At 44.3% G+C, this 72,089-nt stretch overlaps 1 protein-coding gene across 1 annotated transcript; it reads right to left on the bottom strand.

The window, feature by feature from the left end:
* Positions 1-394: 394 nt before the first annotated feature.
* On the bottom strand, positions 395-54,646 carry SERPINE2 (serpin family E member 2). Its single transcript, XM_081095500.1, has 9 exons — positions 54,415-54,646; positions 19,486-19,766; positions 16,405-16,632; positions 12,418-12,615; positions 8,655-8,853; positions 6,924-7,024; positions 4,329-4,415; positions 1,918-2,001; positions 395-1,021 (listed from the first exon to the last, which is right to left on the bottom strand). The coding sequence occupies exons 2-9, from the start codon at positions 19,742-19,744 to the stop codon at positions 984-986; spliced, it is 1,194 nt and encodes a 397-aa protein (XP_080951626.1). The 5' UTR covers positions 19,745-19,766; positions 54,415-54,646; the 3' UTR covers positions 395-983.
* Positions 54,647-72,089: the final 17,443 nt, after the last annotated feature.

Raw genomic sequence — 72,089 nt, forward strand, 5'->3', positions numbered from 1 at the left:
TTTTCACTGATTTCAGAGAGTCAGGGAGAGGGAGAGAGAAACATCAATGATGAGAGAGAACCATTCATTGGCTGCCTCCTGCATACCCTACGCTGGGGATCAAGCCCGCAACCTGGGCATGTGCCTGACTAGGAATCGAACCGTGACCTCCTCGTTCATAGGTTGATGCTCAACCACGGAGGCACGCCACTCAGGCAAGTCTCTGTTTTTTGTGTTGTGCTTTAAGATAGTAGGCAAATAACTTTCTTTCCTTTTTTTTTTTTCTTTTTTTTTTTTACTACTCATAACACTTTATTTTTACTTTGTACAAAATACAAAAATGCAAATCCAAAGAGTACAGAAGACCAGTAGCGACAGGCACACTGCACAACAGCAAACCTTGTCTAGCAAGACATTAGTTTTTAAAACTTTATTTTAGTGAATACGTGCATTCTATAAAACAACAGCAACAACATCATCAAAAACACAAAGAGGCTAGAGATTTCACTATTTCTACCCCCCAAATAATGCTTACTATCAAGACTTTGGATGAGACCAAAAAAAATTTAAAAGGCCAATAATATTTTTTTTTCATAAAAATGTAAAAGCTACGATAAAATGTCTTTCCCCCCCATCACACTGATTCAACGTCTTCTGCAAAGCCATACATTAAACAAAACAAAACAAAAATCCTGAACTGGACAGTAAATACTCAAGAGGGTTGTTACCTAGGTAACCACTCAGTAGTTTAAAGACTCTTTTAAACATTTGGAAGCCCTCTAGTCATTGCTCAGTACAGGGTTCCAGCCATCCTACCCTTTTCTCACCTGTAACACATCTTGGAATAGAAATGCTTACAACATTGAGTCTGTTCCTAAGAACTAGTTTTGAAAAAGAAAGGAATGTAAAAAAATATTTAACAGAACTATGAGAGATGTAGGCAAGGAGTCTTCTCTTCATAGCAAAGTTGGGTTTGCTTTGCATGGCTTCTTCTGTTGGACCTTTCAGGGTTTGTTGATCTGCCCCATGAATAAGAAGGCACCTGCAGAATTGAAAGAAAACAATGCATGACTGTAAAAAAGTTTTAAAAAAATAAGATGGAAGACACATTTAAGGGAAGGTCCCTGGGGTAAGTTTAAAGTTAACTGCTCTCAACAGAACTTTCTGCAATAATGGAAATGGTTTATACCTTCATGGTCCAGGATGGCAGCCAGGAGTCACATGTGGCTACTGAGCTCTTGAAATATATTTATATTTCATGTAAATGAGTTAAAAGTTGAAGTGAAATAGCCACATGTGGCTAGAGATTAGGGCGCACACTAATTATGACATTGAACTTGTAATGAGACAAGAGGATAAGGAACTAGCTTATATTATTGATTTAAAAAGGGTAAGAGTTAAATTGTATTCGTTTCTACTCTGTACCAACATGAACCCAATCTTTCCACAAAGACACTATTATTTATTCTTCAGAGTTGTACTAAGGGGTAGGAACTACTGTTACCCTTAAAGATGGAGCTAAAGTTTGAACCAATGACTCAAAGAGCCAAGATCCACTGAATTTACAAATCTTAACCGTGGAATGGGCTTACAAAGGTTGATGGCATCTAGCTTCTTATAAAATTTTACTGCATTTATTTAAAAGAAAATCAATAGATGTTAAAAATGGCTCAAAGGGTGGCAGAGCTCTCTACATGTTAAAAACAAGATCAAACAAACAACACAAACATACAATCTTGCCCTTGTTTCAAAGATTCCATCACACTTTATAAACACAGTCTGATTTTCGTCTCTCTCCAATGTGTGTGGTTATATTATTTAAAGTGCTTGCGATAGTTGCCACATGGGAAATAGACTAAAAGCAGCACCATTGAATGTAATGCAAATCCACCTTTCTGAATTCTAACTTGTAACCAATGGAAGAGGAGAATCACTTACCTGTAGGATTATGTCGGATGAAAAATAGAAAAGGTCTGTCCACTATAAACCAGGGAGGAGATGACCTTGCAATTAGAATCGCAGCTGTGGGAAGAAAAGGAAACATGTTGTGCACCCAGTGTGTGGCCACAGCTGGCCCCATGGAGCCTTGATGCTGGTGTTTGGGGACACACTTAATTCCTGTTCCATGGGCTGGACGTATCATAAAAGGCCCAATGGTCCCCACGTACTGAACAGCCATGATGGGCCAGGCCCTTTGCCTTTACCATCTTATTTAGTCTACACAAGTATTACCTTTAATAAAAGCACTTACTCCTTGTAGGGTTTCTATGAGGGTTTAGTGACATAAACATGTTATAGGTCTTAGCACAATGTTTGTTCACCATCATTAGTGGCTGTTTTCTATTTATTTCATCTGCCTTTCTGATGAAGGCAGCTGGTCCTTTCAGCGGATTTGAATCCCTTCTGTGTATCAAAGCCCAGCTTCATGCTCAACCTCTGAGTCTGTGCCTCTTCCTCTGGCACAATCTAGGTTTTCCTCCCATTGGCAACATAGACCACTCGTTGGGACTTAATGTGTTGTGCATCTCATCTTGGTGTAGACATTGGACTTAGAAAGCAAACTTCTTTAGTTCATGGTCTTAGACGTGCTTACTCTGCCATGCTTACCAACAGTGGCTTCAATTTAATAAGCCCGAGGTAGTGCCAGGTGTAACTGCCCCATGCTTGCTGCATTGACCTGGTCTTCTTGTTCAAGCCCCAGAAAGCATTAATGACCTGGGCTTGATATTACAAAGAAAACATCCGCAGCTATGTTGGGATACAGCATTCAACCCAGGGTTATTAAAAACAACTCAAGAGCAAGTGTTATGGACTAAATCGAATACCCTCAAAACATATATGCTGAAGCCTTAATCTCCATCGTGACTGTATTTGGACATAGGGCCTTTAAGGAGGTGTTTACTTAAATGAGGGCATGAAGGTAGAGCCCTAATCCAATAAAACTGGGGTCCTTATGAGAAGAGAGGGAAACACCAGGGATGGACACCCACAGAGAAAAGGCCTATGAGGACACAGTGAGAAGGCAGACATTCATAAGCCAAGGAGAGAGGACTGAAGAGAAACCAGCCCTGCCAACACCTAGATCTTGGACTTCAGCCTCCAGAAGCGTGAGAATGAATTTCTGTTGGGACTTGTTATGGCAGCTTGAGCAGACTAATACAGCAGGGCTGGGCTTCATGAGGATCTGACCTGGGCAGTTACACAGGGCCCCACACTCACAAGGTCCCCACATGTGGTTTAGTGACCTGCTGCTGCTATCTCAAATTCTCAATCAGTTTTGAACGAGGGGATCCATATTTTCATTTTGCGAAGAACCCTGCGAATTATGTAGCCAGTCCTGATAGTTATGCTGTTGGCAAAATGGGTCAATAACTTGGGCAAAACTTAGATGTCACTTAGAAGCACCCAGAAAAGACAGGAGGCATTTACAAAATTCCAGCCTCTCTTATTCTAGGTCTTTGTTTCAAATTCTATTTTAAAGAAATACACATTAAATGTTTATTTTAGAAAGGCAATAGCGTGTCCACTGTGGGTATAAATGGTACTTTTAATGACCAGAAATACTTGACCCAGTTACACGTGTAGCTGAGATATGATTCACTTTATGAGCTCACAGGGCTTGGTCATATCTATTCAAGCAATCTCATGTGGATAATCAAGGGGTAAAAAGGAAACAACCGAAGATTGTTCCATTTCCTCCTTCATTATATGAGCCGTCAAGGAGAAAGCCGATGTGGATGTTCAAATGACCAAGAAAGGCTGCACGGCCATCCTGCTCCAATCAGCAGCTGCGTGCTAGTTCTTCACTTTGTCCTGGGTAAACCCGACTGACTCGTTTCCTGTGAGTTAAGTGCTATTATGCTATGTTTCTATCTGAAGACTGGTCTTCTCTGCCCATAGAAGCCAGAATGCGCTCTGTCCTGCTAAGAGCAGGTCTCGGCACACTGCTGTGCTCAGGCCGTGTGGGGACAGATCCTGCCTTCATCGAGTTTTGTAGAAACAGCCGGGCCCTCTGGCTTGCATCATCTCTGCGGCTCTGTCGCTTCAATGGCAGAGTAGCTGCTTTGGAGCCGGGAGGGCCCACAAAGCAGAAAATACATAGTTTACAGAAAGAGTTTGTCGACTCTCTCGTCCCGAAGGAATTTTCTCACTGAAGTGCTTCCCTTAATGATACAGACTCAGAGGCCCATGGGCACAGGTCTTCAATCTGTCTCATTTCCCACCATGTCCGAACAGTCACCCCACAGCACCTGACCTAAGTCCACGAGTGAGCTGGGGATGCCCGTCACCCCTCACTCCTCACCCCTCACCCCCGCACCAGGACCAGCCCCGCCAGGACCCCGGCTTACTGGTGACTGCTGAAGCTTTGGTTCCGTCTTCACTGACTTCAATTTTTGCTTTTTGCAATATGCGAGAAACATGAAGGTTTTCTGACCCTGTTTTCAGAAAATAAGACAAAAAACAACAGCATTTGTTTGCTATGCAGACCATCTGTGTCGCTGGAAAAGGAACCTCAGCCATGGCCAATCCCAGTTCTTAAACGGTGTCAGTGGAGAAGCAACCTCTCATAGTCCCGGTGACTGAAGGCTGTAGGAGGCCTGCCACCTGCCATGTCTGCTCAAAGAACTGGGATATCACTCAAGAGGAGGGAGTCGCAGACCCCAAATATGTTAGTGCCACTAGCCATTCAACTCCGATCACTGAGAATTTCATAAACAATAAAAAGAGCGGAGCTGCCGAAACCGGTTTGGCTCAGTGGACAGAGCGTCGGGGGGGCCTGCGGACTGGAGGGTCCCAGGTTCGATTCCGGTCAAGGGCATGTACCTGGGTTGCGGGCACATCCCCAGTGGGGGATGTGCAGGAGGCAGCTGATCGATGTTTCTCTCTCTCATCGATGTTTCTAACTCTCTATCTCTCTCCCTTCCTCTCTGTAAAAAAATCAATAAAATATATTTTAAAAAAAAAAAAAAAAGAGCGGAGCTGTAAAAAGGAAGCCCAGTTACCCAGAAGCAGCAAACCAACATTATTTTTCCCTTACAAATGTCAGATCCAGGAGGGATTTCAGGTGGCACTGACAGATGGGGAAACCAAGGCCCAGGGTGTTAAAAAAAGTCTGCCCTTAAGTCACATGCAAGTTAGTGGCAGAGTAGGTGCTGGCTTTTCACAAGAAAAGCCACTCATCTCGTGGGTGTATTAGTAAGAGAAGAGAGTCAAGCAGGAGACCAGTCAGACTGTTGTGAGGGCCAGACTCAGAAATGCAGTTTTGTCCCTGGAACCTTTTAGTGAATTCACTTTCCTTCTTAGCAAATCCTTACCATTCCAGCAACCCCCACTGGGGGCAGCTTTCAGGGGCAACACAAACAAAGGGTAATGGTAGCCTTGACTGGACATGGGTCAGGATGCAAAGGGAACTAGCGCTTCTTGCGTCATCTGGTTTTATTTCATTTTAAATTTATCGGGGTGACATTAGTTAATAAAATTACATATTGTATTTCAGGTGTACGATTCTATAATCCACCAGCTGTACATTGTACTGTGTGCTCACCACCCCATCTGGTTTCAAATTGGCTGCACCGATGCTTGGCTCTAAATGTGACCAATGGTGAGTGAGGGGCCCCTTTGCAGGGCCATGTCACCTGCAGGGTTAAACAGAAGGTCTCAGGAGAATTTGGGGAGCACGGTCTTCCCTCTGAACACCTGTGAACTCCCTGGGGACACTATGAAGTGTTTAGGCTACACAGGATAACCCGGGAGGGGAAAGTGCATATTCAAACTGTGCTCCTCAAATGTTATTGGGCTGAGGAATTTGGTAAAGAGAAGACTCTGATTCAGTAGGTCTGAGCTGGGCCCAGCATCATGTATTTCCAACAGGCTCCCAGGTGATGGGGCCGCCGCTGGACCGGGATGAGCGTCTGGCTCACAGGAGGAGACCATCAGGACAGCCATGCGCTGCCGTTTCCCCAGGGGGGCCAAGTGTATGCCCGGGACAGGCACTCAGGTGTTCACTAGCAGGCACCTGAGGCTGGTGATGAACAAATGCCTTTGCATTCAAGGGAAAAAATACAAAATGGAGTGCAAGTAGTGTTTAAACCAGGGGTGGGCAAACTTTTTGACTCGAGGGCCACAATGGGTTCTTAAACTGGACCTGAGGGCCGGAACAAAAGCATGGATGGAGTGTTTGTGTGAACTAATATAAATTCAAAGTAGACATCATTACATAAAAGGGTACGGTCTTCTTTTTTTTTTTTTAGTTTTATTCATTTCAAACGGGCCGGATCCGGCCCGCGGGCCGTAGTTTGCCCACGGCTGGTTTAAACCATGACTTTCCTATGGGAAGAGGTTGCTATGCCCCAAATTAAAAAAGACAAAGTACTGACCATTCACACATAGCTCCAGGAAAAAGTACCTATGTTGGCTAAGAAGGGATGTCATACCAGATGTATCCTAGAAGTTCTGGCAAAGAAAAATTCTAATCGGACTTCTTTGAATTTACATTATTTCAGATTAATGGGCATGAATTTCCAAAATACATATCTGGATACTGTGCATGCCTGCTGTTGTTTGGTGGGAATAAGTATTTGAAAGCCCAAAATATCTTGATTTTTCAAACATAGGGGACAAGTGTGCATTTGAAAAAATAACAACTAATACCTACATAAGGGCCAAATTTTTCAGTAATAGAGGCACTACACAAAATACTTCTTTACCTGTGTAGAGAGTTACGTGGGCTTCACAGAAAAAGTACAAGTGAAATGCAGGGATGACTGAACTTCTAATTGAAATGACTAAGGATCAACAGCAACACTGGGCCATATATCAAATTAAACCTTGGAGAGTTTTAGGTCAACACATTTGTAATTTTGACCTTTCCTTTCTGAACAAATCAGAGACTCCATTTGTAACAAAGTCTTCAAGTTTAAGAATACAGTTTAAACTGAACATACTTGTTATTTTAGCAAAATTTGCCTTGGATGGGTCAAACATCTCGGTGATGCCAAGAACTTTCAGCGGCTCCTTCAGATCCATTTCTGCTGTGGCTGTGAACCTAGCATGAAAGCAGGAAATAGGAGGAAAAATCACTAGGCTATGAATGATATACAATGATATAATCAGTGCCAGTGGGAAAATGTTTACAAACAGCTTCTTTTTAAGCACGCTCTGAACACCGATCTAAATTGCATTGTAAATCTTCATCCCACGGTAATTAGAGAACAACTCATCCCTGAGACCCTCGGCTGGCATTAGCAGCACATATAGTAACAGCAAGTGGCGGCTCTCTCATCCTCACATGCAACAGGCTCCCTGTTCCAGTCTCAGGGAGACCCACAGGAGCACCTTCTCTTGTGTGGACGGGAGATGCCAGGTGTTGACAAGTGTCTACACTCTGCAATGTCTACAGTCCTTCCCCGCATCCAACCAAAGAGCCATCACCTTGGCTGCCGTAAGAGCCACCATCCTCACCAGGACTGGGGATGGTCAAAAGAGAGGAGATGCATTCCTGCTGGTTCATGGAGAGATTCTGAAAGCATCTCAGAATGTTAAAATGAGAGCAAACGTTGGGAATAGGGGACATGGAAATGGTACTGTATTTGGGTGTAATACTGGTTTCTTGAATATGTGTAGGCTATCTGGCCTTACAGCACCCACATGTCAGCTATTCAAGGTGCCATCAGGGGATATTTTACCAGCTTTGATCACATCCTGTGGGAGAGCAACAGGGTAGGTGAATGGATTCTCACCACAGATGGGTAGGAATGGCAATTAGCCATTAATTATCATTGTAATTTACCAACAATGTCACCATCTCATTCCTTTATACCAAGCATTGCCTATGTAAAGGCTTATTTTACAACAAAAAATAATCTTGGGAAGATTACTAATACTTATTATCAACGTACTTCTCTGATTTCTTAACTCAGTGACTGGAAATTAAAAGCTATTAGAATGGGAAGTTACCACCACACTGAGGTCTGGGTGGTTAAAAACCCAGAGACGGGCCAAACACTTATGTTAAAAAGTTCGTAAAAGGAAGCCATCATTGCCCCCCTTCACAATCTAGGCAAAACAAGGCATTCTCTGATCTGTTAGAAATTCAGGATTCAGACAGAATCTGGGATGACGTTTCCCTTGGATTCAAGTCTTGACAGCACAAATTCCATCTGTCTTACACTTTCAGGATATAAGAGAAAAACTTCCCTAGATACTAATGTATGGATTCTGCTTGGTGGTTTCAAAATATTCCCTTACCACCTACCTTCTGGGCCTTGGTCTTCAGTAACTTCCAGTTAAAATATAAATAACTAAAATGAAGCTCCTTATAAAAAAAACGCTACTGAACTTTACTGTAATTTCATCATATTAACATGATGACATGCATGTGTTTTCCAGTTTTTTGAACAAATGAGACATGTGTGGAGCTTGGGGTTTTGTGGAGGCTCGGAGGCCATCTGCCTTCTCTCCTCCACTGGCATGAGCTGGCCATATCAGGAGCACGGGAAGAACAACAAACTTTCCCACAAGCACAGCCTTGCATTCTGACCATGCGATTTCTGCACAATCAAGTGGGCGTCGTGATGGGCCAGATTTTAGCCTCGTGTTGTCTGGTATCTGGCACAATCACCATCAAGGATTGAGCACTTCCGCTGTTTTCTCCTTCAGGGAAAGGAGCCACTTACTTGGGCAAGACGACCTGCACCCTCTTGGGCACCATCATGCTGGTCCAGCTGTCTATGGTCTTGGTGCTGATGTGAGGGATGATGGCCGAGAGTGGGGTGGAGCTCTCGCTCGGCAGCGCAATCAGCATGCTGATGCTCTCCCCGTGGTAGGGCAGTTCAATGAAGTTGTACCATAAGCCATTGGGGGTGCTTGCTGACCCTAAAGAAATCAGAGGCAGGTTCAGTAGGCCCTTGATGACTTCCAAACGTGGTGGGAGTGACCGCTGGTCACCATGGTAGATTCAGAAGAAAGACAGCCATGCAAAATAGCTTCCTTAGGACAAAGGCACTTAGAATACAGTGCTTTGCAAGAAGTTGAGCCTTATCATATGAATAAAGAAATGAATTTGAGCTGCCGGAGAAGGATTCTTTTGGCCAAGACTATGTGTGCATGTTGAAGAGAAGGGAGGGAAGGAATAAACAGCTTCCATTGTTTAGGGCCCAATCTGTGCCAGCCCATACCAAGCATTTCCACACAGTTACAATCACAGTGTCCCATAAGGTAGGTATAAGAGGTCTGTGTTACCACTAGGGAAGCTACCATTAGAGGAATTCGGTAACTTGCCAAGGGACACAGGGCTAAGAAGTGGAGCACCAGGACCTGGGGTCAGTATGTCTAATGCCAAAGACCATCTTCCTACTTCACTACCCTGACTCCCTGCTCACTCTTCATTCATTCCAGTAACTTTCATTAGGGCTCTTAGATAATTTGTGGTACTCGTGCTTACTAATAACAAACCAAGAATGACTTAATCAGTATTTGTCAAAATGTCGTGTAGAGAACTCTTGCAACTTGCAAGATGCTCGGTGGACAAACTGGGTTCCATACCCTGTGAGTTTAGGAAGCACTGGACCATCGCTTCTTGCAGAGAATATAATACCAACATTATAAAGGCTCTGAGATAGTCTGAAGAAAACTGTTTAACCCTAGTTATCCCCAGATCTCCCAAACTAATCTGATCTTAGAACCCTTTTATCCCATGTAAAATATTCAAAACATTTAGCAACTGAGCAGCCTGCCTGAGCATCTCGGATGAGAGTGAAAAAATGTGTAGTCACGATGGGCACTGGCGAGAAGCCCAGCTCATGGGGACGGGCCCAGAGAGGCTACCAGCTCCCTGGGGAAAGTCTTCGACAGAGCACTTTAGGATCCCATGGAACCTCTACATTCGGCATGTACTGAGTTATAAAAATAATGTGGTGAGTGGAAAACCAGCATTTCTAGACTTATAGTGGATTTCTGAAAAGTTTTATTAAACAAATCTGAAACTTTTTAAGAAAAACTCGGCAACCTTGGTGAGGCTATTTAACCTCTGTGTGCCTCTGAGCATGGAGGATGGAGACACCAGTGTAAGAGATCTGGAGTTACAGGACTTGGATTGAAATCCTGGTTCTGACATACACTAGCTCTTGGACTTGGGCAAACTCCTTATCCTGGGGTTGTTGAGATGATTAAACGTGAAAAAAAAAAAAAAAATACATGTAAGGGACTTAGCAGGGCCAGACCCAGGGTGAGTGCCCACTGAGCAGGGCCCTCTCTTCCTCTTCCTCTAAATGACCTAGAAGGACACCATGTTTAAGGAAAAGAGGAAAGAGAAAGTGATTTCTCTCATGATTGCCTTTTCTTTGAAGAGGACCTTTGCCAATCACTGCACTGGAGACAGATAACATCCACGTCAGGTCTCCACAGATGGGGGAAGGGTGGCAGAGAGACAGTGAACTTGTCTTTGTTACATAACAAACACTTTTAACTATGAAATATGATGAAAATAGTGAAGCAATTAGAATGGCTGACACTACAGGGTGACATTGCAGGTTCCTCTTAAGAAAGAAATATGTGGCAATCTGTGCATGTGCAGGCTCAGGCTGGCCCGGGTTTGTCTTGGGGCTACCTATAATGCAAACACGGGACCCTCATCTCTGCTTTTACCCTGCATAACACAGTGGTCTCAGAAGAAATGGAAAAAATCCATGGGAAAGTGAGAAAAAAATCACTTCCTAATAATCCCTTTAATCCTCAAAGAAAACATTAGGTCCCTCCTCTGGCAGAGCTAATTTTTAGAAACTGAAATGTGGGAAGCAGTTAATAAATGATTACCCCAGGGCGAGGAATAAGCACCTAGAGGTATTCATTAACCACTTCTAGAAGTGTTTAATGTTCAGATAAGGATTGGGGTCATGAATAATAAAAACTTATGAGGTGAGTGTGCTTGAGGCGAGGAGACAGCGCCTATTTCCGCCGGTTAATCCAGCCTCGACTGGAGACATCATTAACTCACCATTTATATCCAGTCACTCACGTCTGCCTCAAGATTCCTTTCTCCCTGGCTCTGCTTCTGCTTCTGATCACAGGGGCTGATGACAAATGTCAGCTAGGATCCCTCGGAACAAACCCCTTCCATGCTTATCTTTACTTGGCAGCTTGAGGAGCCAGGAGACAAAAATATCATGTGTCCTCTCCTCCCACTCAGTCCCGAAAGCACTGCTTTCACAGTGTTGCCTTATGGAAGGCAAGCGCAGAGGTCAAAGACATGAGATCTGGAGTTATAGGACCTGGATTCAAATCCTGGCTCTGACACACACTAGCTCTTGGACTTGGGCAAATTCCTTATCCAGGTCTTAGTTTATTTATCTGTGCAATGGGATAACAGTGTCTACCTTACAGAGCTGTGAAAATGAAATGAGAATATATCTGCACACATCTACTGATGTCAGCAGTTTTGTAAAAACACTTCACTTCCTAAGTGTTAGGTTGCTGCTCAAACAGTTGAAACAGAATTGATCCACCAAGAGAAACCCCGCTTCTGGGCAGGATGAATCAGACAAAGAAAGGGTATTTGGGAAGCTGGTGTGGGGCAGCTTTAAATCTTTTGGGAATGTCTGTGGAATTCCTTGCATTTTCATCTTTGACTACTGAAACATACAGTAAATGAGGTCCCCTCACTTTTTATTTTGTTAGAATGGGGAATGTGTGCAAAAATTGGCCTTAAGATAACACAGCTGCACTTTGGCTCTGAGCTGATGGCCATGCTAGCATTCTGCTAGAGTCTTCTTGATTCCAACTTTGGGGCAAAAGAGCCTTTTCTTATCCTCAGTTGCTTCACATGATACGTTTCTGCAGGACTTTTTAAAAAGTTTATTGAGTGAATGACAACATTTTACCAAGAAGGGTGATGAATAATAAATAAGAGGAAAGTGACTTTGTTTATTGCATCCCTCACATAAAGCATTCCCTAATTTAAGAATCGGGCAGCTAGCGAAATGTTGAACAGTGCTTGAAGCTAATTCGTACTGAATATACAAAGGAAATACATGGAAAACACACGTGCTGGTATAGGTTAGAGACGTCAAGGCTAACATATACAGTGAAAAGAAGAGTAATGTTAATCGGACCACCAATGCTTTGATAAAACCAGGTTTAAAATGCAAACACCAGACTCAGTTATCTATGCTGTGGTAATGGCAGCAGAAGTGGGCCATGTTTTTGTTTCCTGATTGCAAAATGGATACATCTTTAAAATTTAAAATTGAAATAAAGAAAAAGAATACTTTGAAATACCACCTCTGCTAACATTTAATTGAACATCCTCCAACACAGGTCTCTAGAGACGTATGAATCTGCAGCAAGTATTTTACACAAATGGGGTGAATCAGCATCTGTTGCCCTATAGCTTACCTGAAATCAACCATGTATTAGCGAGGAGCCTTGCACGTGGGAACTTACCGCTCCGGAACAGAGAGAGCTGGGCTAGCATGGGCACTTGGTAGGACTTCCCGTCAGCTGCCACAAACGGACGCTTCTTTGTGTTCTCGGGCCGGAACCGTGATTTCCACAAACCCTTAAAGTACAGGGCGTTGACCAGGACCATTCTGGTGAGCACGCCGTCCATCAGGTCAGGGGAGAGCAGGCTGTCGATCTTACCTGCGAAGTCACAGGACACACAAGGAAGAAACTCAGGATTGGCAGAGGCAGCTGCTGGATCAGGAGAATGGGAAAATCAAAGGGATTCTTAAATGATTTAGAAAAGCAATTTTTTTACATCACCCTCGTGTACTTTCTGCTTCTTTTTCTCACTAAAAAGTAAAGCTGAAAACAAGTTAAAAATCAGAGATCGGGAAAGACTTTAGAGATCCTCTCTGTAGGGATTACTGAACTTTTCATCAAGAAATTCTTTTATACCTAGACCCTATCAGCCCCATGCTTTAGAAAAATTTACTCATCCAAATAAGCTATACAGCAGTGATGGCGAACCTTTTGAGCTCGGCGTGTCAGCATTTTGAAAAACCCTAACTTAACTCTGGTGCCGTGTCACATATAGAAATTTTTTTATATTTGCAACCATAGTAAAACAAAGACTTACATTTTTGATATTTAATTTATATATTTAAATGCCATTTAACAAAGAAAAATCAACCAAAAAAATGAGTTCGGGTGTCACCTCTGACACGCGTGTCATAGGTTCGCCATCACTGCTATACAGTATTTAATTATTAATTAAGTTCCCTATTTTGGCTAATAATGGACACGTGTGATGACCAGTGAGAGGTTTTGGTCAGCACAAGATAAGCAGTCGGGCTGTTTGAACCACTTAGTTGATTTAATCACAGTCAAAATAAAGGAACACTTTATCCTGCACAGTGTGAGCAAAGGTGAATGCCTAAGTTCTCGTAAGATTTTTAGAAATGTTGAGCATTGGTTTGTAATCTGTGGTTAAAGAAGAGTGGAAGTTAAAATCGTTGTCTATATTTATGGGTCAGGGATCAAGCTAGGTGCTAATATTAGAGAGATGAAAAGAAATGAGTTCTCTCGCAGAACTCCGAATTTTGAAGGAAAACGCTCTTCACCAGATGTCAAGATGTGGGGAGGGTCCACCTCGCTTGTGTCAGGAGTGAGGGAGCAGCCTCTGACGTTCTGGGAGGCTCCGTGAAGCCACAGGATCCTGCAAAGTGCTACCTGGGCTTCACACTTTGGATTTTTTCATTTAGGTCCTTTTGGCTTCATATTTGAAGATTCAGCTGAGTGTGTGTGTGTGTGTGTGTGTGTGTGTGTACATGTGCAAGAGAGATCACTAATACCCAAAGCTATTAAAAATTAGTTCAATGCAGCCTGTTTGTTTTTTTTTTTTTAAAAAGAGTGCATAATGTAAGTGCAAGTTACAATGTATTAAATGACGAGTTTATGAAGAAGCAACAACGTCTAATTCAGAAAAGAGATTTAAGTCCTTTTAAATGAAGTGCAAGAGGATTCTGATGTACAATAAACAAACCTAAAGAAATCACCGGAGAGAAGCAGACCCAGGCTTCCCTGACAGTTTCACCATTGCTCCCTACTTCCACACGGGGGCACCAACGCCGCCTTACCTTAGGATCTGAAGGAAAATACATGTTTTAAATAGCCCTTATTCAGTATAAGGCCGGCCTCTGCCAACAGACTGTGGGAAGGAAGTGAGAGCTTTGTGCTCCAGCAATAGCAAGCTCCTTAGAGCTGGTCCCCCCATAGTGAATGTTTCTTGCCTTTGCTGGGAACATCACCCAGTGCAGCCCCTACCTGCCTTAAAGACATAGCTCCATGGTCCCTCTTGTCCACCTTTCTGAGCCTCCCACTCATCTCCCAGGAGTTTCCATAAAGCCCGATGCTCAGCGACACCATGACATTGAGGGATTTTGTTCCAGACAAATGTAATGTGTCTGTCTCCCCCAACTGAACCACGAATTGTGCAAGAACAAGGACCCTGTCATTCATTTCCTAAAATCCCGCCTAGCTCTGTGTTCAGTGTACAGTCAGTGCTCACTAAGTGTCTGAAGAAATCTCTTCAGGCTTTTTTTTTTTTTTTGCTAAGATAAATAAAACCTCTGATTGCCACTTGTAGGACTAAGATATTGTAAGGAGACATGAAAAAAAAAATAAACAGAAAAGACAAAGAAAGGTAAGAAATGCATAGCTTAGAGGCAATGAGGCACACGGGGCGCCTGCCATCAGTAACTGCCATAAACATGCACCCATTGTCCATCCACGTGTCTTCCAATACACTCACCATCCACCTACCCATTCATCCTTTTTTAAAATATATATTTTTATTGATTTCAGAGAGGAAGGGAGAAGGATAGAGAGAGAGAAACATTGATGATTAAGAGAGAGTCATTTATCAGCTGCCTCCTGCATGCCCCACACTGGGGATCGAGCCCGCAACCTGGGCATATGCTATGACCGGGAATTGAACTGTGACCTTCTGGTCCATTGGTCGATGTTCAACCATTGAGCTACACTGGCCTGGCCCCATCCATCCTTAGATGCCTACTTATCAGGTGCCACGTATTCTTTTAGATAAGAAAATGAAACAAACAAACAAACAAACAAACAAACCCTGCCCTCAAAGATCTGTGTGTCCTTGGGGTGGAGGCTGACTAAATAAACCCAGAATAGTATAAAGCTGCAGTTGTAACAGCTGCCTCGAGTGAAAGCACTCAAGGATGTGAGAGCAAATAAGGGGAATCTGACCTGGTTGGCGAGGTCAGGTACGGATGGGTTCCTTGAGGAAGTATGACTTAGTTGAGCCAATGGCTATCAAAAAATAGCTCACGCGTGAACATTTGCTAAGTGCCAGGCACTCTGCTAAATGCTTTACCTGTGTTATTTTTATCCTCATAACAACCTTAACATTGATATAGCTATTCTAGTAGTATCACTATGATATCTCCATTTTACGGATGAGGGCATTGAGGCACAGGGAGGTTAAATAACCTTGGTGACACAGCCAATAAATGGCAGAACTGAGATTCAAACTCAGAACGTACTCTTTTAACTGTTATGTTCTTCATGTGACAGTGTAAAAAGGAATAGGCATTAACAAGGGGAAGGGAAGTGTTCAGTAGGTTGGGGTCCAGTGATCTAAACATACGCCCCGGGTAACTCTCATGCAGGTATGTCAGGAACCACACTGAGAAACATGCCTGAAGTTCCCAAAGTTTTTTCTTTGAGCATCTTCTCTCTGTTGCGTCTCTTTTGCTTCCACTCCTGTGCCCTCAACTCTCCCTTCTATGAAAAATGGTTCCCAAATCTACGTTTCTAGACTTAAGTTTTCTCTGTTGTCCTGGACCTACCTCTCTTCCTGCATGTTTTCACCTGGAACTCCAGTTTACAAATGAACGGGTTTAAAACGCCAATGTCAGACTTGGCTCAGTCTCATGGGAGAAGAGACACAGGTAAACAAGTAATCATTATGCTGTGTGGCAAGTGCTATCATGAAGGACATAGAAGAGGCACAATCATATGCCCATCAGAACTGGAGAGGAGGCACCCGCTTCCTGAGAAGGACATTCCAGGCAAAGGAGACAACAGATACAAAGGCAGGAAGGAATGAGTAGCAAAAATTTCAAAACAGACAAGGGCCAGTGCATGAGGTTTCTGGGGATGAGATGCAGTGAGGAAAGAAGAAGGTCTGCAGGGCTGTAGTCTGCTCTGCTGCCCGTGCCACAGGGGAAAAATCCCCAAGGGACACGAGTGAGGGCACGAAAAAGGAAGGAAGGCAGCCCGAGTTGTGGGCCCTGCTCAGAAAGAAAAGACAGACCAGCCCGTAGGGTCTTGGCCTTTGCCGACAGAAGGGCCACTGGACTTGCAGACACGTGTTAGGATCTTAGAGTCTAACTCACGCTTTCACTCACAAAGTATAAAATCATACAAAAGGTTGCCCAGGGCGCCGTGACCACTCACCCCTGGTTTCATTTTTAACCCACGCGTTGATGGAATCACAGGCGGCGGCTGGATCCTTAAAGTTCACATTCCGGACTTCGCACTGAAACACATCTTTGTTCCTGGTAATAAAAGGCACTTCGATTTTAGAGCCATTCTTCACAAACATTGCATTAGCCACAGTCACAATATCTTTATTCTTCTTGGAGACGATGGCCTTGTTGATCTTCTTTAACGTTTTACCAGCTCCTAGAGGGGAAAGGAGAAAACATGGCAGTATTTCCACAAGAACTTTGAGAAGTTATTTTTCAAAGTATCTTCTATCTTATGGCAATAACAATGGTATAAGCAAGATAATATGAGCAGTGTTCTCAGTGTCCTGGTGTTAAGAAAAGGGTGGGGGGGTGTAATTAAATAAAGTACAATTGTTAATAGGTCTTAAAAATCGGTCATGCTTCAAGCATCAAATCAGGCACATTGAAGGCATTTTCAACACCTTTCCCATGTGGACTTCATTCTCTTGGGGGACTTTCTTGGTACCAGGTGGACAGGAAGATTGGTAGGCGCCTCAATTATGTAGCCATGGAGGGATACATGAAAGGAATCTTCCCAACCCATTCTCTTTCTCATTTAACAATAGTGACTGCTATTTCCTTTCCAGCCAAAGATTTAACAACATGATTACCTTTTTCTATTTTGGGAAGAAAAAAAAAGCATAAAATAAGCATTTGAAAGACTATAAAAAAAATGGCCATGTGCCATCATCCACGAACAATGATTTTTACTTGATATCAAGCTCAAAAAGTAAAGGGATTAATTTTATGGCAACATAAGCTTTATTTTACACAAGCCATCCATACGTGCTCCACTCAGTTTTAGAGCATGGGAAGGAGGAGAATAAGTTATAAGGATGCAATGTGTTTCTGTAGAGAGCTTGTATTACAGATCCTTCTCACTCACTTTGCAGAATGACACTATCCTAAAATGCCCTGCAAGTCTTGTCACTCTGAGAGCATTTCTTCTTCTGGCTCTTCAACAAAAATTTTTTTATTGATTTTATTAGAGAGAAAGAAAGGGAGAGGGAGAGAAACATCGATGAGAGGGAAACATCAACGTCGACTGGCTGCCTCCTGCACGCCCCCTACTGGGGATTGAGCCTGCAACCTGGGCAGTGCCTGACTGGGAATTGAACCTGCAAACTCTTGGTCCATGGGATGATGCCCAACCAACCGAGTCACTTCTTCTGACCCTTTAAACCAGGGCAGGGAAGAGACGCCTAAGCTCCATGAAGAGGAGGTCCTTTGGCCTTTGTCAGGTTTCTCAGGACTCTACCCCTCACACCTTCTGTGGGGTAGGACTGGATGGAGGGAGCTGGCCCATTTCATAAGTCAGGGAGCAGCAAATGTCAGAGGCCACATCCCAGCTCTGTCCCAGTCAGACATAAGGCCTCCTCCACACGCCCTGGTCTCCTGCTGGGAGAAGATCAGAGCAGATCTCTCCTCTTTTGCCCCACACAGTCCTGCCTTCATCCTCAATGAGAGCCCCACACAGTCCTGCCTTCATCCTCAATGAGAGCATCACTATTGTGAGTTCTCAGAGGCAGAGCCGGAAGTAAGGCGGAGCCTGAATAACCACTCGGGCTCCCTGGGATCAGTGTATCATGTCAACAGACGTCACAGAGGTTTGGGAGGAAGAAAAAGTGGGGTGGGGGTGGGGGGGTGGGAGGTGGGCGCTGCCCACAGGCCAATATCCTCAAAACTTTAGAAGTACTGCTTAAAATGAGTGTGGCTCAACATTAAAACCAACAACCAAAATCCAGTTGCTGTTTTGGAATTGGACTGGCACACAGACGGCCCTGGGGAAGGCCCTAAATTCTAGCCGTGACTCACTGTGAAGTTCTAAGCCACCAAGAGTTCCCGAACTCCCGAGCGAGGGGCAGAACAGTGTGTCCCAAGTATTATTCTTTCCCTGCTCCGACAGGTGAACAAACTGCAAACTCGTGCCGAAGGTTAACGCTGTGTCATCCAGCAGGGGGTCAGGCATTCGGTGCCGGGAGCGCTGGAGGCCACAAGGAGACCATCGCCAACAGGACCCGAAGTGCACAAACCTCACCTCACTCATATTCCTCTCCAGCTGAAGGCGTCAACTCGGTCAAAGCCAGCAGAGGTGGAGGAGCAGGGGCAGGGAATGGTCACTTCCCCGTAAAGTTACTACGCTGTGAGAAGTGACTGGCTCAGGGCACAATGCCTGGAAGGCTCTGCAGCTGGCCCTGCACCTGGCCCCCGGCAGCGTGGAGGAGGCAGGTAACCCCGGTGAGAAAACCTGAGTTAAAGCAAAACGACAGCGCTGGGACAGAGGAGCTCTAGGTTAGGTTTAAGTCCGTCGTTCAAAACAGGTAAAGAAAACTATGCTTTTTCCAAGAACGGGGCCTCACTTAAAAAAAAATTTTTGGAGCCTTTTATTTTGAAATAATTTTAACTTCACAGGAAGTTGCAAAACAGTGAATAGGATGGTCCCACATACCTTTCACCCAGTTTCTCCATTTGTGACATTATGTATGGCAATGCCACCACCAGGAACTTGCCATTGGGACAGTCCACAGAGCTCATTCCGATGGCAGTGTGTGTGTGTGTGTGTGTGTGTGTGTGTGTGTGTGTGTCTTTATGCAATTTTATCCCCCAGGTAGATTCACGTGTCCATCACCCCAGTCAAGACACAGAAGGGTCCCATCACCATAAGACTCCTCGTGCTGCCCTCCACGGCCACGCACAACCCACCTTCCCAGCTGGCATTTTTAGAAGTGCATTCACAGCCATAAGGCATTTTTAGCCCTGTACCCCATGAAGGTGGGGGCGATGGGCAGTTTCTCTTTAGAGATGAGAAAACTGAGAGATCGAGGGTTTGACCCAAAGCCCCACGGCTACGGGCTAGAATCCAGCTCTCCTAACTTCCAGCACCGCGGCACCTGTGCTTTAGAGCAGAGGACTTAAGCCCCGGATGGCACCAGGGCTACAATGCTGGCTTCTGGGGCTTTCAGAGAAGACCCGGCAAGGGATCCCCAGACTCCTGTCAGGCCCTGCGTCCAGAGCCCACAGCACTCACCTTTCACGCCGTATCGCATCACGGAGGTGAGCTGCGCCTTGGTTCGGCCATCGGCCCCCAGCTGCAGCATCCCCAGCACAGACGCGATCCCATGGGGGGAGATGACGATGTTGTCCTGAGGCCGGGACTTGACAATCTGGTGGAAAACTTGGATCCCTATGTCAGAGCCTAGTTCCTCCAGAGGCTGAGGATTAAACTGGAGGCACACGGAGGGCAAAGTCACTGTGACCACGAGGAAGAGGGGGAAATGCCAAGACATGGTTCCTGCTGGCAAGGCCAACCTGAAAATTAGATTAGAAAAAGATCATTTAAATGCTACTGAAATGGCCACTTTGGGGACTACTTTGTGCTCAACCTGATGTGATTTACCTTACCCAGCATAACTGAATACCTTCTTAATAAAGTTAAGAAGAACAGCACAGATTACATTGGTTTTGACTCTGTGTTGTTAGGGGCATGGGGAGGGACAAGAAGGGAACTTCTGCTTGGTGCGTCCCCACTAAGCGCCAGACACTATTCTAATTGTTATTTATTACTCATAGCCACTGTCCATCCAATTAAACCAACATTTACTGAGTGCTGACTGTGTGTCAGGCCCTCGTCTAAGCGCTGGGCATTCAACTGTAAAAAAGGTCGGCAAGACCCCTGCTCTCCTGGAGTTTCCATTCCAGAGGGAGACAGAAAATAAACCAGGAAGCAATAAAGGAGTCAGAGAGGGATCAGGGCAGGCAGGAGAAAACAGTGATGCCAGCAAATGACAGGCTGGTGAGGGCCACATTAGACAGGGCAGCTATCCGAAGAGCCTCCTCTGCAGAGGGAACCCAGGTGGCGAAGCCTGAACGATGGGAGACCTGGCAGGGCAATGAGCAGGGTGCGTAGGGCCTGTCAGGCAGGCGGATGGCAGGGCAGAGGCCCTGAGGTGGGAACACACCTGGTGGTGGAGGTCGGGTGGCTGAGACATAGAGAACTTGGAGGAGGTGAAAAGAAGGAGGGGCAGGTCCTGAGGGGCCTGCAGAGCCTGATCCGGCTCTTGGATTTCATTCTAAGGAAGAAACCACTCACATGGCTGTGATTATCATATAACTACACACCGTATACCTGATTTTCTCACATGAACATATGCCTTTCTTAATTAAAGAATTGTTGATTACAATAAATTTAAGGGACATCCTTAAATCTACAATGGGGCAGGTCTTCTCGATACGGTGATTTTATTACACGGATATTCTCAATGATGGTGATTTTATTAATGTGCTTTCTTCCTTGATTACCCTTTACTGAGCTCTCTTGGGCTGTGAGAAATGAGGAGTGGTACATATGTTTATGGAAAAGCAAATACTTTCATTCAATAAGAACCTCAAAGTGGCAGCCAGTAAAACAAAAGCAAAAATCGTGATATGGCTAATTTGGTTCCTCCCTCTGGACTGAAGCTCCTGCTAAGCACAAGCTTCCCACGAGGAGGTGGGGAGTGTCTGCAGAGAACAAGAGAGAGGGGAGCCTCTTAGGAAATAGGTGCCAGGAGTGAAGGGGAAGTTAGGTCTCTGTGCTCCAGGGAAAAGAAGGGGCACTGGGCCCATCAGTAGACGAGCGGATAAAAAAGCTTGGTACATGAAGACAATGGAATATTACTCGCCATAAAAAAGAATAAAATCCTACCTTTTGCAACAGCATGGATGAATCTAGAGGGTATTATACTAAGTGAAATAAGTCAGAGAAAGACAAATGCCATACAATTTCACTTATATGTAGAAACTAAAGAACCAAATAAACAAAAAATAAAACAGAAACAGACTTGCCCTAGCCGGTTTGGCTCAGTGGACAGAGTGTTGGCCCACGGGCTGAAGGGTCTCAGGTTCCATTCCCAGTCAAGGGCATGTGCCTTGATTGCATGCTCGAGCCCCAGCCCTGGTCAGGGTGCATGCAGGAGGCAAACAATCAATGTGTCTCTCTCATATGGATGTTTCTCTCTCTGTCTTTCCCCCTCCCTCCCAATCTCTCTAAAAATCTATGAAAAAATATCTTTGATGATGAAAAGAAATAAACAAACAAAAAAAAACTGAGACAGACTCACAGATACAGAAAACGGACTGATGTTTGCCAGAGGGAAGGGAGGTTGGGGGGCTGGATGAAAAGATGAAAGGATGTAGTTATATAACAGTCATGGAGATGTAAATCACAGCACAGGGAATATACTGGTAGTCAATAACATTGTAATAACTATGCATTGGGCCAGGTGGGTACTTAAAATATTGGAGGGAAGGGACCACACTATAAAACACACAATTTTCTAACCACTATGCAGAATAATACTGAATGTAAACTGTAACTGAAAAATAAAAATAAAGTCTTAGAGCTAAAAAGGGCTTTAGAGATAGAGAGAAGAAAGAAAGAAAGGAAGGAAGGAAGGAAGGAAGGAAGGAAGGAAGGAAGGAAGGAAGGAGGGAGGGAGGGAGGGAGGGAGGAAAGGAAGGAAGGAATAAATTAGGGCAGCATTAGGCAAACCAGCATTTGGTGTTTCCTCACTTTTCTTTCTATGCGTGTGTCTCCTTCACCTCTAGATCATAGTAGATGGTCAATAAATACATGTGGGATCAAACCTGCTGGCTTACATACTTCCTGTTTTTCTAATTATTTTTCATGGCATCAAAATCATATTTATTGAGTGTGACTGGGAAAATGATTGTATTGAGTCACTGTTAGCGCCCAAAACTTTCCAAGGAGGGTAAATTCTTTGGGGTGGAAGAGGGCTGGCAGCCAGAGATCCCGCCTACCACCCCCACACATAGGGCCACAAGGTGAACACCCAGGCCATCATTCAAGGTGATGTTGCAATTTTTTTCACACATTTTAAAAAATTTAGAGCATTCAGAGTTTCTTCAGAGCTTCACAGTAAAATAATTGCGTAAAGGCAGCCTGTCTACATTCAAAACAGCGAATTGACCTACATACGCTCCTTCTGGGGGCTTTCCTATGGCCAGAGTGGCCTACTTTGACTTTGGCTCCTAGGACTGGCTCTAATACCACTACAATCCCGAGTTTCTCTCTGCCTGTTGGACATTGGGGAGCTTCCAAATCCTGATTATGGAAGCTTTCTCATTTTATCTAAAAATTAGACACTTTGTCCTCCCTCCCTCCCTCCCTCCCTCCTTCCTTTCTTTCTTTCCTTCTTTCTTCCTCCCTCCCTCCCTCCCTCTTTCTTTCTTTTTCTTTCTTTCTTTCTTCCTTCCTTCCTTCCTTCCTTCCTTCCTTCCTTCCTTCCTTCCTTCCTTCCTTCCTTCCTCTTCTTTCTTTTCTGGTGATAAATTTCCCCTTTAAAATGAAGTAGACTAAAACCCTGTGGGAAACTGATGGCAAAGTCACAAACAAGTCCCAGCTTAGAGGGCACAGTCCTCTTAGCATAATGAGGCTTGATCTTATAATAGTCCTTAGATCTTACCTGGGAAGCTAATGGGCTAAGGGAAGTGCAGGAAGTGTAACTATGGTCAAAACAAGTGAAACTCACAAGAACTGTGTAACTATGGTGACCACTGCCCTGTTTACCTCTCACTATAAAAGGTTGGTGCAGCCTGAGCACCAGTGGAAGTCCTTCCTCCTGACTCCTGAGTTGGACTTACCCGCCTAGTCCCCCAATATTCCCAAATTATCTCGTGTCTTTTCTTTTTCATTTGTGTGAGGCTCTTCTTCCAGATCCTGAACCATGAACCACGCGGGGCATGGAGGGAAACATTTACAACAAAACCCATGCTAAGTATAAAACAGTTTGTACAATCTTGGTTACAAATGGTCAAATTCAGTGCCTGGCGCCAACTTCATCAATCTAAATTGTTGACCCCTGCATTGTAATCTATTCTGGCTTCCACCTTCAGCATGCCATTGAATTTATACACCCAAGCCTCCCAAAGAAATCCTCCTGGATTAGCAAAATTGGAATGTTTGAATCTGCACACTCATGAAGGACATCAAATTGGGTTTGCCCCTTCTTGCTTACAGTTGATTCACTTAAATGTTATGGATTTCTGTAGAAGATTGTAAAACGGGTATAAAGGATCAGTAACAGTTGGAAATTTAACAGCTCCAACGTCTCAGAGTCGACAAAGACAATCTTCCGAATAAATTGCCATCTTATTTAGCATCATTTTGCTCGGTTATGAATTTTTTTCTAAAAGAACAGTTCCATTATGAAGTGGGGGAAGGCTGCCATCGGTGTTTTGCTTGGTTTCTTGGATTTGGGACTTCTGGGAGATGACAGGGCAGCAGGACAGTGTCAGAGCTGTGCAGAACTTGGAATCAGAGCTATTTTTGATTGATATTCTGGGCATCACTTCTTGGCCTCCGTTTCCTAGGCTAAATGCTCACTCGTCTGAACTCACCTGGCATATGTACATGTCTGAGACCAAGCTTTTACTTCTCTCCAAAGTTCTGTAGCCAGGAGAGTGGATATTGATGCACGAATACTTTGGGCTTATAAAATTCCTACTACAGATCCCTATTCATGTCCAAATAGACAATCTTTTACATGGAATAACTGGTTGAAGTTCAGGCTTTGAAATTCTTAGCCTCTAGAGGACAAGGAGATTCTCGTTATGGGAAGAACATAGTAACCTCCTGTTTGTTTAAAAGAAATTAGACTTTAAACTTTCAAGTAAGAGAGAAAGAATAAAGATGTTGCTCAACTGTATTACATAGCATCCATGTTTCCATTTCTTGAGTATTCTTTTCATAACAGTAAAGAAAAAGATTAAGTTTTAAGTCACCAATGGAGGAAGATCATAAACCTGTAAATAAAGCCATGGTTATAGGCATGTCCTTCCAAATGTGGGTTTCTCCTTCCCCACAAACTTCTAGTTTCTCTTCCTCCAAAGCTTTCCTTCTCCGTGTGGAGAATGTTTTTGATATAACTGGGTACTGCTTTGAGTTTTAAGTGAGATTTAGTGTAGTGAATAACCATTGGTAGTTTTGCAGATGCCAGACTCCTGGCGCATCCCTATGTCTATAAATGCACCACCTGTCAATGGTAGGCAGAGCACCACTCCCATAGAACCCATGACTTCAATCGTCACTTCTACCAGATGATGCTCAAATCTGTAGTTCAAATCCTCAGCTGAATTTCAGTGCTATACTTCCAACTGTTTGCTGCATATTTTCACCTGATTGCTCAGAACAATATCTTGGCCTGTGAAATCTACCAACCCTTATAGGGTGGTACGTCTTGTTGCTAGCCCTTGGTCTTGCTCACATCCAGGCCTTTGCTTTTCTCCCTTACCCTCTACCTACTAAGCACCAGAGTTCCCCCGACTCCGTCCATGGCCTGTGGGAAGTTTCCCTGATTGCCTAGATAGGGCTATTCACGCTCTTCTCGGAATTCCCATAGCATTTCCTATCTGCCCTCTCATTTTGTTTTTTCAAGTATTTTTTTTCCTGCCAACTAGACTGAAAGCTCACAGAGAGCAGGGCTATGGGACTTTAGAATCCTACTGTGCCTGGGTCCAGCCCCGGGGGTCCAGGGGTTCCCAAAGGTGTGGATGGAGTCGGCGAAGAATGTTTTACACGGAGACAGCGTTCAGAACTCTCTAGCTCTCTCTAGTCTCCGTGGATCTTCCTGTGCCTGGCTGAGGCCACAGAGAAAGATCCCGAGGCAAGCTGAGCCTTTATTTTTATAGTCAGAGGTAAACAAGGTAGTGGTTACCAAAGTTACACTGTTCTTATGAGTTTCACTTGTTTTTGTTCTTGTTGCACTTCCCTCAGCCCATTAGCTTCCCAGGTAAGATCTAGGGAGCCTTATAAGGTCAAGCCTAATTACGCTAAGAGGACTGTGCCCTCTAAGCTGGGACTTGTTTGTGACTTTGTGAACAGGTCAGTCCAAGGTTTAACCCTATAGAGGCTCCCCACACTAATGCCCACAGGGTCTTAGTCAATTGGTAGGTACTAAACCAGTTAGAAAATGTCACATACATCTAGATTGAGTTATTCTCAGGAAAAACAAAAATGAATGGGAGTTCCAGTAACTCGGAGTTCTCATTCCTCAGGCAAACATCCTGCACAGCAACCACTCCTCAGGGCTGGGTGCCTGCTTTCCTATAAGCCTCAGCTCCCTTCACTCCCTGTTACCATCACTGAAGACATCCCTCTAGGTTGGGAAAGCACTGTGGCCAGACCCCTGCCCTGAATGAATGCCACTCCATTGACCAATGAGAGACTAGGAGAGCCAGTCACAAAAGAACCTTAGTTTCAACCTAATAAATTCTTGTTTACAAAATAAAATAAATTTTATATGTGACATATGAGCTAATGAGATATCTGTCAGCTCTATTTACTATAACAAATAAGATGTAAACAGTTTGGGGAGAAAAAACACTAGAAAGACTCTTCAGGCTCCAACTCTTAGCCAGATGACTCACATCTGTTTTAGGCGGCCCAAGGGTGTCTCATAATGGAAAGAACTACATGCCTTTCATTCTCTAAAACTGTCTAAAGCAATACATTATTATATATATATATATATTTAAAATCTTTATGTCATGAAAGATTTCAAATATATGCAAAAATACCCCTCCCCCTAGTACCCAATATCTAAGTAATTATCAACTTATGGCCTATTTTATTTCTTTTAAAATCAAAGGCTATTTTGAAATAAATTCTAGACACCATATAATTTTAAATATCCAACACATACTCTAAACCTGAGGAATATATATATATATATATATTTTAAATATATACACACACAATATTATCCCACTTGAAAATTAATAATTCTTTTATATATTAAATATCTAGTTGGTATTCAAATTTCCCTGATTCTCTTCTTTTTTAAAAAAAATAATTTATTTGAATTAGGATCTAAATAAGGTCCACATATTGCAATTGATTGATATGTCTCTGTCTTTTAAAAAGTCTTCCTCTAGCCGAAACCGGTTTGGCTCAGTGGATAGAGCGTCGGCCTGTGGACTGAAGGGTCCCGGGTTCGATTCCGGTCAGGGGCATGTACCTGGGTTGCAGGCACATCCCCAGTGGGAGATATGCAGGAGGCAGCTGATCAATGTTTCTCGCTCATCGATGTTTCTAACTCTCTATCTCTCTCCCTTCCTCTCTGTAAAAAATCAATAAAATATATTTAAAAAAAAAAAAAGTCTTCCTCTAGTTGCTGTATTTTTAATTTTTTTTTGGAACTTTTGGTTGAAGAAACCAGGTTACTTGTCCTGGTGAGTTTCCAACAGTCTAGATTTTGCTAACTGCATTCACGTGATGTGTCTTCTGTACTTCCTGTAAATTGGTGGACCCGGAGCAGGGGTCTGCATGCTCGTGGGAAGATGGGGCCACACTTTGATTTGTCTGTGGTTGTGTTTAAGCCTCACTACAACAGAGACTACGTGACCAGCAAAGCCAGAAACATTCACTACTTGGCTCTTTGCAGGAAATCTGTTACCTCTGCTCTAGGGGCTAATCAGATTCAAATTTCTTTTTTGTTAGGAATATTTCATCCAGGTGTTGGACCTGGTGCTGGAAGAAGGAAACAATGCCATTTTTCTTTCTTTCTTTCTTTTTCTTTTGTGAGCTTAGCAGCTACTCATAATCATTGCTTAAGTGCATTGTTTTATTAGGGATTGCCCAATGGTGCTATTATAAGTCTGTTCCCTCTGCATTAGTTGGAACACTTCTATAAAAAGTAAATTTCCATAACCCATCACATGGTTATCCAGAGGTTCAATGTGTACAGCAAAGGCAGGATAAATGCTTGAGTCATTCCCTATATTGTTCTCACACAATACGTTGGTTACCCAGTATTTTTAGAGTTAACCAGAGGGATTTTTTAATTTGTTTGTTTTCTTAGTATAATTACAAACTCATGTTTTTAAAAATATTTTAAGGGCCTCGATCCACTGAAATTGTATTATCCTTATTGATGTTCAAGAGGAGCTTCCTCAGGTTGGCTCCTGAACCTTTCGTATGACCTGTAGTCTCATTAGATTCGTTTCCTGGTTTGACAAGATGTTCCCAGCTCCTTTTGCCCATTTCTGTCCCAGGTGGAATCAGCCACTTTTCTAGGGGTCTCTGCTTCCTTTTAGAGGGAGACAGACTTTAGAGACCACAATCTGAGTATGCTCACCTAATAAACTCTAAATCAGCTCTGGGCATACTGGGCATTGCCAATGGGGAAAGTCCAAAATGCATTTGCATCACTCTCTGGACTATATCCAAATATTGAAGTTCAAATCATGAAAGATAGACTGTTTACTTATGAATTGCTTTGCCTCCCATGGCAATACCACCCAGGGGAGGCACACTGGATGATGAAAAGCTGCAGGAGTGAGTTGGGCATTGAAGTTGGGCTAGAATATCAAATAGAAAATTCTTATGCGAAGGCAGTGAGTCTTATCCTGAAAGTGGGATTCCCAACAATGCAAGTGTCTGAAATGAACAACTGGCACACAGTATGACAAGGAAAGTCCCCTAATTTATCTCGGGGGGGGGGGGGGAGGCGGGGGGGTATGCCAACCAGCCCCTGCCCCCATCAAGCACTGAAAAGGCTTTGATATCCTTCTGGTATCTGTGATTCTAGGATCCTCATTCTTAGTACCTAGAACCCTGTATTATTCTGCCTTTGGGCTAACTCTTCCTTCTAGAGGGGCTACAGGAGGTAGAGAAAAACAGTACATCAGATCATATGAGAATCATCAGATTCCCCAACAGTTTTTTTCATGACAGCTTTTCTTCTCAAAGAAATAAATGTGAAGGAAAGGTATTGGGCCGCCAAATTGAGACTTAGTGGCCTTAAGTAGGATTGACCTTCCCAGCAGCCATGCCAAATGTTTCTCACCATACTCTTACCAACAGGCAAAGGTCTAACTCTTCAGGGTGTCTGGCAAGGGGGGTCTCTGTCTAGAGACCTTCGGGGGTTGACCTGCAGAGATTAAGGCTGATCGGGAAAGTGACAGGAGTTAATGCACAAACAATTGAGGTTGAGCCTCAAATATGGTCCTGGAATGGCCAGAGGACTCTGGTCTCTCAGGCCTCTACAAATACCCGAGATACATTCACCCAACCCTGTCTTCATTTTCCAAACATCTTCCGCATTCTCTTAAGGCGGAAAGTTAGATGAACAAGCAAAAGTGAAGTGCATTTTGATACCTTGGGAAATGTACTGAGTGGTATCCGAATGAGTCAGCATCTTTAAAACTTCAGAGAAGAAACAGGAAATACTAACTGATCAAAGTGACTGCAGCCTGGGGGTTTTAAATGTGCTCTTTCAGGTTACTGGGGAGAGGCTTAGAGACCTCAAAGTGTGTACTTGATCTATGATGCTAATTAATGTAGCCAAAAATGAACTTTAAAAGACTCAGGAAAGAAATGCTCAGTCACAGAGGTGTATGGCAACAATGTTTAAAAGGTTCCTCCAATGAAGAGGCATGCATTTTATTAAATATACTTGAACTGACATCCAAATGCCTTTTATCCACATTTATTTATTTATTTCTCTCTCTTTCTATTTAATTTATCTTTATTGTTGAGAGTATTACAGATGTCTCCCATCATTCATTCTTTTTTTAAAAAAAAATATATATATTTTTCTTGATTTCAGAGAGGATGGGAGAGGGAGAAGGAGATAGAAACATCAATGATGAGAAAGCATCATTGATCGGCTGCCTCCTGCACTCCCCACACTGGGGATTGAGCCTGTAACCAGGGCATGTGCTTTGACCAGGAATTGAACCATGACCTCCTGGTTCATAGGTCAATGCTCAACCACTGAGCCATGCTGGTTGGGCTATCATTCATTCTTAAATCTCTATTGGGCTGAAGGAGGAAGGCTATGAGGAATAAGGTAATTGGGGCTTTGTTAGTTGCCTTTTAAAATGCAAGTTTATGAGACATTTATTCTATTTTCCTCTAAGTGTCAGGGAAAATTAACCTAAGGTTCAAATCCCATTCTATCAACTAACCAAGAGATCCAGGGCAACTCACAATCCTTATCGGCCTCAGCTTTCTCTTGTACCATATTATAAATCAATTTTCAATGGTGGTCATGGGAGTTTCATAAGCACAAACAGAAAGATAGTCAACCCTAAGGTAGTAACAAAAAAAAGATTTGGGTGTAAACATGTTCACTGTACAGTTATATCTAGATGCAAAATCATTACAATATTCTTTGCAATAAGTAATTGCATAGCAATTATCATTGCAACCTCAATTTCCAAGGGAAGGAACACTGTGGGTGATCTTTCACCAGCTTTGTGCACTTCTCCTTTAGCTTCTGGGTGCTTTGACATCAATAATTTGCACCTGTCACCTTAGGAGAATTGCTACTGGGAGTTGTAGCCCATTTTCTTGGTGGACTTTAGGTGGCTGGGTGTTGACACATACCATTCCTCTACCCCAGAGGCCAATAGCCACTGACTGACTACTGGTCCAGGAGTCTGAACGCCCAGCTTCTTTGCCTCAAGGTGGCACAGAACTCTCCAGGATCAGGCTGAGTGTGGGCCTTCACTTGATATCTCCCCACTTGATTGGCTGATCCCCTTTCTAACACCTACTCCCCCACTCTCTTACTCTGTCACCTGGGAACTGTTCCCCAATGAATGGTTTGCACTTTATTCTTGGCTCAGGAATTCGTATGGGAGACCATGACCTCTGACATCCAACAGTAAGGGTCAGTTCATGACATCCCTCTAACACAATATCACAAATATATGGTAATATATTCTGCATATATCTTAATTGAAAAGAAAGCTATGCTATAATTAACTATGCAAAAATTCTACACAGGCACAAAAAAGTCTAGAAATATGGATATAAGATATTATCTCTATATTTAGTTCGGATGGTGGAAATATGAATATAATTTATTATTCTTTATACTGTTCTGGATGTTTTACAAAATATATACAATGAACACATTACTTAAAACAAGCAGCCCTTTTCTGGTTATAAAAACACAGCAGCAGGAACTCAGATCAGCTGAAATGTGTAGCAAGGAGGAGCAGAAAAGCCTACAGAGCAAAGAACCGTGGTTCAGTAACAGGATCATAAAAACTGGAATGAAAAGTGCAGTTGCTGGAAAAACAGAGAGCTGAGAAATAATACAGTGAGAGCCCTTTATATACAGTAAAATGAATGTTACACCCCCTTACAACCCACAGACCACTCTACATTGAGTTTTTTTCAGTAAGGGGTGGTTCTATTTTGATGCACATGACTGGAACCATTCATGTGACTACATCTACACACTAGATGTTTAATGGCAAGGATTATAGTTTATTCATTTTTTTTTTAAGCCCTGAGTTTAGCAGAGTATCTGGTATGTAGTAGAAACTCAATAATGTTTATGAAATAAATTGTAGTTCAGTGGAAATGAACTGATTTCATTCTTATTTTAAGCAGCAGCAATTTTTATTGCTAACTTAAAAAATCCCAACTTACTTAAAACTTGTGGAATGCATTCTCAAGTACTCAGAATTAATGGCCACCGTTTATGGAATGTCTACCATGTGCCAGACCCTGTACCTGGAGCTTTATATATTCAACATCTAGCTGAACCCTTGACTTAAGATGCAGGCATGAGTATTTAGATGCTATAGATGTTGACAACAGAGGTCCGGGAAAATTAAATAACCTGCCCGGACCATACAGACCGTACAAGGTGAAGAGATGTCTGAATGGACTCTTAGCTGGTATGTCACACTGCTTCTTGTGATGGAGTTTAAAGGGTTGACCAAGGCAGAAGTGAGGAAACACTGCCTTCTTTCTACCTCTCTGTCCTGTGCTTACATCACCAGTGTCTCGGAGTAAACAAGTGACCACAGCTTTACAAGGAACAAGAATGGAACGGAATGTTTGTTACTCCAGTGCAGTGGTTTTCAGCTCGGAGGGTGCTCCGCGCCCCCCGGGGGGCATTTGCCGATGTCTGCAGACGTTCTGGTTGCCATACCTGGCAGGGAGTGCCACTGGCATCCGTGGCTTGAGGTCAGGGTTGTTGCTGAACATCCCACGATGCACACGACAGCTCCTCACCACGGGGAATTATCTGGCCCCAAACGTCCGTCAGTGCCAAGTGCCAAGGATGGGAAACCCCATTGGCCCACAGGAAGGTGCACATTCCACTCTCCCCCCAGGTGGCACACGCAGGTCCCGCGGACTTTCCTTACTTCAGAATCCAGGCTCCAGTCTGAAGTCACACACTGCTTCCTGTCAAAGCAGCTACTGCATTGATGCCAATTGTCACCATGGGTCCCCCTGGAATTTCCACCCAAGGCTTCTCTATGTGGGAGAGGAAGGAATCCAGCCCATTCCCCTTAGTGGCTCCCAGAAGGGAGGGTTTAGTGACCAGTAATGAAAGCTCTGAGCGTCAGCCCCCTTATCAAATCAGGTTCCTGGACAGCCTGTTGGAAGAGGTGGGGATGCCTGCGTTACCCGGAGCTTCCTGTGCGGAGCATCAGGGCGGGTGTTTGTCCACACCAGGCCCCTCATCAGACAGCTGTTCCTTGCAGGAGGAAGCCTGGCCCAGCCTCCGGAGGCTGCGCATCCTCCTGCACCGCTGACATCCTTCCCATAAAGCAGCAGCAGCAGCAGGGAACGGCTGACATAACCAGTCATCACCTCCTGTGGGCCCTGCTCCCCTCCCACCACCTGGTTGCTCCCCCAGCCCCACCATGGCCTTTGTTCTTGTTTTCTGAACCAAAGCTAGCTTTATCGCTCAGGTGCGGGGAACAGAAATGCCAGGTATAAAGAGAAAACCCCAAACACGCTCATATGCCCTCCGTTATTCTTACGTTCACTGTACTCACTCCCTGGGAACTTTCTGAACTAATTAGTTAAGCAAAACTGGGCCCCAATCCTACTCTCCTCCCGTCCCTGGTGCAAAGAGGGCAGGGCCCAGCGACAGAGGAAGGACGCTCAGCAGGTGAAGGCTGAATATCACCCTGTGCCAAATGATCTCCAGAATGCCACCTGCGGGAGGTCCCCTTCTGCCTGCTGCGAAGCCCTCCTTTTCTTAGAAGGAGAGCTGGGAGTCGGTGGGAGCCTGTGCATGACGGAGGTTCTTCCTCTAGGTGGGGAGGGCCCTTGCTTGGCAGTTAAGGGGAGGATGTGGGCTTTATCAGGCAGCAACTCCAGACTCAGGGAGCCTCTCCTATCGGCCAGGCAGAAGAAGGTCGAGGGCACCAATATTCTACTGTGTCGACAGGGACCAGCATTTCTAGGGCTGAATTCACAATTAAACTCACTTGGCTCTTTTGAAATCGGGGTGCTATTTCCAAGGCTGCCATGTGAAACACTGTTAGGTGGTAGGTACAGTTTGCCCATTTACCTAGTTCACAAATCCTAGTGGAGCACCCATGGGTCAGGCACGGTGCTGAGGTGGGAGCGTGCACAAAAGTGGACTCGGCCCCACACTCCTGGAGCGGATGGTCTAGAGCCTGGCTTCTCATCAGGGCAGGTTCGTCCCTCAGGGAACATCTGGCAACATCTGGAGACATTTTGGGTTGTCACAACTGGTGGGGAGGATGCTACTGTCTAGTGAGCAGAGACCTGGGATGCTGCTCAACATCCTGCAAGGCCCAGGAGAACGCGGCCCAGCAAGGACGGTCTGCTCCACAACATCAACAGGGCCGAGGGGGACACGGGAGGAGGGCCACGCAGGTGGACACAGAGGATGAGCTGGATATGACTGGACAAAGGGGCAGAGGAATGGGGACAGGGCCCAGTGTCCCAGACGGAGGCCTGGAAACAGATTCTGGAAATGTGTTCATTTTAACACTATACCACCTTACAGTCTTTCTAAGACAAGGTCCACTCTGTCTGGGGACAAACAGCGCATCGTGACACACACCAGAGTCCAAACGAGACAGAAGCTGAAGAATCATTCACACTCATGTCCACCCTGCCCCACGGCTTCTTCCTCAACCACCAGGCACCGCACACTAGAAGAGGCAGGAAGTGAAACCCATTTTTACTAGCTTAGTCATGATACTAAAAGCATGACCCAAAAAAGGAAAGACTGGTAAGTCAGACCTCATCAAAATTACAAATATTTGCTCCACAAAAGGCTGCAGAGATGATGAAAAGACAAGCTGCAGGCTAGGAGAAAATATTGCCGCCCACCTATCTGACAAAGACCAGTAGCTAGAAAATACAAAGGACTCTCACAATGCAACAGTAAACAGAAAACAGCAATCCAATCAGAAAATGGTCCAAAGACACGGACTGACAGTTCACTGAAGAGGATACACAGATGGCAAATAAGCCCATGAAAAGATGTTCAACATCATTCGCCATTAGGGAAGTGCAAATTAAAACCACTACACACCCATCAGAATGGCTAAAATAAAAACGAACGATAACACCAAATGCTGGAGAAGATGCAGAGAAATTGGATACCACACATTGCTGGTGGGAATGTAGAATGGTGTAGCCACTCTGCAAAAACAGTTTGGCAGTTCCTTAACCATATGATCTAGCAATCTTGGACATCTATCTCAGGGAAACGAAAACTCTTGTTCACACAAAATCTATGCGCCAATGTTCATAGCAGCTTTATTCGCAATAGCCCCAAACTGGAAAATATCCAGTGACCAGTAACTGTCCTTCAATAGGCGAACGGTTAAACAAATCATGACACATTCACACCACGGACCACTACCCAGCAATAAAAAGGGATGGACTACGGATACACACAGCAACTTGGATGGCTCTAAAGGCAATTATACTGAGTGAAAAAAAAGTCAATTCCAAAAGGTTACATACTATGATTCAATTTGTAAAATAGTCTTAAAATGACAAAATTATAGAGATGGAGAATATATTAGAGGTTACAAGAAATTGGGGAAGATGGGAGGGAAAGGGATGGATGTGACTGTAAAAGCGTGACATGAGGGGGCCTTGTGATGGAACTATTCTGTGTCTTGACTATGGAGTTGACCACACAATATACAGGTGATAAAACATTACAGATGTGTACACACACAAACACACACACACATACAAATACATACACACATGAATGCATGTAAAACTGCTGAAATCTGATAAGGTGGATGGATTGTACCAATGCCAGTTTCCTAGCTGTGGTATTTATTGTTGTGTCCTGTAGTTATGCAAGATATTACTTTGGGGGGAACTAGGTGACCAGTAAATGGGATCTCTCTGTATTATTTTTTTTATAACTGGATAGGAATCTATAACTCTGTTAACATCAAAAGTAAAAACAACAAAACAAAAAGAACCCTTATTTTAAAATTGTAGTCAGCAAACAAATGTACCTTAAGACAGATCTTTTATTCACTTTAATTCCTTTCCCCATCCTGCAACTAGAAATGTCAATCTTCTAAAAAACATACCAATAATGTTTTTGCATAACTGTGCCTTTTCATAATTTGTGACAGCCTCAATTCTTAGCTTCTGTAGGCTCCTGAGACAAACCACCCAAGTTAATACCCAAGCTCCATTACCAATTTACTGTGTGACTTCGACAGGTATATAACTTCACTGTGCCTTAGTTTCTACATCTGTACAATGGGTATAATAGTAGCCCCTGCCTTTCAGACTGCTGAGAGGCATAAAAAGGAGGAATCTATCTCAGGTTCCTCCACCTTCGACTGAGGGTCACTCGAAGCTGGCTCTGCCACTTACAACCATTATCATGGAAGGTTGAAGCATCCTTGGTCTCTATCCTCAGCCTCTTAGGGTTTACACACCAACCCATCTGAACAGTTCCCTCAACTGCAAAATGTCCCCAGATTCCAAGTTCTAAAAATTGAAAGGAATTTTAAAAGCTGCCTTTTCTATTTACTTGTGGTCTTTTTTTCCATTGTGGCCCATTCCCTTCATTTCTTTGTTGTAGAAGAGGTTCAAGGCTCTAGTTAGTATGTGACTTTATCACAGTTTCGCCTCTAGTCACAAGTCCTCAGAGAAGGTGGCCTTGCCCTCGGGGGAGAAGCAGCAGGGCCCCAAGTAGCCTCCAAGAATGGCCCTGGTGATGGGACCAGAAAGTGACTCATGGTCACTGGGTGAATTAGGAAATGGGCCTCAGGCTCTGCTGATTTTCCTTGTGTTCTTTCCAAGCCATGGCCAGGCTCAGGAATGAGGAAAAGTGTTTCCTAGCAGCATAAACTTAAATAAGGCATGATTAGACTAAAGCAATTTTTAAAACATTTCAGTACGACAAAGCCCATAAAAAAACCCTGTCTCCGTGGTTGAGAGACTCAGTGGTAGACTCTGGATTGTAAGCCGAGGCTCATCACTGTGTTATTTGCTTAGATGGAGGAAATATCTAACACAGAAAACGCCTGATGCCTGCACACGGAAGCCACTTAGAAATAACTGGGAAGCCCATTGCAATGGTAACTGAAAAGAAGGGGCAATCCAGGAGAAATAGCTTGAATTTTAGCAAATAGAGCAGACTCTAAAACCTTGAATTTCTTTTTCTAAAAAAAAAGATTGGGTAGAAAGATATCAAAGTCCCCTTGCCCATTTTCACAGAAATATTAGGATCAGAGAAAAAAGCCTCCTCATCTCTGGGCTTATTGTTCCTGCAGTTTCTGCATCTCAGAGAGTGGGCACCCCATCCACCCAAGAATCGAAGCAGAAAGTCTGGGTGTCATCCTTCATCCTTTCCCGGGCCCATTAGAACCACTGCAAACTCTTTCATTCTTCCTCTGAGTGTTCCTGCATGGCCTACTCTTCCCACCTCCTCTGCCCTCAGTCCAGCCACCAGACTTCCTGGAAGAGGACATTAGTCTCCTCTACCCAACTCACAGTCTGCTCTGCCCCAGTGACCTTGCCGATAGGAAAGGCTGACCATGCCCCTCGTCACCGAGACCTGCATCAAACCCTCCAGAGGCCTCCCTAAGCTCTTGCAATGAAATGCAAACCTTGCCGGGGTCCAGCCCCAGGGGGTCCAGGGGTCCCCAAAGGTGTGGACGGAGTCGGCGAAGAAGGAATGACAAGGAGGCAGCGTTCAGTTGATCAGCAGCCTAGCCAGGATCTCTAGCCAGGATCTCCAGCCAAGTTCTGGTCTGGATCTCCAGCGAAGTTCTGTGTCCATGTTCTCTTGCTAGGTTCTCCAGCCAAGTTTTGGTCTGGATCTCCAGAGAGGTTCTGCTCTGGATCTCCAGCGAAGTTCTGGTTAGGATCTCCAGCCAGGTTCTGTGGCCATGTTCCCTCGCTAGGTTCTCCAGCCAGGTTCTGTCCAGGTTCTCCAGCCAGGTTCAGTCACCAGGTTCTAGTCAGGTTCTCTTGCCAATTTCTGTAGTCAGGTTCAGTCCAGGATCTTTTGCCATGTTCTCTCCAGCGAAGTTCTTCTGTCTGTAGGTTCTGTGTAGGTTCTGTCTTCTTGGTTCTGTCTTCTTAGTTCTGTCTCCTGCTGTCTTGTTACATCTGTATTTATACCAGTTGATTCAATCCTATCAATCTCTATTACAAAGGTTAGGGCGTTTCTTATCTCCATTCCAGGGAGTAAAGATTATGTAGCTTAAGCATGATTGTTCGTAGTTAAAGTGATTAATTACCCGCCTGGCACTTAGTTGAGGGTTTTATTCCCTCCCTAACTTCAGGGGAAAATCCCTACCTGGGGAAACAATCTTTCTCAGAGAGGAGACCTTGGTTAAAACACATAGTGCCAAGAAGGTGAGCGAACATTTTAAGAACAGTATGCCATATATGCCAGGTCCTTTGAAACAGCAAGGATACCCAGTTGGCCTCCTGGGCTGGATTTCTTCCTTCTAGACATACACTCTCCCCTTGGGAGGTCGCAGAACCTTTCCAGCCTCAGCCCTCCATATGTGCATTCCTTCTGGCTAGAGCATTTGTCTCCTCTCCCTCTCTTTGTACCTGAGGGTGGGGCAGGGAGGGACCTTGTGGGTCCTGTCACCACTCTTCCCCATCATCTAACATGGCACATGGGACACCGAGGTGCTCTCTATGTAATCAAGGCACTGATGAAGAAAGCAGGCTTCAACAACCAACATGATTCACTTCAGGTATTAACCTTGATTACAGAAGCCACCATCTTATAAGCAGGTTGGGATCTAAATTATTTGGGGAAGTCATTTGTTAAAAGAAGTTCTAGAGCAAGCTTTCACAGCATTGGATCTACTGACATTGGGGAGGGGGGAGGTTGTGGGCTGGGTGTTGTCCTGTGTATTATAGGATGGTTAGCATTATCTCTGGTTAAACCAACTAGATGCTAGTAGTTTCCCCCTCCCCTCATTGTGACAACCAAATTAAATGTCTGGAGACATCAACAAAAGTTCCTGGAGGAGAGAGGGAGGATTACCCCTGGTTGAGAACCACTGATTTAGAGAAAAATTAAAAACTGGTGGTTATGATTTTAATTCTGCCCACAAAATGCCTGATTGATTAACCTTTTTCTGAATCACTTGAGCAATAATGCGGTAATACAGTATCACCTAACATCAAGTGTCTATTGACCACTGTTACAGCATCATTTCAGTGGGAACATGCATTCCAAACTCCTAGATATGTTTATGAACCACCATGGAGGGCATGGTTGGTCCATCCCAAGACTCAACTTAGCTTTCGGCATCAATAATCTCTCTCAGTGATGTCTGATGTGAGACAGGTGGCAAAGAATGGTGGGGTACTGTGGGGCGGGGGGTAGGAGGAGAGGGAGAAATAGAAAGTCAGATAAGAGCTGGGGAAAGGATTTGATCTTTCGTCTGTGTCTGGTAGATGAAAACAGGAGAGGGAAATGGAGAATGCCCAGTGCCTCGGGTCCTTCCTGAGAGCCCTGAGAGCACCATCCCACAGAATCCTCAGGCAGTTGAGCATTCTCTTTCTGACCACAGTGTGGCACAACCCAGGAATGAAATGTGAAAGTCTAAATCTCAATACTGCTCTAACCCCTTGGACTAAGGGTATATTGAGCTCGGAGCACCTCTTCAGGAATGCAAAATAACTTCCTGGTTTTACCTGCCACATGGCAACAATATTTTCAATTGTTGGTTAAATTGCAAATGCCCCATGAATCATTTAAATAAATCTCACATGTATGAAATAGTCAATTGTGTTCTCTGAGCAATTCCCAGCTGTAAAAATAGAGCCACACGGAACAGATTTCTTTTTCTGCAGCTAATTGAAAATACTGCACATATAATGCATGATTTAAAGCTCCCAGGAGGAATTTCAATTTGTGTTCCCCATTTTAAAATGTACAATCAAATGCTGTCTTAAAGTGCTCCACACATTTAAGTCAATATTGCTTGCCTGAAGCACCCCAACCACTCCTAAATTTTCACACTATGAATTGATGACCTGAGATTTTTAATGCTCTGGGTGACTTTCAAAACAATGGCTTTAATAGGGCTGTGTTTCCTGAGAAAACAAACACTCCTAGAATTGACTGATTCAAATGTCTGTGGCCCAGAGAAAATCTCCAAAACAGCAGCAAAACGCCTGCCAGCAGGAAGGGACCACGTAGAACATCCTTCACCTGGGAGCCCAAGCAGTGATCTCAAGTGCCCACAGCACCTCCCTAGAGTTAGAAAGGCTGCCTCAATATTCTTGACCATTGATCAAATGGGAGATGGCAGAATGTGTGACAATGAGGAAGAGACTGTCAAAGTAACACGTGCCAAAGAAGGAGTGCCCAGGCTCAGGGCCTGGGGGGGAAGGGGAGTTAACAGATTGAAGATCATTGTCCATGTCTAATAGAACGTTAGAGCTTGCACAATACTCAGATTTCCTGCTTAATGCGACAGCTGAGGTCCTGTACCACAACTCAAGCACATGGAAGACATTACAGGATGAAGGGAGAGCACGGGCTGAAGTTGAGCTGTAGATGAACAGAGGATAGAAGTACTTAGAGGACTAAGATACAAGGTAGAACAGGGCAGGTAGCATTAAGCGTTCCAGGCGAACAAGGAAATTGTCAAGTTGCCTTTACTTTACATGCAATCACATTAAATTCGATCATTAGTGTTCCTCTATCCAGCCAATTAGTAAGAGGTGAAAATCTTACCCTACTAGCCAAGACGAGAGAGTGATGAGCAATTCTGGCAACAGACAAATGATAATCAAACTAGCAAAGAATTCAAAGCATCAGAATTTAGAGTCAAATAACATAGTAGACACTTGATGCATATTTATCAAATGAGTTAAAGTACCACTCACAACTTACTGTTGTTCGTTAGATATGCAAACCTTTAACCCTTAGCTTTTGTTCCAAAAATTAAGAAATGGAATGAGAAATAATGATAGAACTCAGAAATGATCTGTTTCAAAAACTTGACATCAAGGGCTAAGGTCTTATCTATAACTAAGGCGTAGATGTCCCCAACATTTGGGGATGAAGGCACCTACTATTGGTGGAACTCTTGACATCTGACTAGGAACTGCCCTACAGGCCATAGGGAACTAACTCAGGTTGAGGTCTGTGACTTGAGCCATAATCTCTCTCATTTACTTTCATACTGTACTTACCAATTAACCCAGTAACAACTGGGCTTCCCATGAAGACTTGTTAATGTGGGAACGTGCTAACTGGCCAAGGGGCCATCTTCCAATTCTGTCTCTTGTGTGTGGTAACTGTTTGTCTCTCTGACCTGTAACAATCCTGGGGGTCCTAACAAATCTAGTTTATCTTCTGTGTTTTGTGCTGTGGATGCCCCTCAGCAATGCCATCTCCAGAGAGCCCACCTAAGCAGGCAGCATCTCAGACTTCACACAAATAAAATGCAGCACCATTTGATGACCCAGCCTATGGTTTTTCTTCTCCCTTGGGCACCACTGACTATTTATTTACAACCTTTTCCCCAGGGCAAATGGAGGGAAGGCAGGACTGAACTTGTGCTTCATAACCTGAGAAGGAAGAAGACAAAGGAAGAGCTCAGTGTAGTTCAGTCAGCTTCCTAACCCACCCATGTCCCCAAGTTCAGGGATGAATGGCTCAGGGAAATAAACAGACGGAAAACATCCTTCCTACCCCCTCTCCAAATATATTAAAGATTTCACATTAAAAAAAAATGGATTCCATTTTTTCATTGGATGACCAGGGATGCTTTGGACTAAGTTTTGGCAGCCACAAAAGTGATTCTGTGGTACCTGGGTATACTTTCATCTCTTCTTTCTCAGTTACCCATTCTGGTTCTTGTAATTGAGTCCCCTCTCTACTCGGGTGTAGTACAAGAGACGCAAACAGGTTTAGCCCATCCACCTCCTTCAGAGTAAGTTTTGGGTACATATTACAGGTAAAATAGTTATGCAAAGGAAGTTGGAAATGGGAAATTATATGAAACATCCTCCTATGTAAATTAAATAAGTAAATAGAGATATATGTATCTTTAGGCATAGGATCTAGAAATATTCTAAAGTAGGAAGAGAGAATGAGGGATAGGGAAGATAATTAGTAACCACTTTAAGAAGGGCTCCTCAGCTTTTATCTCTGGTCCTTTGCTCTCTTCTTTCAGTACAAAGAGTTTGTAAACAAATAAAATCACAAAGATATATTTAAGAAGATGACCGCTCTACAGTTAAATTTCCCCCCGACAACCAGTGGACCAGCAAAGCTCCGCAAACCTTAGAAACCATCTGAAGTGATGGGAAGCACAATTCCAAACGTCTTTAGTCACCTAACACTGAGGTTCTCCCTTTAGCTTGACTTAGCTTCTTTGCTGACGTCCCTGCTGATGCATTTCGAAGGGATTTGGTGGGGTTAGGAGAGCTGTTCAGCTATTTCCCAGGAAAAACCTGTTTCTACTTTAACACAACTGTGGAATAGGCCTGTTGTCTAATCCTAGGCCTGCCTTGCCTCAGATACATCACATACCTGCTCTGTGACTCAGTTTCCTCATCTATGAAATCAATGATAATTCCCTCTCCCATCCTGTACCTCAGAAGGTTGCTACAAGGATCACACGAGACACCATCCTGAGAAATGACATAAGTCTCAGGCACCACAGGACTTTTTCTCACAGGACCAGCCCTTTCACTTTCCCACATCCAAAGCTAAGGCAGAAGAACATGAATTTCTGGAATTAAAAACCAATGACTTCATGAAACTTCTTGTCACCTTTGTCTAACCTCTGCTATAAGCTACCAATGGAGGAATCTTTAGGGATGGAGGAGACCCAGCCTCTTTTTGTCAAAATTTTATAAGGAGAGAAATATTCTAAATTTCTCCAATTTCTCATAACCAGTTATGGAGAAGATGTCCTATTCATCAACAATGAAGCTGGTGAGTAGCTGCCTAGGAGATGTGAGGGGGGACATTTATACAGCTCCTACTCTGTGCATGCTATCTCACTGAATGTCACTTAAGCTTGGGATATAGTTGAGGTAACAGAGATGCAGACAGAGTGAGTCATCTGCCCACATCACATAGCAAGGAAGAGATGAGAAACCACATGGATATGCCTCCCGAGAGAGAGCAGAGATGCTTATGCTTCTGTCACCTGCCTCTACCTATTCAATCCCTCCAGGTCCTTTTCCATTCCCTCAGTCGGCCCTCAGGATTGGCACTGATCCCATTCTGGAACTTTTGCCTTCCCTTTAGTTCCCAGATGCAGAAAAGAGTTTTCAGTACATCTGACGACCCTTTCCCACACGGTAAGGGGCACCTCTTCTCCCAGGATGAAGTTCTTTCTTTGATTAGGTTCTAATTACATATGCTTCAATATATGATGATAATTCCCAAAATAAGACAGCCTTCCCTTTTTCCCAATGAGAAGATCTCCCACAACCCTTCTCCACTCCCACCCAAGTTTTGGTTAACTGGACTAAAAGAACTTTATGACCAATATGTAAAAATCACACATATTATGATTTGGAAATAGTACTTTTCTTTCTATCCCCACCTTCCAAGAAGCAATTTTATTCAGAGTTCTCCCAGGCATCGTCTACATGCCTGTCATCGCTGTTTGAGTTGTCTAACAGTTTGTCTGAACCCATCAGCTCCTTCTCGTCCAAGTTGTCTCGGATACAGCACTTTGCAAATCTCTGTGTGACACTGTCACGGAAAAATCCATCCTAAGCCACAAGAAGCCTTCCTGGAGCATCAGGACAGCTGCCCTCAGAGGTAAAAATACATTCCGGCTCCCCACAGCGGATCACTGACCATGATACTTTTGAACAGTCCTCATAAAACTTCATTTGACAATAACACTTTCATTGTTTTTTCTTCAGGGATTGAATCTCTTCCCTGGAAGGAGTTATTTCCTTGAATTTAGCCATAGAGAGTGTGTGAGAGACTAAATGACCAACTCTTTATTATGGATACAAGTCAACAACAATCCTACAAAATTTAGGGCAAAAAGGGTTTTGTGGAGAGCAATGTGGAAAAAAAAATGACTGCATCACTCATGAGGGCTGCCTGGGCATTCGTGTTTATCTGCAACCCCGCCGACAGCGCACACAGGGCACACACAGACCTCCCTCTCACACACGCTATGTGAGTGAGGACTGACATGTGAGAAACTCCTATGTGTGAGGGGCTTTGCTGTTAGCACTGCTGAGCCTCCTGGACTCCTGGGAAGCAGGAATTGCAGCCCTGATTTCATGTGGGAGGACGTTGAGACCTGGAGATGGTCCATCACTGGCCCACATCTACAGAATGAACTTGGGCAGCCGTGAGGATGCAGGGAGGCAGTGCCTGTAAAGAGCTTTTGTAGCCCAAAGCTCATGCTGGCCCGTGACTGCTCTGTCATTAGGGTCACACACTGCTCCCCCTGAGTCCTTTCACTCCAAGAGGGAATGGAGAGACTTCATGCAGCTTCCAGCGATTCAGTCCACACCGACCACCCCAGTCTGCCCCCGCTGCGCATCGCATCTGTAGCACTCACTCGGCAGAAGTGAGTGAAACAGTGCGGTACTGAGGGTCAGGGCACATGGTCAGCAAACTGCGGCTCGCGAGCCGCATGCGGCTCTTTGGCCCCTTGAGTGTGGCTCTTCCTAAGCCTCAGGAGTACCCTAATTAAGTTAATAACAATGTACCTACCTATATAGTTTAAGTTTAAAAAATTTGGCTCTCAAAAGAAATTTCAATCGTTGTACTGTTGATATTTGGCTCTGTTGACTAATGAGTTTGCCGACCACTGTTTTAGACTATGTTGTATTGTTCAAGTATCACAGATATGCCTGTTCTACCTAAATATGTAAGATCCTCAAAGGTCAATCTGTTTTGTGGATACTTCTGTGTCCTTCAGAGCACCTGTTAATACAATAAGTGCTTAAAAACTAGCTCTTAAACTGAAAGTCACCCAAATACAACAGGGCTGCCACTTTCCAGTCCTTTGAAGACCTGTGTGGGCCAGATTCATCTGGAGTAAGTCTTGGGGAATCTCTTTACTCTCTGGGAATAATCCTCTTTGAGATCACAGAAATGAACAACACGGAGAAAAGTAGGCATGAATCAGCCAAGTGGCTTTAAGAAATGGATGGTAACTGTCCCCAAGTCAGTGGGGTACTCTGAGGACTAATCAAGGGTGGATGACAGGTGGTGGCAGATCTGTCACCACACTGTACCCAGACTTGGCATCTGGAGAGGTGACAAATGACAGGAGCAGAGACATGAGCTCTCAACCTGCCACAGCCCTGACCTTGCCAAGTGACCTAAATCACTGTCCTTCCTATCTCCCCGTCTGTGAAACGGGGACAACTCTGTCTTTTGCTGCATGGAAGGTGACAGCAGTATCATCTCCATTCTCTTGCTATGGAAATGGGGCAGAGATTGGGGTGTATTTCTGTGTCCACAAACTACTAAGCATAGACCTACCTGGGTTTAAACCCAGGTTCCTTGGACTCTCAAATTCATCCTCTGTGCAGCAATGTCCCGACCCTTCACCTGTGGGTATTCGGAGAAGTTAAATGACTGCTTTGCCTCAGTCATCCACTGCACATAATGCTTCAGAACAAAATATCTCCATGGCAGAGACACATGGGGGGAAGTCTCAGCAGGGTGCTTCACACACCCGAATCTCAGATTTCTCACCTATAAACTAGTACCAATCTCTACGTTACAAGGGCTGTTAGGATTCAACACAATCATATATAAAATGTGCCCAACAGTACTCGACACACTGATGATCCATCATCTTTCCTTTGCTGCTCCCTTCAAGCATCTTTGGGCAGGTACTGTGGAAGGAGCCCAGAATGATAAGACAGACCAAACAATCCTCAAGGGCTCCAACCAGTGCAGAAAAGACGCACACATAAGTAGAACACAGGTAGAGAGTAAGACAAAAGCATAATTTTGCCCATGGCATATGTGAAAAAAATACTATCCTCCTCACAGAAATTTTAGGCTAATAAGTGATAAAATATACATGCATTGGAACAACTATGTTGAAAGGACTTGCTGAATTAATTCACATTAGTATGACTAGCACTTGAATATTCATAATTTACCTCCTTGCTGCACAAGAACAGGTTTACTATGAATACTTTGGCATCTCTGGCCAATCCTCCAAATGGTTATTTTAATTAACATGTCATTAAGAAATGAACACAGGTTTGGCATAAGATGATATGAGTCTATCGGTAAATGAATTTCAAAGCGAAAATCCCCACCGTTAGAAAGAAAGCTCTCTTTATAATTAAGTCATCACACACACTCCCTGACATCTACCATCCCACTGTCCGAGCAACAATTCAGGTGTGGGTGTGCACTGAGTGCTGTGTAAAATCCCAAATGAATATTTGCCAGTAAATTCCCCCAAAATCATATTAATGGCAGCATAGAATACACTTCCTATCTGGGTACGCTTGCTGAAGTTAATTGAATATTCATAGAACTCTTTTGTATACTGAGGGAATCAAATCATAATTAAATGACCACATGTTTTAAATACATTCAGCATGTGTTTCAAATGGTTATTACTGGGTATCTGGACATCACTGGATACAGTAAGAATGACATTTTCACATCTGAAAAACAAAAAAAGAAGACTCTGGATGCTCTTTATTATTTGGTCTAATATTGCAAAGACAGGAATATTAAGCCAAATGGAGTTTCTTCTACTCCATAGACCTTTATTCATTCTTTGTAACTAACATAAGAAAGAAAACACACCTCGCCTGACAGGGTTAGCCTGAAATGTGCCCCTAGAAAGACCTCCTGGGAACACAGCTCTCACATTTCCTCACACAGAGGAGTAAGAGGGAGTTTATTTCATGCACAAACCATCCTTTGCTCCACAGCCAGTCCTGGAAGACCTGGAAGCCTGCAGGAAGGACAGATGACCACTGATCACTGGGAGTACTGCCAACCGAGAGTGCTACAGGAAAGGAGTCTGGAAACAAAGCACGTGAACACACAGAGCAAGTCACTCATTCTCCAGGTCAAAGACAGAAAGGAAACATGAGTTCCAGAGGAATGAACTGCTCACCAGAACAAACGGAAGCCCCACCACCTCCACGTCATGTCCTAGAAGTCAGCTCCATTCTAACCCCTGTGCTCAGCACCTGAACTATACTCTCTACCTCATCCCCATGAGACTTAACACATGATTACCTTCATGCCCAACTCACAGATGAAGGAACTGAGGCTTGGAAAAGTTTAGCAAATTGGCTATGATCTCCTGGCCTCCAGCTAGTAATTGATCAAATCTGGATTCAGACCAAAAACCACTGGCCTCCCAATCCTCCACACTCCAGATTACTACATGAAACGAAGGAAGGGGGGGAGGAGGGGAACTAAATATACTACTTAGATGTGACAAATTTTGAAATAAAGGTAACTATTTAAAACAGAAAGAACAATAAAAACTAGGAAAAGTTAAATCTCAAACAATAATCTAAGCTAAGTCTTCATAGGTTTGTGGAGTTCAATTAGGCATCTTTTAAAAATCACGCCCCACTTTTCCTTTGGTCATGTTGAGTCTGACCCAGCTCAGTCTAAGTTACTCCCTTGGAGCCTGGGTAAATGCACTCTACCTTTTCAACCCAAAAGTCAGTATTAATTTTAGAGTTTGAGTCCCATGAGAAAACAAGTGTCGAAGGAACAAACTGGGGCAGGTGAGGTCCAAGGCATAAAAACATTACTTGAAACATAACACAGAAATATTAGCCTCTCCCTGTCTCGAGTGTTTTGGCTTGTGATTGAAGGCTATTACCTGTGCACAGCAAAGGGAGAAGATGCTCTTTTGAGAGGAGGCATATTGTTTGACAGGAATTTCTTTTTGAGAAGTTATGAAAATTGATGGGAAATAAATCTTTGAACATTCGTGGTATCAGCTCACAGTTCACACATTTACAGACCTGGGTTCAGGCTCTGGCATTGACACACCAAGGTTGTATGTATGACGGAGGACACTCCGGCTGCTCCACACTCTTTCCCAGCTGTTCCAGTGGAAAGGATACTGCCTCTGTCCTACAGGCAAACCCAAGGCTCCCGGAGACAGCACAGAGCCTCTGCCAACTGCAAACAAACTAATGGCAGTTGGGGTAACTTGCCTGTGCAGCACACCTCTCTCAGTGCTCCCGCCCCTCCTGACCACAGGCTTGAACATGTGACTCAGACTCTGGCCAATCATAATATCCCATTCCCCTGACCACAGCCATTGGTCCAGGGAAAGGCACATGATCCAAACTGAGCCAATCGGAGTGCCTCCCTAGGATTTTTCCAATTGGAAATGGCAGAAAGCCCCTCTTTCCTCTTTGATCATGAGGCTGTAGGGAGGTGAGCCTGCAGCTGCCTTTAGTCATGGTCCCCGAATCAAGAAAACCTCCAGAGACAAGAGGCAGGGAGGGAGAAAAGAGAGAAGCAAGGCCCTGAGTCATTGGTTCCAGTCACCTCCAGGGCCAGAGGCATCTCTGCCATCCCCAGGGGTGGCAATGCAAACCAATAGCTCCACCTCACACCCCATGTTTGTGTCAATTCTTTTTATTTAGGTTTCTGCCCTTTTAAGAAAAGATAATGCCGTAGTTGATAGCTCATATAATCTAAACAGTAACCAAATCCTCCATAAACATAATTTCTTCCTAAGTGGATTTCTTATTTTAAAAATGAACAAAAAATTAGCAGAGGAAGCAAACACTGCATTACTTACAAAGCATTTTTAAAAAAATACATTTTATTGATTTTTTATAGAGAGGAAGGGAGAGGGATAGAGAGTTAGAAACATCGATGAGAGAAACATCGATCAGCTGCCTCCTGCACATGTCCCACCGGGGATGTGCCCGCAACCAAGGTACATGCCCTTGACCGGAATCGAACCTGGGACCCCTCAGCCCCCAGGTGAGCCAAACCGGTGCTGGCAACACAGCATTTTCTTAAAATAAAAAAAGAAAAATCTATTTTCATTTACAATCACCTTACTTATTTTAAGTGGACTTTGTAGTTGGCGTTAAACTCTCTCACATACCCAAACCCACTTTCAAAATTTGGTCCATTAAAAACTTTGGCTAAAATCAAGCAGTTATTTTTTTTTTCTAGAACTATATTAGTTGGCACTAAATGGAAAGGAAAGAACTGATGCTAATCCTCCAGGTTACCAGAGTTCTGACTGCAGGGCTGAGGAGGACATTACAAAAACAAACCAAGTATATTTACCAAGATTCGCAGTCACTACAACAAATCCTTCTGCCTTTGCAAAAGATTTTTTTCTTCTTTTACACGGAAATCACCTCTACATTATCTCTGTCTCAAGGATGAACTGATAAAAACAGAAAGGCACTGTGGATTGCAATTCTGGAATTATCTTCTGAAGCAAAGGACAAAGTCTGAGGTCAAACTGAAGCAAGAGCATCAGGTGTTCCGGATCTAATCTTGAACGAGGGCGTGTCCACCTCAACCTTTGAAGGAATTCAAGGATGAAACAGGGGACATTTTTGTCAATATGCATGAATGGAATTACAAATAGAAGGTTGCCTAGGCTCAGTAGCCATCCACATGCACAAAAAGCCCCAGAGGGAATGCCAACTTCTCTGGACTGGGCTTACATCCAGACCTAGAAATCTAACCAGGATATGGGGAGAATCATTGACTGTGTAAACAGACTTGGACTGCTGGGTGAAAGGCGGCATTTCTCAAAAGAGAAATAAAATCTTACTAATCTCTCAGTGTTCATAGGCAAACTGTGAACTTGTGGATAACAAATAACTTAAAGATGTAGTTTGCTGCATCTTTGACTCCATTCTATACCAAAGGGTTTTGTGTATGTGTGTGTTTTTAAACCCAACACTGATTTTTCAGGTCAGACCTGTAATCTATTTACGAGGAAAGTTGGTTTTGGAAAGAAAAGATGGGCACATTTATGGATGAAGATAATGGTTTACAAAGAAGAGCCAAGTATATGGGACACAATTTACTTAATATGTTTTATGAATCCATCCAACTAGGAATACAAACTAAATAAATCTTCATGTTGGCCCTCAGTGCTATTTCTGAGTACTAAAGAGCCAAACTGAATGATTTCATAGGTGTAAAAGAAAAAGAAGAATTTCATGTAGATAAACATGAGACCAGGCAGACAGCTCTTTGTTCATCGGGGGATGGAGAGCTGGATGGAGGGATTGAGCAAAAAGGAAAAAAAAAAAAAGAGAGAGAGAATTTATGGGCATGGACAACAGTGTGGTGATTTCTAGGGTGGAAGTGGAAGAGGGCATAGAGGGGATAAATGGGGATGGGAAAATAAATTAAAAAATACACTTAAAAAATTTCCTCTAGATCTGATATTTATGAGAAAGTTGGATCAGACAGAAAAATAACTCTAGAACTTACATTTCTTAAAAAAATAAGACACCTTTCTGATAATTATTTCAACATACCCATTGAGCCATTGTATAGACAAAGAAATTAAGTTCTAGGTGGCCAGCTATACAAATCATTGTAGGCACAGCCCAAACCCTCTTCCAACCCAGGACTCTTTCCATCGCACTTGGCTGAAGACATTGGCCAAAAACTACTACTGGGGGGAAAAGCCAGCAAGAAGGCATGCATCACCATCATGGAGAAGATTAATGGAAATAAAGCAGAAAGCATTCTCCTACCTTGTACAAATCATGAAATAGAGCACAGCCCAGCCAATGGACCTCAAGGAAGACAGAACCAAGCCAAGAGAAGTTCAGATGAGGATAACTGACCACAGACACAGAAGCACTTCTGTATTAGGCTTCTGCTTTTTTTCTCCTGGCCTTTTTTTCCTAAGTAATGCTCACTCTCAGAAGACATGGCTGATCAAAGATTTCCTTTAACATAAAGATATACAGTGTGGGGCAAAAGTAGGTTTACAGTTGTGAGTACACGAAACAGTTAACAGAGCTATTGTAATAATCCTAACCTGCATGTCTTTTTCCATATGAACAACTGTAAACCTACTTTCCCCCCACCCGGTAATATTACGTAAATGCAGAAGTACCAGAACCAGAGGTGGAGGTCTGGGGGCAGAGCTCCCTTTCAGCCTGAAAAACAAGCACTCTTTCATAAAATATGTAGTAAACTTATAACAAAAGGGAATACAGTTTAGTTCAGAAATCCATTAAATACCTTTGGGTCATGCACCCCTGCAGGTGCAAATGAAACTAACATGCAGGCTTGGTGGGTAAAGCATGTTGCTATAACACAGCAACTGCCATCAGGGTAGGGTGTGTGTGTGTGTGTGTGTGCGCGCAAGCACATTATAGATCTGCCATAGAAGGCGGGGGGTAGTGATTTTCAGGAAGGACTTTTTGGAATAGGTGATACTGGACCTGGGTCTTGAAAAGGGGGGAAGATTCCCAGACAATCAATGCAGACAGAAGATGAAGAAAAAGAATTCTAGGCAGCGGTTCAGTATTGGCAAAGGCAAGGAAGGTACGAGGAGTCTGCAGGAAGTTTTTGCAAGAAAATAAAAGTTTTGGGAAGCGCTGGAGGCAGGGAGATGGGAAGGGATTGAAGAAAGCTTAGGCTTTCAGTCATTACAAATGGCTGGCATCCTAGAGTGTCCCTGTGGGGGACAGTGGCGCACTGTGGAATGTTCCCTGGCTGAGTGCTAAGGAGTTGTTGAGCCAGGCCTGTCCAATGCAGCTGAGTGCCTTTGGGAACATATTGTCTGACTCTGGGTACCATGTGTTAAATGGGGCCTTCCATGTTCCAGACGCTGAGAGTAGGTGGGGCAGCCCATGCTCCCATATTTAGTCCCCCACTGTTTGGGATGTGTAATCCACCATGCCCCCCTTCCTCCCAGGGAGGCCCTGAGAAAGCAGCAGGGTGGAGAGGTCTGTGGAGATGGCTGTAAACAGCAGAGACTGCATCCCAATTCATGTATCAACCATGATCCTTAAAGAAACTTGGGTACAACGCCATAGAAAGATGCTAGAGCTCACCTCTCAATCTGAGACACCCAACCTGTCAGAGTTGGGTTTGTCCCAAAGACAAGAGGGAGGCACTGGGTTTCTTTTCAGGAGGGACACAGCAGATTTGGGTTTGAGGGGCAGGAGGAAAGTCATCCAGGAGGAGTACATGGAAGACGGTTGAAAGGGGTGCAAAACCAGGTGTGAGAGAGCAGGCAGACCGGTGGTGAGCCACTAGGGAATCACAGGCTGTCATGGTCTCCCAGCCTGTGGCCACTAGCTCAGAGCCCCTGGGAGCCAGAAAGCTACTATAGTGAGGGCCACAGGTCCAGGGGAACCAGAAAGCAAGCAACCTCCAGCGTGGCCGGGCACTGGAAACTCCATGCCAGCCAAGTGTTGCCACATAGGAATGTTAGCCTCATGTTCCAGGTCTTCTGACTTTTAAGAGAAGCTATAAATCCAAATGACATCTTAATACTTCTAAATATAACTCAGTGTTTGTATACTTGTCCAGGCCAACAACACATCTGCCAGCTGCAGATGACACACTGGCCACCATTTTGCCAGTTCTACACTCTGAAGCAGGGCAGGGCCAGTGTGACCCAGCAGAGGTTTCCAGGACTTCACAGCATGAAGAAGCAATGCGACTTGGCGGCTGTCTGGATGTGGGAAGAGCTGGAAGAGACTAGCATCACTGTGAGGTTCCTGCGTTAGCACCTTGGTGAATGGTTGAGCCACCATATTAAACAAACAAACAAAAAAACACAAAACAAAAACACAGCCCTACTGGTGTAGCTCAGTGGTTGAGAATGGACCTATGAACCAGGAGGTCATGGTTCGATTTCTGGTCAGGGCACATGCTTTGGTAGCAGGCTCGATTCCTAGTGGGGGGTGTGCAGGAGCAGCCAATCTATGATTCTCTCTCATCAATAATGTTTATTTCTCTCTCTTCCTCTCTGAAATCATATATATATATATATATATATATATATATATATCAACATATATATATATCAACATATATATATATATCAATATATATATATATATATATATATATATATATATATATATATAATTTTTAAAGAGAGAGGGACAAACTTGGGCTAAGGATGAAATGAGTCTGGAATGGATGGTGAGAACTAAAACCAGTTTTGGATTTATTGTAGGTTTTCCCTAAAGGGCATGGATAAGTCCACCAGCCTGTAGGTCACCAGCTGGAGACTCACTTTGTACTTGGTGAAAGTTGGAGCTGTGGGCACATGGTCGCCCAAAGGCTACACAAAGACTAAGGACAGAGCCCTGAGTCTCCCCAGGAGGGAGTGGAGAAGCCAGGGAGGCAGAAGGAAAAGCAGGAGGAGGTGGCAACTATGGGAGGAAGAAAGCAGGAGGAGGAAGGAAAGATCACATCTAATTCCACAGGGAGGTCAGGTCTGCAGAGCACCCGCAGGGTGACCCACTCAGGAACTGTGGGTCTTCTGCTGTGGGGAGACTCTGGCCGGCTTGCAGAGAGCTCAGAAGGAAGGGGCAGTGCTAACTCATTTCAGAAGCCCGGGGAGACATGGTGGTAGTTGGAGATGAGGTGAGGATACAGAGATAAGGGAGGTGATGGGATTTTTAAAAATACCTTTAAAAGGGAAAAAAGTTCATAGGGAGACATTAGGCACTGCCACAGGGAGGCCTTCTCTTTAACCTTCTCTATGTTCCCAGTTCCAACTTGACTTTTTCTATTATTCTACCCTATTTATGTTTTATTATCAGACATTTTATGGTAGCATAATTCAGTTTGCTCTTTGTTTCCTCCCACAAGAACGATAATTCAAATAGAGCAGGTACCTGCTATCTTTCCCATACTTTAGTGCCTGGACACAGTAGATGCCTAAGGAGATTCCTGGATGACTGGGTAAAGTTTGTAGGAGGGAAATGGGGTAGGACATGGAGAGATTTTAATCCAGTGGCCCTACTGTAGGGTAGAGTGGGCCATGAAGTCACCTGCCCAAAGGGAAGGAGGAAGAGGAGAGATCTCTTGTGTTGAAGAAGAGTTGCAATGGGAAGGCTGGTCAGCAACCTGGAAGGATGGTTCAGAGACACTGAGATGCTGAAGTGTCTTATTTCACAAGCTGAGCATCCCTGGCCAAGGGCAAGACTCGGATGTGGAGCACTAAGTAGCTAGAGTGGGTGGCGGTCACTGGATTTGAGACGGTCAAGGATCGAGAGCAGCCACACGGAGGAGAAGCGGGGACCTGGCCAACTCACCACCTCACTTCCAAACTCTGCCACCTCAATCTGATTAGTATCTAATCCCTTCTGTCTGGATCGGAAAATTGATGTCCTTTTCAGACTGAGTCATTTTTGTCCTTTTAAAATTACACCCATATGTGACGCTCATGGGAGGCAGAAATTTTCTGTACATATTCATTTTTTAAAGGATAAAAGATAGATGACATCTTGATGACCTTCAATAATTGCCTCACACTGTACAATCTTTGCAAACACTATTTTAATAGAGAATCAAAATGTAAGGGTTGAAAGAAACCTTCGATTATTTAGGCTAACACCTGCGTTTGCAGAGCTGAAGAAGATTATTGCTGAAATACTGCAAACAGCACATAATATCTGATTGAGATCCGCAGAAAGCCTGGAAAGTGTCTTCGATTTTGGAGGTGCGCTTTAGATAGACAAACTAGCAACGTTTACGTTTCTTTCAGTTATCTGTGTTCAACTTTGGATGTAAAATCTCCAAAGTTAAAAAAATTATCACGGACATTGTTCCTGAGCAGTTCAGAGAAGTAAATTGCTCCCTGGCTTGAAAGAGGAAGTCAAACCTTCAAACACCTTTTCATGTGGATGCTAAATAGAAGAATGTTCTCTGCAAAGTAGTCAAAGCAAGACACGGCAGCATTTGAGATTTCTAAGAGACACACATGAGGACTGTTTTTCTTTCCCTAAAACACGAAAACCTCCGATGGCACTTTCCACAGTACCTCAGGTACAGTGAGTGCTGTCTTATGTAATCGGAGCCTTCCCTTCCCAATCAGTTTGTAGGCAAATACCCAATTCCGCCTGGAATTTCGGAGTACTTTTCATCTTACCTGTAGTCACTAACCAGCATCGCAATTCCCATGGGTACAGAAGGTGAAAATAGCAGAGACCTGCTCCTTAGGATTAAAACGGATGGCAACGGCCAATTTAAGCCCCCACCCCCATCCCCACCCCCAAAACCACTGGTCACCCCCACCTCGTTCAGGCAATGGAAACAAGAGTCCGTTTGTCTTTCCTTGTAAGGCGGCGCACATGCAAACTACAGGGTAGGGGATGCCCAGGGAGTACCTGGGCACCTCGGGTTCAGGGCTACGGGGCCAGTTAGGATGGACCCGCAGAAACCACGCGTTCCCCAGGACTCCCAGCTGCGGGCACACCTGGACGCCCCAGCGGCGCGGACCCTCCTCGCCCTGCCCGGGTTCGGGGCACAGGGGCCGGGCGCACAGCAGCCCCGGCCGCCGCAGCCTGAGGGCGGCTGAGAAAGTTCCTCCGCCCCGACGCCGCCGCCCCCCGGCCCCGCGCGCCCCGCAGCCTCCCAGCCGGGAGCAAGGTCGCAGCCGGGAGCCAGTGGCGCGCGGAGGGACAGTCCCCGGCGCAGAGGCATCGCCGCTGCTCCCCTCCCGGCCCTGGACGCCCACGACCGACCGGCGCGCGCACCCCCGTACTCACCGCCCCTGGTTCGGGATCCCCGGTGGGCGAGCCGAAGCCGGGTGGCGGCGCGGCGGGTGATCGGAGGCCGGAGAGCGGCGGCGGCGGCGAGGAGGACGATCCGAGGAGGAAGAGGCGGTGGCGTCTGCAGACTTCGAGTAGCGGGAGCAGCCAGTGCACCCCGGAGCGCTAGCCAGGAGCCGCCGCGGCGGGGGCTTTATCGCCGGCCACCCGGCCCCCGCCCCTTCCTGCCAATCCCGCCCCGCCCCGCCCCGCCTTCCCGCCGCCTCCTTTGTGTGCCAGCGGGCCGCCGCGTCCCCGCGCCCGCACGCTGGGACGCCCCCACTTTTTGCGCCGCCTCGCGGATATCGCCCCCAAGGGGTCACGGTCGTGTCACTGTGCCCAGAAAGCGCCAGGAGACGCGGCGACCCCGAGGTGCGGCGTCCGCTTGGGCCGCGCTGCACGTGGGTCGCGCGGATCCGGGTGTAGGTGGGAGGAGGAGGGACCCGCGGGCTCCCGGCGCGTCCCTGGGACGCTGGGCGAGTGGTCTTAGCTGTCCCCTGGGAGAGACAGGGGAGCGCCTCGGGACAGTGCCCGTCGGTCCGGGTGATGGGGATAACGGTCCCAGGTCGCGGCCAGGAAGGGGTAGATCACCCCTTGAGGTGCTTCTCAGGGTGCCCCAGGGCCCACTGCTCCAGCCACGGGGACGAGGAGCGGCAGCTCGTTGCCTTAAGCGGGGCAGACAAGGGAATTCAGAAAACTGGGTCCCTGGCTGCGGTGACAGCATGCGGAACCGCAGAGTGCTGGGAATCCAGCCCTTTCCAGCGGCAGCTGCAGCCGAGGGGACTGGACCTGGTGCTCAGCGAAGTGCAGACCCTTGAGGCCCTTGACAAATCACCACCGTCCGGCTCCCAGCTGTGTTACCCAGATCTCTCCTATTCAGCCCTCCTTTGGGTCAATTTAGGTTTGTGGGGACCCAACTTAATGACATAATTATGTTGCCCTTAGACAGCGCAGAACCCTCACCAGCAGGCCCAGGGCCCCAGCTGTGCGAAAGAAATGTGGTAAATCTAAGACACAGCCTTGAGTTGAGGCTGTATGCACAGATTAGAGCAACTTGGAATCTGCAACTGGCGTGTAGGCAACCGTGGGCGACCATGCTAGACGGTGTGTGCATGTGTTAGGGTGAGAAAGTTGCTTTTAAATGTAAAATCTGGGCTAGCTGAAGGGTATTCACAGCCTCTCAGAGCTATGGGAGGCTTGGCCCTTAAATAAAAAGGAAACAGTCCACAAAAAGAAAACCTGTCTTGTTATTTACAGCCATGCCTAATATTTATATCCAATTACAGAGCAGGATTTAAAGCCCTCTTCTTGTTTCCTCTGCCTGAAATGCTCCCCTTGCCCCTGCCCATGATCTCATGATCTTATGACTGCCTCCTTACACTTCAGGTCACAAGTCAAGTACCACCTTCTTGAGAAACCTTCCCTGATCACTTGCGCTAACTTTCCCTGACCACTTGACCACTTCCTTCCTTCTACAACCTATTGCTTACTTCATAGACCTCATCATGGTTTGATTTTTTTTTTTTCCACTTGTTTCTTGGCTAGTTTTCTCCCACTTTTCCTCATGAGAATATGTGCTCCCAGAAAGCAAGGACCAGAAACCAGTTCAGCATGGTTTCCAACTCAGCCAGTCCCTAGTGCCTAGAGCCAATTCTACAGAGATAGTAGTTGCTCAATAAATGATTGTTGAAGGTTGGTGAACAAGTGCCTGGTGGCTACTGACATGATAAGTACTGCTCTGGAGGCAGTCTCATCAGGAGGGTGAGCTGGAGCTGGGAAGAATAAGGGGGTGGTGGAGGGGGTGGAGAAGGTCACAGGAGAAGAAGCCTAGAGGTAGGTATGAACTCTGTGTGTTTGAGAATCTAGGCGTAGCCTCTTCTCGATGGAAGGAAGTCATTCAAGGGACTAGTGAAGCAACAAACTAGAACCAAAAAGTGTGGGTGAAGCCAGGTTATAAAAGCCTGCCTGATTTCCCATGTTCATTTCTATCTCAATCACTTGTTTTAATTGAAAAATTTTACAGAAATAACCATAGGTTCACATGCAGTTGTAAGAAATAACACAGAGAGGTCTCTTGTAAACTTTGCCCAGTTTCCCCCATCGGTAACATTTTGGAAAACGATTGTACAATATCACAATCAGGATATTAACATTGCTACACTGATGAGTATTGCAAACACCTTGGCTAATTATTTGTAATTTTAAATTTTTAGTAAAGTTACTCTAAAGTTAAAAAATTAAAAGATACTCTACATTTTTGAAAGAAATGCACAAGTATTATTTTAAAGAGGTTCAGTCTCTTGTTTGAATGGAACCAACATTTTTTAGGGAAAAAATGTTTTATTTTACCAATTAGAGTATATTTAGATTCCAGAGTCTTCATATATAAAAGACCATCAGGCGTCTTTGGAACTTAATCTCTTTTGTTTACATCCAGTACTGTCAAAGAAATGTTTTGAGCAATACTGTACATGACTTGTCGATTCTGAAATCAGACAGGATGCAGTGTTAACTAATATGCTAAACTAAGCCCAACCACTAATGTGCCTTTCTCTCTCCTTGGACATTGGATGGGACTGCCAATGAGTGTCTCCCAAAGGGAAATGATTCGAGACAAAGACCCATTCTGCCTGCGGTATATGCCGGGAATACCAACTATGCTTATTATGGAATGAGCATGGCTGGGGTTGGCCGGCCTTCCTGATGCCAGTAAGAGGATACAGAAGCAATCTCCCAAGCTTTCAAGTGACATTCAAGTCACCAAGCACTTTGACTCCCATCATTAGGGGGCTGCTCCAAAGAAGCCGTGTTCCTACCTCTGTTGGTGCCCAGGAGAGCAGCTCATCTAGTGTCTGACCCGCTTTGAAATCTATTTCTCACAGATGTGCTCTTTCCAGCAGCATGTGCCTCGCCTCTCTGCCTTGGTCTTGTTTGAGAAATCCAAATCATTAAACGCTCCTACCTGCCTCTTTCTTTGCAACTTTACATTCACTGCAGAATTTCATTTTGTCTTTCAACTGTGTGGCTTGCCTTAATCCTTGGAGAGAGCTTCAAATTGGTTATTCCTTTAAAAAGTAAAAAAAGTGACCTGGAGGTTAGCCAGCCCCAGTCAGTCTCTCAGTTTGGCTTTGTGTCCATAAGCCGCCGTTGGGAGAAACGCAAGAAATGCCCAAACAGAATAAAACAAATGATCTATTTAGTCTCGTTTCCTCTCTTGGAAGAGGTCCAGTGTTGAGTGCTTTGGAAGAAGATGAAAATCCCCCTGCCCCACCCCCTGCTCCCCCAAACACCCTAACAGTATGGCCTTGTATTTAAGTAAAAACTATCCTTAACTTCCAATGGGTGAGGTGTATTGTCTGGAAGAATGACTGATGTTCCAATAATAAGATAATGGCTGCTCCTCTTCTATCTAACCCCCATTGAAAACACATTACCCCACAAGATGCCTTGTTACACAACATTATAGATGCAAAGGCTGTTATGTAAGACTGTTTCAGCCAGGGGAAAGGAGACTGGTTATAGCAGTTCACTTAGACAATTAGTTTCTGGGACTGTTGCATTGTTATGATTTTTTTTTTTAGCTTATAAAAGGCATTTTTATTTCCCTTTCAAGTTGGCTTTCAAATAAATCCAATTTCTTCTTTCTGTAACTTCTGAAACATTAAACCAGAGCATCAATTCACACTTCCCCATTTTCGTCACTACCTTTCACCAAGCGCTTCAGAGAAAAGACGTTGACTAAGTGCGGGCCTAAGTATTATTGTCTGCTTTTACTATTAGGTCAAATAGGGATGGGAACCCCTGAGGGTCATTGTGATACTGACCCTTCAAACAACAACCTATCTTTTCTTCCTTTTACACTCAAGGAATAGATGTTGTCTCTCTACTTCCACATAGGTCTCTGACCTAGCTTCTTATCTGCATCACTGACTGTGTCTCCCTGTCTCTCCCTCCCTTCATCCTTCCCCCACCCTTCTCTCAAAGCTCTGTTACCAATCACTTCCAATGCCAGCCCCAGGACGTTGTCATCATTCTTCACCACCCTTGATGTCTGGGCAGCATTTAACTCTGGTGCTTTGCCCATTTTTTTGAAACTCCTTTGTCTAGTCTCTCTCCTCCAATTCCTTACCCAGCCTTTATCTTTTGCTCATCAAATCCTCCTCCTCTATATGTGGGTGCTATGCAATTGCCTGCCTGCTGCTTTACCTCCTTTCTTCCTCACACTCTGCATGGAGGGAACATTGACTGGCTTGTGGCCACCCGGCATCTATTCCCCAGTCTTGATCGCAGAATCTGGTTTGCTTTGGAGAATCACTTGTCGGGCTCTATGTGCCTCCCCGTCAAAAATGGGAGTCATGGTGTCTTTCCTTCCTCTAGCCAAGGGGTGAGCATATGATCCCCTCCCAGCACCTGAGTCCTGAAGGGAGTGGGGAAAGTCATTGGAACTGATTCATCCTAGCTTAATGAGATTGTGAATTCTTCTCATCTGGGCCCCCAGAAGCACTGTGACCCCTGGCCCTTTTGAGTAGATGTCCACAGCAGATTCTTTTGAGCCTCAGTTTCTGTTCCTTGCAACCAAGGATCCCCTCCCTGACACACCTAGATGTGTAACTTGGTTTAGTTCTTTATGAATTCCAAGCCTGTGTCTACAGATGGCCTTGACCACTCTCCTAAGTTCCCACTCACGTATCTTCAAAGACTTGGTAGAAACTTCCACTTAGTACCCCATCGTCACCTCCCATCTAACAAATCTAAAGCCAGTTTAGTCTCATCTTCCCAAAGCAATTATTCCTCCTGCATCCCCAAAGTGTCTGGCAGGGATGACAGTGTCTCCATCGTCAAAGCCAAGAAAACGGGGATGAGCTCTGACTCCTCCCCTTCCCTTGATTCATTCCATATCCGCCCTGGGGCGGTGGATTAGTTTCTTTCCCACATCCTTCTTATTCACCCCTCTCCCATTATTTTTCAGAAAATTTTAGATCCTTACCATTTCATACCTCAGCTACTCCCATAACATCCTAAATAGCCTCTCAATTTCCAGATTCTCTCCACCCCTGTCATCATAATCTTCCTAAAATACTGCTTCAATCATGCCACCACTTGCTTAAAATAATTCCAGGCTTATCACTTAGGTCCGAATTCCTTGGCTTAGGCCAATCTTCTGTAGACATTATGGTCACAGGCTCTGGAGTTGGATTGCCTGTGTTCAAATTCCAGTCTCACACTACGTCATTTTTTCCAAGTAATTTAACCTCGGGCCTTAGTTTCCTCATCTGTAAAATGGCAGATGATACTAGTACCACCTACTCATAAGCTTATATAAGAATCAAGTAGTCAGTCCATGAAAAGGGTTTAGCTGAGAGTCATCTAGTAAGCGCTCAATAAAAATGTATCATGATGAAAGCTCTCCACAATCTAACTCGAATCTGTCTTGCTAGCCTTATCTTCTCATTTTCTCTGATATGGTTTCCAAAGTTTTTACCAATCAGAATCACTCCTATTGTAGTGTTCTGCCACTGTGTCACTGTTCAAACCATTCTCTCTATTCTGAATACCCTTCTCTCAACCCACCTGTATGAATAATCTAATTTTTGAATTGCAAACTATCCCAATCTGAATGGCTTCAAGTGACCATTTTATTTGTTTATGATGCCATGAGTTGGCCAGGCAGGGTTCAGCCCAGATGGTTCTCTACTCCACCAGGTCGTCTGACCTCACTCGAGCAGCTGCAGGATTCAAGATGGCCTCACCCATGTGTGGCCCTTCAGCGGGAAGCTGCAACTCGGTCTTCTCTCTCCTCCAGCTTTTTCATCTTCATTGGCTTTTCCCCCTTGTCATATTTCAATCTGAAAGGCTTCTCCCTGCATGGGTTGTCCAGCAGTACTCAGACTTCTTTACATGATGGCTCAAGATAATAAGAGGGTGAAAACAGAAATTAAGTCACAAGACCTCTTAAGGACTAGCCATGGTTTGGGCACAAGGTCACTTCTGCTGCATTCAAGGGAGTCATAGGGCTATCCACATTTTAATGAGAGATGTTGCAGTCACCTTGGGCTGCCATATAAGATACCACAGACTGGGTGGCTTAAACAACCTACATTCATTCCCTCCTAGTTCTGGAAGCTGGAAATCCAAGATCAATGTACCATCAGGGTTGGTTTCTGGTGGGGCCTCTCTTTCTGGCTTGTAGATGGCCACCTTCTCATTGTGTCTTCATATGGCCTTTCCAAGAGCACAGTATGAGAGAGAGATCTCTGGTGTCTCTGTTCTTCTTATAAGGACACCAATTTTATCAGGTTATGAGCCCATTCTCATGACCTCATTTGACCTTAATTAGCTCCTCAAAAGCCCTATCTTCAAATAGAGATACATTGGGGGTTGGAGCTTCAACATATAAATTTTGAAAGGACACAATTCAGTCTATAATACGAGGAGTAGGGAAAGTTACATTGCAAAAGGGGATGCCGGATGGAAGGGATGGCTGTGCCCATTTTTGGACACAATCTGCCACCATTCTCTGCCACTGAAATAATCTTTATCCTTCATAATTTTCCGCTCAGCCAGGCCAGTGTTGATGTCTCCTCCCTCAACTCCTGTAACTCTAAGTATGGGTTGCTTATTTCACATGACCACATCCTGCCTCGGATGTAAGAGTTTGGTTTAGGCTCTAACCTCAAGGCCATGGCCATATTTTTTTTATTTCTTTAAGTTTTCACAGAGTGCCTTACACAGAAAAGGCCATAATAAATGTTTGTTATTTTGAATGAACAAAAATGCAATTAATTTTACTGCTCTAGCAGACCAAGCTAGATTTGGTGCCTGGGTATCTTTCATGCTTCGCTGCTTCTTATATGTCCCCTATCCTCCACCCCCTCCAGCTCTCTAGACCAGTGTGTGTTGGAAGAACTCAAAAGGCTGGACACTGGGGGCCAGAAGGCCTGGTTTCCTGTCCCATTTATGGCACCTCTAAATTGTGGTCATGGGCAAGTCCTGGATTTCTCAGGGCCTAAGTTTCCCCATCTCTAAAAGAAAAATAACAATACTTTTATGGGATTATTGTGAGAAAGGAATGATTATCTAGGTTAAAGCCATTTGTGAAGTCCAAAGAGCTTCACAGGTATTACCTGTATTAGTCTGGTTGGGTTGCCATAATAAAATACCAAAGACTGGATGGCTTAAACAATAGAAATTTACTTTCTCAGAATTGGAGGCTCTTCCCTTGGGTTGCAGATGTCTGTCTTCTCACCATGTGCTCCATGTGTGAGCACTTGAGAGAGAGAGAGAGAGAGAGAGAGAGAGAGAGAGAGAGAGGACTCTCTGATGTCTCCTCTTTTAAGGATACTAATCATATAGAATCAGGGCCCCATCCTCATGACCTCATTTAACCTGAATTACTTCCATAAGAGCCCCATCTCAAAATTCTGCCACATTGAGGATTAGGACTACAACATATGAATCTTGGGGGGGGAGGGGCGGTCACAAACATTCAGTCATGATTCTTTTATAGTTAATTCTGAAGCACACAGTTAATTTTAATTGGTCTAGCTTGGTTCCTTGCTGATTCTGCTCTATGCACCTTCTGATGCACCTTCTATAGTGCCTGTCACAAATTAATAAATGATAGCATTTATTTTAGTTATTCCCAAACCCTATTGACAGATGTTAGGGGAGTAGAAAGTGAAGATAAATATTTGAGATTTTTAGTTCTAAGTAGAAGGAAAGGATTTGTTCTCTTGGGTTTCTAACTTCATAGCAGATTAGAAAGCTTTCTGAGAATTGTGTTGGGTTGTCTCCAAATTCTCAGGAATGCCCCCATTCCAAATTATCATTGCTCATCCAGACTCCAGAGTGACAAAAAGTAGCTTTAAACTCTCAAAAATGGCTCCTCAGCTAAAAAATAAAAATTTTAAATGCAGCTGGCTGCCTAGCATGCTCTGCACCTGGTCACAGGGGAACAGCTTCTATGTGCTGCTGTGTTTGTGCTGTGGTTCCCAACGTTCCAGGTCACCAGCATCTCCATCATGGGAAAAGACCCACCTCCCACATCTGCTTCCACTTATCACCTCCCCTTACACACCATTTTAGATTTAATGAGGATAATGATACTCCCATCCTTATAAGACCTCAAAAAAAGACTGGTTTTTATTAAAGAATAAAATTCAGTTATTAAGTTCTACCAGACACAGAGATCTAGTGTCACTTTTAAACCAATAATCCCATAAAGTACCACTAGAGGACCCTCTTCAGCTTTGCCAATCTATACTTTGTATATATCTACCCTAAAGGATTTAGGAACAAGAAACTCAACGGTGAGGGGGTCTGCAAGCCTGAACTTTGACTGACTCTGTCTACTGACATATGCTGTTAATGCCAACATCATCTTAGCTCTGAACATATCTTCAAAAATTTCTAGAGTGAGGAAGAGACCTTATAGATCAATAGCCTAGCATTTCTTAAAGTGTAGTTCAAAGATAGCCAGCATGATCATCTTTAAGATTCTTATTAAAAATGTACCTGGGCCCTGACCAGGTGGCTCAGTTGGTTGGAATATCATCCCATACACCAAAGGAGCACATACCTATGTTGTGGGTTGCATATGGGAGGCAACTGATCAATGTTTCTCTCTCATATTGATGTTTCTCTCTCTCTCTGTGTCTCTCTCTCTCTCTCTCTCTCTCTCTCTCTCTCTCTCTCTCTCTCTCCTCCTCTCTCTCTCTCTGTCTCTCTCTTCTCTCTCTCTCCTCTCTCTCTCTCTCTCTCTCTCTCTCTCTCTCTCTCTCTCTCTCTCTCTCTCTCTCTCTCTCTCTCTCTCTCTCTCTCTCCCCCCCCCCCCCTCTCTAAAAGACATATCCTCAAGTGAGGATTTTAAAAAATGTACCTGGTAATCCATTCCAAAATCAACTTTTTTGGCATTCATTTGATTCTGAGTTCTCTAACAAGCCTGCCAAGTGTCACTTATACACACACATCTAAGCACTGAATTAGCCCAAGCCCTACTTCTGAAGATGAAGTCCTTAAACAGTTAGTATCAACATCACCCAAAAGCTAGTTAGAGATGCAGAGTCTCAGGCCCTACCCAGACCTCTTGAATCAGAATATACATTTTAACAAGATCACCACTTGAGTCATATGAACATTGAAGTTTAAGAAGACTGGTCCAACCCACCTATTACAAGGCAGCTGGGGTCCAAGAACCCAAAGAACTTGCCCAAGCCACATAGATACACCAGAAGAAGATGTGGATAACTGAGTAAGAGCACATGCTTGGCGTCAGAAAGACCAGTGTTTAAATGTAGGCTTTCCCCTTTGCTATTCTAAAATCTTGGGTAAGTCTCATTGTTTGTTGTTAAAGTAGTCATACTACCTCAGAGGCCTGTTGAGAAGATAAAATGAAAAAGCATAATAATAGCAGCTAGAAACAGATCTTAGGACCATGATTTCAACTCATATTTCCAGATTCTGTGCTGCCTCAGAGGTATCCCATGTTGCCTATAAGAAGTGGGAAACAGCGCTTTAGATAAATTTGGTCTTTTTGAGACTAATATGTCCAATTTAGATCTTAGGGTTTGAAAAAATGAGGACAAGGGTGGGGGCTCTCCAGTGGAAAGTAAACAAAATGTGGCGCAGCCAAGAGATTTCTCAGACTCCTGCTAATCCCACTCCTCCTAGCTTGGGTGGCCCATCATGACCCGCAGAACCATGATAACCTGGAAAAACATCCAGGACAGTGAGACTTCTGCTAGTGCTTTCCCCAGCTTTTGGGTTCTATTCCTCTCTGTCCTCACGGCTATGGGTGTCTGGCCCCTTGCATTCTCATGCGGGCTCCTTACAGCCTTTCTAAGAGGGGCTCCTTCTTTTCCTGCTTCCTGAGACACCTGATAAATTTGGGGCCTTCCTTCCACACCTCCAAAGTCACCTGCTCTGTGCCTCATTCTAGAGGACTATCCCTCTAAGGTGATAAATCAAATTCAACACTTCACTTCCTTCCAAATAATATTTGCATTTTAATGAGATCTTGTCCTGTCTTAAACCTTAAATAGTAAGCAATGGATCACTCAGTGATGCAGATATTTTCGAGTGGAATAGCACTGGGATTCCTCTAGCACTCCTCAAACCCTGCAACTGTGAGCAACAGCCAGCACCACCTTCCATTAAAACAGTCTTTGGAGGTCTACCGTCTCTCTATCCCTCCCACTCTCCTCATTTTACAAACCACTTGATATTATGTGGTTAAGAACAGACTCGTTAGACCTATGTCTCCATTATCCTGAACTCTTACTTTGATTTACTCACGAGAAAAGGTTTTTATGTGCTCAAGGACACACACCTTGGTAATATTTGATGCCTCTTGCCTCTTGTTCATGGGAAAATATACACTGTACCACACCACAGCATACAATCAGTTCAATACAGCATTTCTATCGATGCCTATTAACATATCAAGATGGGCATTCATATAATAAATTCTATGCCAAATTCTAGGTCAAAATCTGGCAATACGCCTGTGGAGGGCTTATGATATTCTACAGCGCACTGACTGCCAATCGATGTATAGTGGATACAGTTGTTCATCTGGAGAGGCCATTTGCCTTTCTTGCTAAAAAAAAAATTTGGATTTTTCTCAGACATCTATCCATCTATCTCTCCGGTACTTATTTTAGGACAAATTCTTGATAATCTTGGCCAATTATGATAATGCTATTCTCTTAGCCAATGCTTGATTTAGAGGTAGAAATGTTTTGCTGGGAAGTCAGCTGACAGAGCTTCTGAGAAAGGTTTCCTTGATGATAAAAAGAGATTTTTTTCTGGAAGAAGAGATCACTTTTTCTACCTGTTGCCCAGCACTACAGCAGCCACCTGTGACCATGACAGGAACTAAGGCACATGCTGAGGATGGAAGAGACCAAAGATGGGAAGAACCTGGTTCTTTCATGATGTCACTGAGGCCCTTACCGAGGAAACCCTTCCTTATAGATAATAATTATTCTTTACTACCCTGTCAATTTTGAGTTATTCTTTCTTTTATTTGCAGCTTAAAAGCATCATATTGAATATGTCCTTCTTTAGAATATTTTAAAGCAATTATTAACTTTTTGTGACTCAAGGCCCTTTATAGAATTCACCCATTCATTCACTTATTTATTAATTTTTTTATAAATATTTACTGAGAAAGGGTAGCAACACACACACACAGATCTAATAATCATATGCACATATAACAACAAACTATGATAAATAATAAGGGAAAGTATAAGGAATTATGTGAGAATAACTGAAGGATACAATTTAGACTGGGAAAGGGTAAAATTGTAGATAGAAAAGGGGCCACATACTAAACCTGATAAGCTCAGGGGAGGCCTGCATGGCTTATAAGCTCAGAGACCAAAAGTAACCACATAGGATGGTTTAAACATAAAATTCTTAACTAAAAGCAGGTCATGGTAGGTAGTCACATCCTAGACCTGCAGCTCCTTGATAAAGGTCAATCTTTACCTTAATGAACCTGTTCATTCACTTTTTGCATTTAAGATAATATACCTTTAAAATGTCAGAGTAATCTTTTGTCATTGTTATCTTGTTTGCCACATACATCTCTATGTGCTATAAATGTTAATTATTAACAGCAATATAAAAGAAGTATGTGTCTCTCCATTTTACTTCTTATCTAATCCCAGAGATTTCCCTGCTTTGCTTTCTCCTGCGTCCTTAATCTAACATCAATGGATTTTATGTAACTCTCCTTACATCTCCTTTAATTCTAATGCATAAAATAAGTGGAAAAACTGCCAGTCTCTGGAGCAGTGGTTCTCAACCTTCTGGCCCTTTAAATACAGTTCCTCATGTTGTGACCCAACCATAAAATTATTTTCGTTGCTACTTCATAACTATAATGTTGCTACTGTTATGACTCGTAATGTAAATATCTGATATGCAGGATGGTCTTTGGCGACTCCTGTGAAAGGGTCGTTCGACCGCCAAAGGGGTCGCAACCCACAGGTTGAGAACTGCTGCTCTGGAGCATTTTCTCAATCTGTTGAGATCTTGCTTCCAGTCAATTGTTGTTAGTTTGGCTAAAAAAAACTCATAAAAATTCTCTGCAGGTTTGGATATTTTTACATTGATAGAATTAAGGTAAAACACTACCCAGCAAGTGATGTGTGAACTGACATCCTAAAGCAAGTGTAGGAGTAGGAAGGTATTTTAGGGAGGGGAACGGAGTGTGCAAAGCTGCTGGGTGGGAAGCAGCAGGAGGCCCTGGAGGAGCCTGCAGATGACCTGTGGGCAGGAGGACAGAAATTGGGAAAGAGAACGTCACACCTAAGTCTAGAGCGGTCCGCAAGGTCCAGAAGACACAGAACCCATCTTGGAGACCATAAGAAGGATTTTTCTCTCTCTCCTAAGAGAATAAAAAAGGGCTATAATCTGGGTGTGACATGATTATAAAGCTCAAACCAGTGTCTTTTGACCACTTTGGGGTTCAGTCTTGCCATAGTACTGCATTCAAATGCAAAACATTGTCCCTGAAAGACAAAATTTTTTTGATCATTATATGTGACTTCTAGAAAGGGTTCTATGGCAGAGTATTATTCTCAGGAGAAACTGATTTTCTCATCGTTCTGGAGGCTAGAAGTGTGAAATCAAGGTATTGGCAGGGCTTTGCTCCCTCCAAAAGGCCTAGATAAGAATCCTTCCTTGCCTCTTCCTAGCTTCTGCTAATGGAAATCCTTGGAATTCCTTGAGTTGCATCTCTGCAATCTCTGTCTCCATCCCTGCCCAGCCTTCCTCTCTGTGTTTCCAGATGGCCTTCTTATAAGAACATCAATGCTGGATTTAGGGACTACCTTAATCCAGTATGACCTCACCTGAACTAGCCACATCTATAAAGATCCTATTTCCAAATAGGGTCACATTCTGAGGTTCTGGGTAGACATTTGTGTCGGGGCACACCATTCAACTCACTGCAATGACTAGCACACAATATAATTCATAACAAACAGCAGCACTTCTTAGAACTACCATTTCTATCCACCCCAATTCAAGAGCAGCTCTGGAACCTCTCACCTCTTCATCCCCCTCTCCCTCTTTCGCCCTCTTTCGCCCTCACTCTTCCCCAGCTTCAGCTTGCAGGCCCATTGTTTTATCACAACCTCACCTTCTCTCCCATCCCTCTCTGTACCATCTCTCCAAACATTAGTCTTGATTCAGGATCACAGCATTTGTGGAGACTGGGCTGGCAAAAGCAGAACATGCACAGAGGGCAGAAAAAAATAAGGAAGAACATACAGCCAAAGCAAAATATTTTAGTGGATGAGAGGAGGGTGGAACACTCTCAAGTTAACAGCTGCCCCAGTCGAACCTGCATTTTAGAGAATTATTCTGGTTGTAGTTAGAGTCTGATTGTTGAGGGTAGGCAAGCGCACATAAGCCAGGAGGCCAGAAGGAGCTTGTAGCCATTCTGAGAGCTTGGATCAAGGTAATGGGGAGGAATATATATATATGCAGGTGCATATATATTCCAGGTACAATACTAATAGGATGTAGGAAGGGTGGGTGAAGAAGAGAATCTGATCAAAGCTATGGAAAAGGCACATTCAGGAAAAGGCATTTTTTATACATATATAATGACTCCTGAAAACCATTCTCATTCTCAATGAACAGTCTTGGCTCTCTGGGAAGAGTTGCAGATCTCTGGAAATACTGCTCCTCCTAGCCGAGCTTCTGGTAACTGTTGAGCAGCAGCCAAGCTGAGGTTATTCTTGTGAGGCTTGCCTGGAGGGTTCAATGCTGCCCCAAATGAGTGAAGCCATCACTTTAAGAGCCCGGTGCCTGAAGGAGCAGAGTTCCATCTGCATGGAGATGGGCCAAGGGGACAGCTGCAGAAAGGACGTTCGCAGCTACTTTTACCGCCCCCCCCCCCAAAAAAAAATCAGCAGAAAAGAGATGCAATTTCAAAATGGGAAAAGCCAGTGGATATTCTGGGGAAACCTGGGATAGAGGTAAGAGGAGGCAGGTCCCCCACAATAGAACATCAAGTATAGACGCTGAGAAGTAGAAAGACATGCAAGAGGGAGAGGGGCTATGACAGTCCCCATGATCTCCTGCTCTTCTTGTATGAAGTCAGGCAGCTCACAGTGGCCCTAATCCTGGGAACTCCCACTGCAGTGAGTGCTGTGAATCTGTGTGAACACAGCCTTCCCCACACCATGTAGGGCTGGTTAATAAAACTGGGCTTCTGCTTTGCAACCTGTTGTGGTGATACGTTCAAGCTTGTTTCCCAAGTATGTGGGGACTCCACCCACAGGCTGGGGAGTGGTAGGGAGTAAGCTGACTCAGACTGGTGTGGGACCACAGGTGCTGATACAATTGGGACTAAGTATTTGGGATAACCTCCCCAAGGAAAGTAGCCAGCCATCTAAATTACCAGGTAAGATTGCATTTAATCTGGCTTGGCATCAGGAGCCAAGTGGTCCAGTTTGGGGACTGAAAGTACAGTAGTAAGTTCTCTGTGTAGTCATGGTAGCTAGCATCAATGGATGTCTTGTGAATCTAAGGAGGTCATATTTGGAATGAAACAGTGTTACTGATAAATGGATTCTGGGTTGAGAAACAGGGATCAGGTCATTGGAGAGGGAGAGGGGCAGGAAGGGGTTGAGCAGGTTTGAAGGGTTCTGGTCCAGTAGACAATGGATCAAAGGCCTGGATGGATACAGCGACTGCGCATGCACAGTACTGGTTGTGAGAGGGGCTGCTGTGGGGTAGAGTATATAGGTTCTGGTTCTGTTTCATTTCAGGAACTCTTGGGTGATCATTTATCTACACTCAGGACCAGGTATTGAGGGTGGCCCTAATGGTTTTCAACCACTGACATGTTGGCATTGGCTCTGGGCTCCATCTGACTGACCTATTAAGTAACAGGTCACTCTGTTATTTTTTAAAATATATTTTTATTGATTTCGAGAGAACCAAGATGGCGGCATAGGTTAACGCCGGAGTTTGCTGCTTTGAACAACTACTTCAAAAGTGAAACCAAAAAACAGAAGGGACATCACCTAGAACCACAGGAACGCTGGCTGAGTGGAAGTCCTACAACTAGGAGGAAAGAGAAACGCATAGGGACACTCAGAGGAGGCGCAGTGCTGAAGTCAAATTCTGAGGTGCGGAGTGCGCGGAGCGGGCTGGCGGCGGAGGGCGTGGTTGGCGTTTTCAATCGGGAGGGAGTCGCAGACTCTGAGCTCCAGATACAGGCGAGTCTTTAGGGACCCAGACTCAAATGGGAGAAGCGGGACTGGTCAGAGCGAGTGCAGCTTTCTCTCCGAGCTTTGCAGCCGTTGCTGGGACTCAGAGAGGCAGAGCCCCTGGAGACAGGACTGAGAGCTGCCATAACTGCTCTCTCCGGCCTACCCTGTTGATCCTGTGCGACCTGCCCCGCCCAAGCCCTGCACAGAGGCATTTGCCGGATAGCCTCAGGCAAAGACTAGATTAGTACCTCCCTAGAGGACAGAAGTTCTCTCACTGCTGACACAGCTGATTCTCATAGCCACTTGGCCTGGAGGTCAAACCCTCCCTGGAATTAGCTACAACAATCAAGATTTAATTATAAGACTGCGAACAAAGACCACTAGGGGGTGCACCAAGAAAGCATAACAAAATGCGGAGACAAAGAAACAGGACAAAATTGTCAATGGAAGATATAGAGTTCAGAACCACACTTTTAAGGTCTCTCAAGAACTGTTTAGAAGCCGCCGATAAACTTAATGAGATCTACAAGAAAACTAATGAGACCCTCGATCTTATATTGGGGAACCAACTAGAAATTAAGCATACACTGACTGAAATAAAGAATATTATACAGACTCCCGACAGCAGACCAGAGGAGCGCAAGAATCAAGTCAATGATTTGAAATGCGAGGAAGCAAAAAACACCCAACCGGAAAAGCAAAATGAAAAAAGAATCCAAAAATGCGAGGATAGTGTAAGGAGCCTCTGGGACAGCTTCAAGCGTACCAACATCAGAATTATAGGGGTGCCAGAAGATGAGAGAGAGCAAGATATTGAAAACCTATTTGAAGAAATAATGACAGAAAACTTCCCCCACCTGGTGAAAGAAATGGACTTACAGGTCCAAGAAGCGCGGAGAACCCCAAACAAAAGGAATCCAAAGAGGACCACACCAAGACACATCATAATTAAAATGCCAAGAGCAAAAGACAAAGAGAGAATCTTAAAAACAGCAAGAGAAAGAAACTCAGTTACCTACAAGGGAATACCCATACGACTGTCAGCTGATTTCTCAACAGAAACTTTGCAGGCCAGAAGGGAGTGGCAAGAAATATTCAAAGTGATGAATACCAAGAACCTACAACCAAGATTACTTTATCCAGCAAAGCTATCATTCAGAATTGAAGGTCAGATAAAGAGCTTCACAGATAAGGAAAAGCTAAAGGAGTTCATCACCACCAAACCAGGATTATATGAAATGCTGAAAGGTATCCTTTAAGAAGAGGAAGAGGAAGAAAAAGGTAAAGATACAAATTATGAACAACAAATATGCATCTATCAACAAGTGAATCTAAGAATCAAGTGAATAAATAATCTGATGAACAGAATGAACTGTTGATTATAATAGAATCAGGGACATAGAAAGGGAATGGACTGACTATTCTTGGGGGGGAAAGGGGTGTGGGAGATGCGGGAAGAGACTGGACAAAAATCGTGCACCTATGGATGAGGACAGTGGGTGGGGAGTGAGGGCGGAGGGTGGGGCGGGAACTGGGAGGAGGGGAGTTATGGGGGGGGGGGGAAAGAGGAACAAATGTAATAATCTGAACAATAAAGATTTAATTAAAAAAAATAAAAAATAAAAAAAAATAAACAAACAAAAAAAATTATATTTTTATTGATTTCAGAGAGGAAGGGAGAGAGAGAGAGAAAGAGAAACATCAGTGATGAGAGAGAATCATTTATTGGCTGCCTACTGTACGCTCCCTAGTGGAGATTGAGCCTGCCACCTGGGCATGTGCCCTTGATCAGAATTGAACCCAGGACCCTTCAGTCTGCAAGCCGGTGCTCTATCCACTGAACAAAACTGGCTAGGGCTGCTCTGTTCTTTATATTGGGCATGTCTGAGGCAGACATTGTTTCACACATGGGTTGCTGCTAGGACTAGAAACCAGGCCTAACTCCTGGCAGGGCTGGGCAGGCTTGATTGGATTTTCCACATCCTGACCAGCTCTTGTCAAATTTCCTCTCTTGGGGTGCTTGCCTTACACCTTCTCCCAGAACCCTCAGGCTGGTTACTCCAGCATTGGGTGTCTCCCTTGGGAGGACAGTGATTTCTAGTCTGGGCCATGGGGCCAGATGACTTGGTCTGAATGGCTCTGACACTTCTTACAAGTGTAATCTTAAATAAATGTTTTCAACTTCTGATCTATTGGCTTTTTATCTGCAGGTAAGAGAAATAACCCTAAATCAAGAGTGGATAAGGCAATTAAATGAGATCATGCATGTGAAGTACTTGACCTATGTAACTATTACCTGATATTATTATTATATTTCATGATTGGTTGATTTGGTTGTGGACTACTCCCTGACCTTGCCCTGTCTCCTGCTTATTATGGCTTCCATCCCTTCTC

The sequence above is a fragment of the Myotis nattereri genome (assembly GCF_964212035.1).
Source record: "Myotis nattereri genome assembly, chromosome: 7".
Lineage (NCBI taxonomy): Eukaryota > Metazoa > Chordata > Mammalia > Chiroptera > Vespertilionidae > Myotis > Myotis nattereri.

Bases quoted from the DNA above. Each gene is read 5' to 3' on its own strand.
- SERPINE2 (XM_081095500.1), bottom strand. From the start codon at position 19,744: ATGTCTTGGCATTTCCCCCTCTTCCTCGTGGTCACAGTGACTTTGCCC. The intron at 12,616-16,404 runs GTGAGTGGTCAC...GTGACTTCGCAG, and splicing joins GGTTAAAAATGAAACCAGGG to GTAAGATCGACAGCCTGCTC. The intron at 4,416-6,923 runs GTATGTTCAGTT...TTCTGAAAACAG, and splicing joins AAATTTTGCTAAAATAACAA to GGTCAGAAAACCTTCATGTT.